This window comes from Staurois parvus, unplaced genomic scaffold (assembly GCF_062004578.1).
Source record: "Staurois parvus isolate SC_StPar_1 unplaced genomic scaffold, SC_StPar_1.0 ptg002753l, whole genome shotgun sequence".
NCBI lineage: Eukaryota > Metazoa > Chordata > Amphibia > Anura > Ranidae > Staurois > Staurois parvus.
In genome coordinates, this window is record NW_028320549.1 from 1,894,227 (window position 1) to 1,966,315 (window position 72,089).

The 72,089-nt window shown below is 49.1% G+C and overlaps 2 protein-coding genes across 2 annotated transcripts; both read left to right on the forward strand.

Moving 5' to 3' along the window:
* The first annotated feature begins 15,434 nt into the window (after positions 1-15,434).
* Positions 15,435-51,622, forward strand: LOC149429296 (coiled-coil and C2 domain-containing protein 1B-like). Its single transcript, XM_089666606.1, has 6 exons — positions 15,435-15,456; positions 42,672-42,811; positions 44,590-44,648; positions 48,048-48,164; positions 48,613-48,686; positions 51,479-51,622. Exons 1-6 carry the CDS (start codon positions 15,435-15,437, stop codon positions 51,598-51,600), a joined length of 534 nt encoding a protein of 177 aa, XP_089522732.1. The 3' UTR covers positions 51,601-51,622.
* Positions 51,623-51,670: 48 nt separating this feature from the next.
* LOC149429297 (coiled-coil and C2 domain-containing protein 1B-like) lies at positions 51,671-55,822 on the forward strand. Its single transcript, XM_089666567.1, has 4 exons — positions 51,671-51,836; positions 53,815-53,914; positions 55,229-55,322; positions 55,432-55,822. Exons 1-4 carry the CDS (start codon positions 51,710-51,712, stop codon positions 55,561-55,563), a joined length of 453 nt encoding a protein of 150 aa, XP_089522693.1. The 5' UTR covers positions 51,671-51,709; the 3' UTR covers positions 55,564-55,822.
* The last annotated feature ends 16,267 nt before the right edge of the window (positions 55,823-72,089 follow it).

Below are 72,089 nucleotides of genomic sequence, written 5' to 3' on the forward strand. Positions count from 1 at the left end.
GGCCCTGCTCTTTCGAGCTTACAATCTAGGAGAAATATGTAAATAACAATGATACATTTAAATATAACCCTTGAAAACAAAACAAAAGCTATTTCAATGTTTTAAAAAATTAATTTAAAAATAGTAGAATGATACTTAAGAATTAATGTCTATTTTTGTAAGTATGTTCATAATATTAAATGTATTTAAATGTGTACCTCAATGCTGTCTTACTGGCTGACATTGATGCTTTTCCCTGGCTGTTTGAGACCTGCTGAGATGGCTACAAACCTTCATGAAACTTTATCATCAGTAAATCATACAATCAAATTTGGGAAACGTGAAAACAAATGGAAAATGCGAGATTCAAGATACATTTACAGCGCAACAAGCAATAGATTAAACAAGGCATGATTACCTTATGGTAATAGCGGCTCCCTGGGCTGTTCTCTATTGCTGCATAAGAGAGCCGCAGATGATAGAACAGGTTGAAATTGTGTATAGCATGCCATGTTATTGGCGTTCTGCTATAGTAAGATAACACACAGTACCCTCGGTGCGGTACGTTCTCTGCACACTCTGATCTGTGAAATTCTCTAACCAATTGCAGCTTCTATAGTCATCACAGCGGAGACACTTCTATTCAAAGAATAATTCTGGCATTTCAATTAAAGTAATTTTATAAATTTAGAAACAAGCAGTGTGAGATCCCTATTCCACACAACTGTTAGCACCTAGAAGTGAGTTTTGAAGAGAGTTATAATGCAGAAAATATGGGCCTAAAGTGAACCTGTCATCATGGCCATTGTAACTGTGAAATAACATTTAATAATAATAATAATAATAATAATAATCATCATTCTTTGATAAATATATAGGGGTTGATTTTACTAAAGCTGGAAACCAATCAGCTTCCATTTTTTTTGTCAAAGCTTAATTGAACAAGCTGAAGTTAAGCCCCGTACACACAGGCCGAATATTGGCCAGTATCGGCCAGTTCAACAGAAACTGGTCGATATTCTGTCCAATGTGCATGCTAAAAAACCAGTTCGACCAAACAAGTGGTTTTCCGTAGAATGTGCATGCTGGAGAACCAGCATCCGATCCAATCAGTGCTGGCAGCCAATGACTGTGACTATTGTGTTCGGGGGGGGGGGGGGGGAAGTCCTCCTGTCAGAACACAATAGCTCAGTAGGGAGATTGCTGTACTAACACCAGATAGTTATGTAGCTCCTCTCGAGCTCTGCAGTTTTCTTTTCGTTCAGTCCACTGGGTTGAGTGAAAAAAAATTGACAGTTTGTACTTAGCATTATTATTTCAGGTACTTATATAGCGCCATCAATTTACGCAGCACTTTATATATATTTTGTACAGTCACATCAGTCCCTAACCCTCAAGGCGCATACTATCTAAGGTTCCTAACTTACCATATATACACATATTCGGGCTAATTTAGACAGGATCCAATTAACCTACCAGCATGTCTTTGGAGTGTAAGAGGAAACCAGAGTACCTGGAGGAAACCCACACAGGCACAGGGAGTACATGCAAACTCCAGGCAGGTGGTGCGGTGGTTGGGATTCAAACTAACGACTCTAGTACTGCCAGGCAGAAGTGCTAATCATTTAGCCACTGTGCATTAGAATCTGATTGACTGCCATTCACAGCTGCACCAGATTTTGCACTTTCCAGTTTTAATATTTCGATCCCACTGTATGCATTGCTTTTTTGACCTATACAAACTTTGTGGCAATAATAATAGTATATTGGTGTATAAAAAAACTATACAATTTTTTTGTTGTATATAGTGATTTTTTTATGAATGGTATTGGAAGTTCTCAGCAAATCAATCAGGGAGTATTTTCTGCACAGACGATGTGTATGTTGCCTTTACTTTAGCAACATAAGTGCTATAATGTGCCTTGATAACTTGTAAAACAATCATATGCCATGCAGTGGTGTATTTTGTTTTTTTTGCTGCCCTAGGCAGCACAAAAATCAGACCCCCCCCCAACAGAGAGAGCCGGACACCGAACAACACCAGTGACCAACAACATCCCTGCCCCCTCACCCAAGAGAGCCTTCCACCCAAGAGTGCCTGAAAGACACTCACCTTCACAGCATACACCATCAAGCAGCCCACAGCCCCTTTCAGATCCCACCTGGTCCCCATGCTGCATATGCCCCTTGTTCCTGGGGAGGTGCTGCCCCCCCTGAAAAATGCCACCCTAGGCAAATGCCTTGTTTGCCTTGTGGTAAATACACCCCTGATGCCATGGCATATTTCATAAAGAGCATGGGCAAAATCTGGCATGGAAGTCATACGCTGATCAGATATATTAATATAACCAACCGCCATAACATGAACACCTACCTAAAATTGAGTCTCCCTTTTGCCTCTGAAACAACCCTGAACCATTGAGGCATGGACTCTACTAGACCACTGAAGGTTTTCTGTGGTATCTGGTACCCAAGTGTCATTAGCAGATCTTCGCTGGCCTTCTTCCCATAGTGCATCATGGTTTCATCTGTTTCCTAGGTAAGCGACACACACACACTTGGCCATCCTCTGGAGGAACTCAAGGGTTCTACAGAACCCTGGCTGAGAATGGCTGCTCTAGGGAACACATCTTGATGTTGACTTTACACAATTATGTGAGCAGTGTAGCCACCTGCAGGTCTGCTACTCTTCTCCTGTTTTAAAGTGGGTGATATTTCTTACAAGATCTTCCCTTACTGTTGCAGATTGGCTACCATTTCAGGATGGCTATTATTATTATACAGTGTTTTTATAGCGCCAAAAAGTTTGCTCAGCACTGTACAATATAGTGGGGGACAGTACATGAGACAATACAGTAACAAAACAATATACGAGAGGTTCAGGGGCCCTGCTCTTTCGAGCTTACAATCTAGGAGGGAGGGGATAGTGGTACAGGGGGAAGTGGCTGTGGGGGATGGAGTGGTGGGAGGAGTGGAGGAGATTGGCTGTTAGGTGAGGGAGGGGTAGGCTTCCCTGAAGAGATGGGTTTTCAGGGTGCGCCTAAAAGGTGAGGAGGGTAGGTGACAGTCTAATGGATCGGGGTAGTGAGTTCCAGAGGATGGGGGAAGTCCTGGAGAAGTCCTGCAGTCGGCATGGGAGGAGGAGACCAGGGAGCAAGAAAGTAGGAGGTCTTGTGAGGAGCGAAGAGTACGGGTTGGGTGGTATTTGGGTATCAGGTCGGTAAGGTAGTTTGGGGCAATGTTATGAATGGCTTTGTACGTCAATGTTAGTAGTTTGAATGTAATGCGTTGGGCAATCGGAAGCCAATGGAGGGAATGACAGAGGGGGAAGCAGATGCAGAGTGGTTGGTAAGGTGGATGAGTCTGGCCGCTGAGTTCAGGATAGACTGAAGCGGGGATAGTCTGTGATGAGGTAGGCCGGTGAGGAGGGAGTTGCAGTAGTCGAGTTGTGAGATAATAAGGGAGTGAATGAGTTGTTAAGTAGCATCTGGGGTTAGGAACGAACACATTTTGGAGATGTTGCGGAGGTGGAGCCTGCATGAGTTTGCCAGCAATTGGAAATGGGGCTGGAAGGACAGATTGGAGTCTAGAGTAACACCTAGTACTTTGGGTTGCGGGGTGGGACTGATGGTGGCGTTGTTGGTCGTGATGGAGAGGGTGGGGGGGGGGGGGCGCGGGCTGGGGGGAAAATTAGGAGCTCGGTTTTGGAAAGGTTTAATTTGAGAAGTGGAGTGACATCCAGTCTGATATGGCTGTCACATATGTGTCATATATTTTTGAGGACATTATATCACTGGGCAAATTATTTTAATTTTAACAAGTCATACATAACATGTCATAGGTAGCCAAGCATGTACTGTAGGTAGTTCTGGTCTTTTTCTACTTTGCTATTCCAAATATGTTTTTTGTAATTGGGTCTCTGTGCTAATCTGTTTAGCTATTCATTCAGTAAATGTACTGTACAGATTTCTTGGTACTAAATTAGCATGAAAGATTAGTACTGCATGCACTCTATGCTTTATTTATGAACTCATATAGATGTTAATTAGTACTTTAGTCTCGTATATATTATGACTGTATCATCATCTAATATTGAATGTTTCCACCACAAAAAAATCCACCTTAATTATAATCTTTATTATTTATATATGCGTTATAGAAATATTTAGAGGCAATTTGACATGGTGTTATCTTATCTGTGCCTTATCCTGATTTTTATGAATCACTAAAGTAATTTATTTTGTTATTCTTTTTAACAATTTTATTTGTCAAAGTGGCTATAGAATGTACTTCTGTGTGTGTGCGTACATAATGTATATAACTATGTTTACAATGATGTATTGCATGATATTTTTTATATCTTTTTTTTCTCATTATCATTCCTGACAAGGAAGCTGCTGTCTATATCTGCCCAAGCATATATTGGTAACCTCTAATAGTACATGACGAAGCCACGTGTTAGTGGCGTAACGCATGGGGTGGCGTAACGCATGATGTCACTTCCGGCACAGAATGTCAGGGATGCGGGTGTGACCAGAAGTGTGTGGACTGACACAGGGAAACGTAGGCTTCAGATATAGTAAATAATATAATTTATTGAGACGAACAATACAAATATAAACGCAGTGCACCAAACCCCAAGCTAACACAAATACATAAAACAAGGTGAAACAAACCCAAACTGATATAGATACACAGGTACATACACATATAGAGCACAACGTAGTCAGGCAGGCCGGGTCGATAACTATCGGGCAGGTAGGTACAGGAGGAGCAGGCGGAGAGAATGGTCAGGGTCACAAGCCAGGGATCAAACAGGATAAGTCAGCCGAGGTCAGGATCAGGCAGGGTTGGCAACAAGTCAGGCAGAAACAGGAACAGGAATGCAGGTTACAAGATACAGGGGCCCATGGAAAAACCACACACCAAGGCCCTGACTGTGAGTCTGGCCATTCCTTAAATACAACCCCTGCAATCAGCTTCAGGTGTTTTGGCTGACTGCAGGGGTGAGTCTCTGATTGCTGAGAGCACCCGCTGGCCAGTCCTGGTACTGCAGCCCACAAGGCAGGTGAGTCCCACCGTTATTGGCAAGTCCATTCCTGACACAGAGCCACGGACCGGAAGTCTGGTTAGATGTTAAATGCTCTTTATATATCTTTTATTGTGAGTGTAAATTTGGCAGACAAAATAGTTTTAATTCAGTAAATGGTATTATACAATCGGAGGCTATTCTATTTTTCTTCCTTATGGGGATGCTGAGTGGAGGAGAAGGAGCAGAGGCACCACAAATTGGAGTAGAGTGACTACTAATGTGAAAGAGGTATACAGCAGGAGATACACTGCCATCTCGAGTCCATATTTTGAATGTAACAAGCACGTGAGACCTTTATACTTAGTTATACAGGTCCTGGTTCTCAGGTGAGCGGCCATCCATAAGTGTGGTGGTAGGGCATGCTGGTGAAGCATAGATATTCTAAGATCCCTGAAGCAATTCAATTGGTTTATGAAGTGAATTTGAGCATGGCCACAATCAATGTTTATCATATAGAAGTTTATGGATTTTGATATTCACTTGGGACTTATGCATTTATGAGGTATATATATTTATACACGATTATTTATTATATATGAATTAAGTTTAATTTATTATGTATTATATATTAATTAAGGTATATTTATTTATTGAGAAGCCCAACACTATATTACTCATTGTCTATTGCTTGGCTGTGGGATCACTTGAAGTGGATGCAGCAACTCTTTGTTATTTGATATTATTTTACATTTGGCAGTGCACTTAGTTATTCATTTGTTTTGGTCTATATTCTCCTATGTTGATATCAGCCTGGTTGATGGAGCAGAATAAAATGAAATCACAGAGGGCACATAATTTTGCTTTGCTTTTTTGACTAATAAAAGTGTAGCTTTTACTTTTACAAATTCTGGCACAGTTTAAGAAGAGTTCCAATTAAAGTGAGATTCTATATATAGCCCGACAGAATCGACAGTGCACGGTCCACGTGTTTATCTGCTACTTCTCTGCAAACAGGAAACAGGAATAAAGCAAAAAAAAAAATTTTCGAGCTATGGTCTATTCAATTCTAAAAGCAGCTGGCACAGTACTTAAGTAGCAAGTATAGTATATCAAGATAAAGAAAACAATCAGTGTACCGCTATAAGTGAAATTTTCCCCTAGAGATTAAATTATCAACAGTGTCTAAAGGCATAAATACTACAACATACAAATGGGCATAATACCAAAACAAATTTAATTGCATAAACATAATGTCCTCCAGCAACAATGAACCCCATAATACCTAATGTGTCAAAAGGTTATAATAAGCTTCTAACACCAAAAAAGTCCTTCAGAGATACAGCGGAGATTTGCAACGAAGGGAAACTCAGAAAATCTCCAAACCCAAGAGAGTAGTGACATATCACACCACAGGCCAAGGCTTACCAGAGGTATATGACCGCTAATGTATAGTGGCCAAAGCACACTTTAAATGGTAACGGCCTTTTGCCACCTTACGGCGTCCCTCCATTTCTACCAACAGCCTTGTGACCTCTAATCAATAGCCATATAATCTTCCACTTGTCAAAGAGACATCCACTCATAGGAACATCATAGGCATGCACCAGACATCATATATGAGGAGAAAAAAAGGAATACCCTCCACAGTGAAGATTCATATAAAACTAAAAGATTTATTAGACCAATGCGCTTACAGCTCATATGGAAGAAAAATATATTTTAAAAATATTCTTCCCAAATATATTGCCATATATTTGAAATACTACAATATTGACCATATTCAATGTATTTAAAAATATATATATTTATATGTTGAAATGTGTTTTTATTACAAAATATATGAAAAATATTTTTAAAAATACATTTCAAATATACTGTATGTCTTTAAAAATACAAATCTACATTTTTGGAATACATTTACGAATATATGTAAAAATATATGTTAAAATGACTTTTTTATATGTTAAAAAAAATCTGAAGAATATATTTTAAAAAAACATATATTTTTAAAATATATTTTTTAAAATATATTCTTCAGATTTTTTTTAACATATAAAAAAGTCATTTTAACATATATTTGTAAATGCATTCCAAAAATGTAGATTTGTATTTTTAAAGACATACAGTATATTTGAAATGTATTTTTTAAAATATTTTTTATATATTTTGTAATAAAAATGCATTTCAACATGCAGTATAAATGTATGTTTAAATATATTGAATATGGCCAAAATTGTAGTATTTCAAATATATGGCAATATATTTGGGAAGAATATTTTTAAAATATATTTCAAATATATTTTTCTTCCATGTGGGAGATTCCAGCATGTAGTGCCATGCGCATGCATGGTGCATCGTATGTCCCAGCTTCGCCCAACCGGTAACCTTAAACAGAAACTTTATTTATAGAAAAGACATAAAGTTCACCATAGATGCAGCTACAAACTTATAAACACTGCCATCTACTGGTTGAAGAATATATCTTTACTGAATACTGATGCAGTTGTTGCACAAAATACATGAACACTGTATTCCAACAACACTAATAAAATTATTTTAGTTCAGCCTGCAGGCTCAATGAAAGAACAGATTCCTCCATCCACGCTAACAGCGCAGATGAACACATCTTCCCTCCTGGGCTATTGTATTCTGACAGCTGTGAGTGTCAGCTGTCAGATCAGTGCCTGCAGCTGACTGGCTGCAGGCACAGTTAAGCCAACAATTTTTGGCCTGGCTCCTTCAACAAAAGCAGATTAAGTAATCAACTTTTAATGATCTGGCAGGCCACTCACTGTTCCTTGCAATCAGCCCACATTTCAACATGCATGGCCAGCTTTAAGGGGAAGCTGGATACATGTTGCTTTGTGAGATGACAGTGACTTATGGTGGCTGGCAGGAAAGTTTTTGTTTCAGAAGTTTGTTGTACATACCTTATCCAGCATTGTCAGCATACAGGAAGCACCCAGACACCGACATGCCAGGTTCTTCCTCAGGTGCCTGAAATTCCTATGTACTCTAATGTATAGTTACATAGGTACATAGTTAGTCTGGCTGAAAAAAGACAAAAGTCCATCCAGTTCAACCATAGAAAAAAAAAAGTTATAATCCTACGCCCACAGTTGATCCAGAGGAAGGCAAAAAAACCCAACAAAGCATGATCCAATTTGCTCCTGCAGGGAAGAAAACTCCTTTCTGATCCCCCGAGAGGCAATCGGATATTCCCTGGATCAACTTTACCTATAAATGTTAGTATCCAGTTATATTCTGTGTATCCAAGAAAGAATCCAGGCTTTTTTTAAAGCAATCCCCTGAGCTGGCCAGAACCAACTCTCGAGGGAGTCTTTCACATTTTCACAGCTCTTACTGTGAAGAAACCTTTTCCGTGTTTGGAGATTAAATTTCTTTTCTATACACTTACATATACTGTACACTTACTTCTTGTGTCATTTGGGTAAAGAGTCTGACCATGCGCATCATCTCCTAGGTCTTACTATTGGCCCACTACTATGTATTACTGACATCATTGGCAATTGGCCAGTAGCGTGTTGGAAGATGGAAAGGAAGACCAAGCACACAACCCAAGGAGTGAGTGTATTTCAGAGCAACTAGCCATTCTGGGCACAAAACGTGCTTCTAAGAAGCTTACAAAAGCTGGCGGTGTGCTAGCAATATTGGATTAGTGGAGGAGAACAATAAAATATAATAGAGGAATAATAATGCTAATAGAAAAAAATGGCTTTTTTTCCGTTAGTAAGTCTCTGGCAATTTATTTTGCTTAGGCTTGGCAAATAACCAAGCAGTCCACAAAAAAGTGAGTAATAATACTAATAATACCAAATAGGTTTTTTCTGTTTTTCACTGCTGGAGGATTATTTTCTACGGTAGGTTGAGAATTACAGAGGCACAATGCTCTCCTATTTCCTTTTTCTGATAGCTCTCTGTTAGAACCAGTTCACTGTGGAAGAAAAAACATCACAACAAAGGAAGGATCCTTGTATAAGGCATTGGTATGACGGTGCAAACAGCAGACTAATGCCCCGTACACACGTTAAGAAAATCGTACGAAAAATTTTGCGGAACCACTGATCGAGCGATTTTCTCTTCGTTAATGAGCAGGATGTTTTAGCTGATAACGATATTGTGAACATAAAAATCTGGTTAAACAGCAGTGAAAAACAGAAGATGACTCGGATGTTTATGTCCAAGGAATCTTCGTAAACACGAACAAAAAATCCAAATGTTAAAAGTAGATTGGCCGAATGAGATAGAGAAACCAGAATTGTGCAGATTATATTTTATGTATCACTATTTATGTATATAGGTCATGTAATAAACTATATTATACTCATTGCTGGTAATTGTGTATATCGCTCGTTCTGGGTGGAAGGGCGTGGCTACAATGTCACAAGCACACCGCATCACTTCCACTTGTACGGAAGATGTCAACACTACGTATTGCCCAACGAACTATTTTTTTAGATTGGTTAATGTGGGCCACGATTTCGACCAACAAACAAACGCCTCTCGGTCGTCGATTTTCTAATCGTGAATTCTCACCTTTACTCCACAAGAAATGCCCGTAGCGGAAAAGAAAAATAAAATTAGCGCAGGGCAGGCATGACTAGGCCTAGAGTGGGAAGGAGAATAGAAAGGGTTAAGTATGGTGCCAGGGGGTTTGAAAAGTATAGCTGGGGTGCTGGTTGGTAGAGGGAGAGCGTGGGTGGGCTCTGCTGCACTTTAGGGTGGGGTGTCCTGGTGGGGGGGGGCGTCAGTCAGAGCTGGACGTTGGTGAGAGAGCTTACCTCCCGCCCTCCCTATTTAGTGAGTATTGTGTTCCTCTCGGGGGGAAAGGGGGGTTATTTCGGTCATGGGCGTTTGCATAAAAGTCCACCCAAAATCCATACCGGATGCTTTGAGTCCAGTATGAAGTTTACTGGGGTACCTCATGCAGACAAACTAAGTGTGCTGCCCCCTCGGAAATCCATACAATAGAAATAAGATAGACATTTTCTCAAATCAGACGCTAAAAGGATGTGACTACATGTTAGCACTAAAATTTTTTAGAGCACCCTCTGAACACTGCTATACACCCTATCAAACTATGCATAAAAACAGGGATTTTTAGTTCACATACATTGCCATACATGTTTAAGATGACCAAATGCATCACAGTAATCCCTTTCTGCCCAGTCCTTAATCTGTTCTGCACAATTCAAAAATACTTACAGTGTACTTCACTGGATATAGTGTAGGAGAGCTACAGGTTTAGATCTGGTCACAGAGCTGCACCATACAATAGACACCAATATATGCCCTTTCTAGTAACTTCTGAATACAAACGGGGATTTTTAGTTCACATGCATTGCAATACATATTTAAGCTGGCCTACTGCATCAAAGTAATCCCTTTCTGGCCAGGTCCTACACTACTTTACATTACTCTACACTACAATACTCTGCTCTACTCTTTACTACTCTACTGCATATAACTCTACACTATACTGCAAATACTCTATTCTGTTCTACTCTTCTCTACTTTATTCCACACTTCTCTACTCTACACAACTGTACCACACTACTCTACTCCTCTACAGTATACTACACTACTCTACGTTTCACTACTATGCTCTGTTCTACACTACGTTACTCTGCACAGCCAGGCAGCCAGTAAATTGTTGATGTAATCACTAACATGTATAAAATTGTTGCTGGCTTGTCCCTAGAAGCAGTGCTGTGTTGACATAGGATTTTTAGGGACTATTCAGATGTTGCTTAGAGTTTTTGTGGGTGCTGGCATGTTCCCAGAGGTTGCCAAGATGTTATGGATACTGAGATTTTGCTGGTGACTGATGACTGCTGGAAGATGTTAAGGATGCTGAAATTTTGCTGGCGATGGTTGGAGACTGCTGGCAGATGTTAACAATGCAGAGATTTTGCTGGTGACTGATGGAGACTGCTGGAAGATGTTAAAGATGCTAAAATGTTGTTGCTGACTGCTGGCAGATGTTAAGGATACTGACATTTTTTCTGGTGACTGATGGAAACTGCTGACATTTTGGTATTGGTCCTCAAGGTGGTTTAGAGTTGGTGGAGAATCATAGAGGTATATGTTAACGGAAGATTAAAATGCTATTCTGGGTGGCAATTGCTGGAGATGACATTTACCACAATCTGCTGCAAATAAAAATGATTGGCTCGGTGATCTTACGTAGGCTACATACCGTATTTTTCGCTCCATAAGACGCACCTGACCATAAGACGCACCTAGGTTTTAGAGGCAGAAAACAGGAAAAAAAAAATTCTGAACTAATCGACTGCGGACACAGCGCAGGAGATGACCAGAGACTGCGGACACAGCGCAGGAGATGACCAGAGACTGCGGACACAGCGCAGGAGATGACCAGAGACTGCGGACACAGCGCAGGAGATGACCAGAGACTGCGGACACAGCGCAGGAGATGACCAGAGACTGCGGACACAGCGCAGGAGATGACCAGAGACTGCGGACACAGCGCAGGAGATGACCAGAGACTGCGGACACAGCGCAGGAGATGACCAGAGACTGCGGACACAGCGCAGGAGATGACCAGAGACTGCGGACACAGCGCAGGAGATGACCAGAGACTGCGGACACAGCGCAGGAGATGACCAGAGACTGCGGACACAGCGCAGGAGATGACCAGAGACTGCGGACACAGCGCAGTAGATGACCAGAGACTGCGGACACAGCGCAGGAGATGACCAGAGACTGCTGACAGCGCAGGAGATGACCAGAGACTGCTGACAGCACAGGGATGACTGCTGACAGCACAGGGATGACTGCTGACAGCACAGGGATGACTGCTGACAGCACAGGGATGACTGCTGACAGCACAGGGATGACTGCTGACAGCACAGGGATGACTGCTGACCTTTGGGGAGGGGGGGGGAGCGGGTACCTGAATTTGACAGATACCCGCTCCCACTTCCCCGGAGTTGTTCTTTCATCTTACCCGTTCCTCTATCCAGCCGCGTGCTGTCTTCCCGGCTTCTGTAATGGCGCTCGGCATGACAGCCGGGTGCCCAGTGCGCATGAGCGAGAAGCACTTGCGCTTTGTGATTGGTCCGGCGGCTTCTGGGATCTGTCATGTGTCCCAGGTGCCGCCTTACCATTCACAAAAAGCACCGCTTCCTGCGCATGCGCACTTGGCACCCGGCTGTCATGCCCACACTACAGAAGCCGGGAAGACCGCGCCGCTGGATAGAGGAACGGGTAAGATGAAAGAACAACTCCACGGAAGTGGGAGCGGGTATCTATCAAATTCAGGTACCCGCTCCCCCCCCTCCCCAAAGGTCAGCAGTCATCTCTATAAGGTCCCGCTGTAGAGCTGAGCGGCCGGCCGGTATTCTGACACGGCGGCAGTGGAAATACCGGATCGGCCGCTCCATATTCGCTCCATAAGACGCACTGACATTTTCCCCCCTTTTTTGGGGGGAAAAAAGTGCGTCTTATGGTGCGAAAAATACTGTACTTACCTGTCTTCATTCTTAAAGTCTTACCCAAGATGTTCTTCACAAACTCTTTTCCAAATCTTGTGGGATTGTCCTTCCATGACATTGAAAACCATAAACGTGTTCAGTATAATGCAGTCTGTAGAAATGATTGTAACATCAGTTGGCCACAGAAACATTCTGGATGATAAATTTCAAGTTACACACATGGAAATTTGAAAACACTACTGCCATTCACTTGGGACAAAACACAGCACCTTTATTTTACTACATTGACCCCTAACCTATATACTTATATCTGTCTTAGGGTGCTTCATAAATATCATTCTCCTTTTGCTTTACCAAAGGAATGGTTTTTGATGGTTATAGTGGAGCATATCTATTCATTAAATTGGAAATATCAAAAGAAACCTCATATATTTGATGAGGGTCTGTTAACTGCTTCCCCGCTGCCCTAAATCAAAACTACTGCTGCAGGGCTGCGCAAAATCACGTATATATACACGTGATTTTGAATTTCCGGGTAGGGGGCATGCACGTGCGCCACACCCTACCCGCGCCGTCATTGGCAGCTGCAGTTGTCGATCACCGGGTCCTGGACGGAGATTCCCCACCAGCACCTGGCGATCACCAAGAAACACTGACAGGTGAGAGGTCTGTATGTAAACAACACAGGTCTCACCCGTCAGTACAAACATGCTGCTTTGTATTGCTCTGCATAGCAGAGCAATACAAAACAGCATGCTTCCCTAGTAAAACACACAGCACGCATAGTAAAACAGCACATAGTTAACCCTTTGATTGACCCAGAAGTGCCCGGCAGGCAAGTGGTTAAACTGGATGACAGCGAAGGAACAAAGCAACTGCATCCTCAGTAAGTCAATGTTATTTCTATGCCTCAGAATCATAACCCAGAGACCTGCAGTCATTAACATGATGAAGTGTGAATGGATCCTAATGTGAATGAGAGGCTCAGGCAGATGTCTGCAATGGTATTCTAGACTGGCTATATGGGATGTTGGGCTCTTCTTCTCTGAGCCCCTGTACAGCATCCTTTCCGTCTCCATGTTAACAGCACAAGTCAAAACCAGAAAAGCGCAGCTACCCCGGAAGTGGTGTCCCTGAAGCTCACACATGTGTAGCGACTAGTGTACGTTTTCGTTAACCCAAGAGGGTCTGACTGCAGACTGGCGCTCCACTTTCAACAGGAAACACCTGACCTCCAGTCCACTTTTTTTTTTTTTTTTAAAGAACTTTAATGTAACAAACAACCAATGGCTGCAGACTGGAGCTCCACTCAACATGACCTCCATTCCAACATTTTTAAATAACGTAAAAAACAAGAAGCCACGTTTCCTGTGAAGTGAAGCTCCAGTCTGCAGCAGGGCCGGATGTAGCTGGTCTGATGTGGGGGTGCAGTAAAAAATGTTAGCAGGGCAGAAGATAGGGTCAGCAGTTTACTGTACAGGGGTCAGCAGGGAAGAGGACGGGGCAGAAGGGCAAAGGATGGAAATTCAGCAGAAGAGTGTATAGGAATCAGTGGGGCAAAGTACAGGGGCCCATAGGGCAGAGGACAGTGTTCAAAAGAGCAGTGTACAGGGTTCAGAGTCGCAAACGGGGGTCACTGGTGACAGGGCAGAGCCAGAGTATATGCCACAGATCTCCTCCTCCCTACAAAGCAGATAGCTGAAATTGGATTCCCTTACACAGCCACTTTCTGCACAGTGTACAGCTGGCTACTGCGCTAGTGATCCGACCTAGGAGTTTCACAGGTCAGAACTGCAACATACTGTGATATAGGAGACATTCAGAGGCTGCGGACATGGTACAAGAGATGGTCAGGGACTATGGACATGTTACAGTATAGGAGACATTCAGAGGCTGCGGACACGATGCGGGAGACCGCCAGGGGATGCGGACGCGGGAGACCGCCAGGGGCTGCGGACGCGCTACAGACTGCAAGCATGCTGCAAGTGTTTCCTAGCAGTGACCGGTGTTCTCCCAGTGTTGGAAAAACACCAGTCAGCGCATATGTGGACAGTTTTACAAAATATAAGAAAGTGGCCGAAATCCGCAGCAGTTGAAATTTCTATCTTCCGGTCAATTGCTCAAGCACAGTTAGGAGGGCAGTAAATGGTTAACACCTATGTGAAGCTGCCAGCCTGACCAGTCTAAATCAGCAAAGGCAACATAAAGGAAAGCATGAAATAAATCATGGAGGGCTCACACAGGACTCTGATCATAAACAGCTGAAAGTCATCAGTAGAGATGTGTGACCCCCTCACATGGAATGCCAGCTGCAGCGTCTTCCACAAGTCTCCTGATCGGTAGTCCCCCTCCGGTGTGCAGTGCTGGTGTACACACAGAAACAAGGAACCCAGCGGGACAAGAGCCAGGGGAGATGTTCCCTAATCAGTGATCATTACCTGAGCTGCAGGCTGGAAGGGGGACACACTGATCAGCGACCTTCTTGAAGATGCTGCAGGTAACATGTCAGTGTGTTGATGATGATTGTCAGCTGTCTGTACAGAGCTCCTTGTGTACACTGCTGTGATCCCTTTACTGCTTCTAGGGATCCTGCACTTCCTGTTTACTCTCCCTCTGAAAAGGAGGAGGAACAAGTCATTAGCAGACCCTCCCTCCTACTCAGATCAGCGGCACTATTGGTGACACACTGATCATCTACAATTACAATGATTTCACAGATAGTCAGCACAAACGGGCAAGCAAGGGTAAAGGGCGTGGCCTAATACACTCGGCAGGGGCGTGGCATTACATGTGAAAATGGGCGTGGCATGGGTTGCTAATGACGTCACGTCTCTAGCAACCAATCAGTGTCTTTCAGCGCTCTGCGTCGCTTTAGCTCAGAGGAGTGCTGACACTGCTGGGATCAACACGTATGTGGCGCAGTGGAGTGTCATACAGACGGACCAATGGACTACGAAGCCTGCACAGGTAGGAGGAGCCACGAACATATGAGCGGGGGTTGATCTGGTCTCTGGGTGGATGGGAGCGGATTGCGGAACGGAGGCGGAAAAAGACAGTAGAATTACTGGGAGCGCCCTGTATGTTTCTCCCTGCAGAAGATGAGAGCTGGCGCTTCGGAGGGGGTTGTTCTGTACCCAGAACTGCAAAATCGCGTTTATTCATGTGATTTTGCGCAGAGCAGCCGCCCTGTAGCAATATATCTGCCATAGTGCAGTGATTGGTTAATAAATCACCTATTCACCAAAGCTGTCAAATCGCCGATGTCCACAGACAAGCCGACTGTGGGGCCTAGTACAATGTAATCAGTAGTAGATATCCCAGCACCACACAGGGCATATGGCTTTGACTTCATTCTAACTTACTGCTTTGCCACACCTACCACAACACTAAGCCCCGCCTCCACCACTGGGGTCTAATAATTAATTTCTTAAATGTGGCAGTTCTGTGCTATGGATGGTGATCGGCGATCGTCTACTGCTGCCGAAAACCATGACATTCGCAGATGTATCAGAGACACACTCATCGTGGGGGAACTCATCTTGCCGCTACAACGGCATTGGGACCCACATGATCTCTAACGCTGCAGGCATCGCAGAGGACCCTCTCGGGGCCTGTGGGTTCAGGCATCGCACAGACCCCACACGGGGCCTGTGGGTGCAGGCATCGCACAGACCCCTCTCGGGGCCTGTGGGTGCAGGCATCTCACAGACCCCTCTTGGGGCCTGTGGGTGCAGGCATCTCACAGACCCCTCTTGGGGCCTGTGGGTGCAGGCATCGCACAGACCCCACACGGGGCCTGTGGGTGCAGGCATCGCACAGACCCCTCTCGGGGCCTGTGGGTGCAGGCATCGCACAGACCCCACACGGGGCCTGTGGGTGCAGGCATCGCACAGACCCCACACGGGGCCTGTGGGTGCAGGCATCGCACAGACCCCACACGGGGCCTGTGGGTGCAGGCATCGCACAGACCCCACACGGGGCCTGTGGGTGCAGGCATCGCACAGACCCCACCCGGGGCCTGTGGGTGCAGGCATCGCACAGACCCCACCCGGGGCCTGTGGGTGCAGGCATCGCACAGACCCCACCCGGGGCCTGTGGGTGCAGGCATCGCACAGACCCCACCCGGGGCCTGTGGGTGCAGGCATCGCACAGACCCCACCCGGGGCCTGTGGGTGCAGGCATCGCACAGACCCCACCCGGGGCCTGAGGGTGCAGGCATCGCACAGACCCCACCCGGGGCCTGTGGGTGCAGGCATCGCACAGACCCCACCCGGGGCCTGTGGGTGCAGGCATCGCACAGACCCCACCCGGGGCCTGTGGGTGCAGGCATCGCACAGACCCCACCCGGGGCCTGTGGGTGCAGGCATCGCACAGACCCCACCCGGGGCCTGTGGGTGCAGGCATCGCACAGACCCCACCCGGGGCCTGTGGGTGCAGGCATCGCACAGACCCCACCCGGGGCCTGTGGGTGCAGGCATCGCACAGACCCCTCTCGGGGCCTGTGGGTGCAGGCATCGCACAGACCCCTCTCGGGGCCTGTGGGTGCAGGCATCGCACAGACCCCTCTCGGGGCCTGTGGGTGCAGGCATCGCACAGACCCCTCTCGGGGCCTGTGGGTGCAGGCATCGCACAGACCCCTCTCGGGGCCTGTGGGTGCAGGCATCGCACAGACCCCACACGGGGCCTGTGGGTGCAGGCATCGCACAGACCCCACACGGGGCCTGAGGGTGCAGGCATCGCACAGACCCCACACGGGGCCTGAGGGTGCAGGCATCGCACAGACCCCACACGGGGCCTGAGGGTGCAGGCATCGCACAGACCCCACACGGGGCCTGAGGGTGCAGGCATCGCACAGACCCCTCTCGGGGCCTGTGGCTGCAGGCATCGCACAGACCCCTCTCGGGGCCTGTGGGTGCAGGCATCGCACAGACCCCTCTCGGGGCCTGTGGGTGCAGGCATCGCACAGACCCCACACGGGGCCTGAGGGTGCAGGCATCGCACAGACCCCACACGGGGCCTGAGGGTGCAGGCATCGCACAGACCCCACACGGGGCCTGAGGGTGCAGGCATCGCACAGACCCCACACGGGGCCTGAGGGTGCAGGCATCGCACAGACCCCACACGGGGCCTGAGGGTGCAGGCATCGCACAGACCCCACACGGGGCCTGAGGGTGCAGGCATCGCACAGACCCCACTCCCGGGGCCTGAGGGTGCAGGCATCGCACAGACCCCACTCCCGGGGCCTGAGGGTGCAGGCATCGCACAGACCCCACTCCCGGGGCCTGAGGGTGCAGGCATCGCACAGACCCCACTCCCGGGGCCTGAGGGTGCAGGCATCGCACAGACCCCACTCCCGGGGCCTGAGGGTGCAGGCATCGCACAGACCCCACTCCCGGGGCCTGAGGGTGCAGGCATCGCACAGACCCCACTCCCGGGGCCTGAGGGTGCAGGCATCGCACAGACCCCACTCCCGGGGCCTGAGGGTGCAGGCATCGCACAGACCCCACTCCCGGGGCCTGAGGGTGCAGGCATCGCACAGACCCCACTCCCGGGGCCTGAGGGTGCAGGCATCGCACAGACCCCACTCCCGGGGCCTGAGGGTGCAGGCATCGCACAGACCCCACTCCCGGGGCCTGAGGGTGCAGGCATCGCACAGACCCCACTCCCGGGGCCTGAGGGTGCAGGCATCGCACAGACCCCACTCCCGGGGCCTGAGGGTGCAGGCATCGCACAGACCCCACTCCCGGGGCCTGAGGGTGCAGGCATCGCACAGACCCCACTCCCGGGGCCTGAGGGTGCAGGCATCGCACAGACCCCACTCCCGGGGCCTGAGGGTGCAGGCATCGCACAGACCCCACTCCCGGGGCCTGAGGGTGCAGGCATCGCACAGACCCCACTCCCGGGGCCTGAGGGTGCAGGCATCGGGACCCACTCCCGGGGCCTGAGGGTGCAGGCATCGGGACCCACTCCCGGGGCCTGAGGGTGCAGGCATCGCACAGACCCCACTCCCGGGGCCTGAGGGTGCAGGCATCGGGACCCACTCCCGGGGCCTGAGGGTGCAGGCATCGCACAGACCCCACTCCCGGGGCCTGAGGGTGCAGGCATCGGGACCCACTCCCGGGGCCTGAGGGTGCAGGCATCGCACAGACCCCACTCCCGGGGCCTGAGGGTGCAGGCATCGCACAGACCCCACTCCCGGGGCCTGAGGGTGCAGGCATCGCACAGACCCCACTCCCGGGGCCTGAGGGTGCAGGCATCGCACAGACCCCACTCCCGGGGCCTGAGGGTGCAGGCATCGCACAGACCCCACTCCCGGGGCCTGAGGGTGCAGGCATCGCACAGACCCCACTCCCGGGGCCTGAGGGTGCAGGCATCGCACAGACCCCACTCCCGGGGCCTGAGGGTGCAGGCATCGCACAGACCCCACTCCCGGGGCCTGAGGGTGCAGGCATCGCACAGACCCCACTCCCGGGGCCTGAGGGTGCAGGCATCGCACAGACCCCACTCCCGGGGCCTGAGGGTGCAGGCATCGCACAGACCCCACTCCCGGGGCCTGAGGGTGCAGGCATCGGGACCCACTCCCGGGGCCTGAGGGTGCAGGCATCGGGACCCACTCCCGGGGCCTGAGGGTGCAGGCATCGCACAGACCCCACTCCCGGGGCCTGAGGGTGCAGGCATCGGGACCCACTCCCGGGGCCTGAGGGTGCAGGCATCGCACAGACCCCACTCCCGGGGCCTGAGGGTGCAGGCATCGGGACCCACTCCCGGGGCCTGAGGGTGCAGGCATCGGGACCCACTCCCGGGGCCTGAGGGTGCAGGCATCGGGACCCACTCCCGGGGCCTGAGGGTGCAGGCATCGGGACCCACTCCCGGGTCTGAGGGTGCAGGCATCGGGACCCACTCCCGGGTCTGAGGGTGCAGGCATCGGGACCCACTCCCGGGTCTGAGGGTGCAGGCATCGGGACCCACTCCCGGGTCTGAGGGTGCAGGCATCGGGACCCACTCCCGGGTCTGAGGGTGCAGGCATCGGGACCCACTCCCGGGTCTGAGGGTGCAGGCATCGGGACCCACTCCCGGGTCTGAGGGTGCAGGCATCGGGACCCACTCCCGGGTCTGAGGGTGCAGGCATCGGGACCCACTCCCGGGTCTGAGGGTGCAGGCATCGGGACCCACTCCCGGGTCTGAGGGTGCAGGCATCGGGACCCACTCCCGGGTCTGAGGGTGCAGGCATCGGGACCCACTCCCGGGTCTGAGGGTGCAGGCATCGGGACCCACTCCCGGGTCTGAGGGTGCAGGCATCGGGACCCACTCCCGGGTCTGAGGGTGCAGGCATCGGGACCCACCTTGGGTCTGAGGGTGCAGGCATCGGGACCCTTTCCCGGGTCTGAGGGTGCAGGCATCGGGACCCACCTTGGGTCTGAGGGTGCCGGCATCGGGACCCACCTTGGGTCTGAGGGTGCAGGCATCGGGACCCACCTTGGGTCTGAGGGTGCCGGCATCGGGACCCACCTTGGGTCTGAGGGTGCAGGCATCGGGACCCACCTTGGGTCTGAGGGTGCAGGCATCGGGACCCACTCCCGGGTCTGAGGGTGCAGGCATCGGGACCCTTTCCCGGGTCTGAGGGTGCAGGCATCGGGACCCTTTCCCGGGTCTGAGGGTGCAGGCATCGGGACCCTTTCCCGGGTCTGAGGGTGCAGGCATCGGGACCCTTTCCCGGGTCTGAGGGTGCAGGCATCGGGACCCTTTCCCGGGTCTGAGGGTGCAGGCATCGGGACCCACTCCCGGGTCTGAGGGTGCAGGCATCGGGACCCACTCCCGGGTCTGAGGGTGCAGGCATCGGGACCCTTTCCCGGGTCTGAGGGTGCAGGCATCGGGACCCTTTCCCGGGTCTGAGGGTGCAGGCATCGGGACCCACCTTGGGTCTGAGGGTGCCGGCATCGGGACCCACCTTGGGTCTGAGGGTGCAGGCATCGGGACCCACCTTGGGTCTGAGGGTGCAGGCATCGGGACCCTTTCCCGGGTCTGAGGGTGCAGGCATCGGGACCCACTCCCGGGTCTGAGGGTGCAGGCATCGGGACCCACTCCCGGGTCTGAGGGTGCAGGCATCGGGACCCACTCCCGGGTCTGAGGGTGCAGGCATCGGGACCCACTCCCGGGTCTGAGGGTGCAGGCATCGGGACCCACTCCCGGGTCTGAGGGTGCAGGCATCGGGACCCACTCCCGGGTCTGAGGGTGCAGGCATCGGGACCCACTCCCGGGTCTGAGGGTGCAGGCATCGGGACCCACTCCCGGGGTCTGAGGGTGCAGGCATCGGGACCCACTCCCGGGGTCTGAGGGTGCAGGCATCGGGACCCACTCCCGGGGTCTGAGGGTGCAGGCATCGGGACCCACTCCCGGGGTCTGAGGGTGCAGGCATCGGGACCCACTCCCGGGGTCTGAGGGTGCAGGCATCGGGACCCACTCCCGGGGTCTGAGGGTGCAGGCATCGGGACCCACTCCCGGGGTCTGAGGGTGCAGGCATCGGGACCCACTCCCGGGGTCTGAGGGTGCAGGCATCGGGACCCACTCCCGGGGTCTGAGGGTGCAGGCATCGGGACCCACTCCCGGGGTCTGAGGGTGCAGGCATCGGGACCCACTCCCGGGGTCTGAGGGTGCAGGCATCGGGACCCACTCCCGGGGTCTGAGGGTGCAGGCATCGGGACCCACTCCCGGGGTCTGAGGGTGCAGGCATCGGGACCCACTCCCGGGGTCTGAGGGTGCAGGCATCGGGACCCACTCCCGGGGTCTGAGGGTGCAGGCATCGGGACCCACTCCCGGGGTCTGAGGGTGCAGGCATCGGGACCCACTCCCGGGGTCTGAGGGTGCAGGCATCGGGACCCACTCCCGGGGTCTGAGGGTGCAGGCATCGGGACCCACTCCCGGGGTCTGAGGGTGCAGGCATCGGGACCCACTCCCGGGGTCTGAGGGTGCAGGCATCGGGACCCACTCCCGGGGTCTGAGGGTGCAGGCATCGGGACCCACTCCCGGGGTCTGAGGGTGCAGGCATCGGGACCCACTCCCGGGGTCTGAGGGTGCAGGCATCGGGACCCACTCCCGGGGTCTGAGGGTGCAGGCATCGGGACCCACTCCCGGGGACTGAGGGTGCAGGCATCGGGACCCACTCCCGGGGTCTGAGGGTGCAGGCATCGGGACCCACTCCCGGGGTCTGAGGGTGCAGGCATCGGGACCCACTCCCGGGGTCTGAGGGTGCAGGCATCGGGACCCACTCCCGGGGTCTGAGGGTGCAGGCATCGGGACCCACTCCCGGGGTCTGAGGGTGCAGGCATCGGGACCCACTCCCGGGGTCTGAGGGTGCAGGCATCGGGACCCACTCCCGGGGTCTGAGGGTGCAGGCATCGGGACCCACTCCCGGGGTCTGAGGGTGCAGGCATCGGGACCCACTCCCGGGGTCTGAGGGTGCAGGCATCGGGACCCACTCCCGGGGTCTGAGGGTGCAGGCATCGGGACCCACTCCCGGGGTCTGAGGGTGCAGGCATCGGGACCCACTCCCGGGGTCTGAGGGTGCAGGCATCGGGACCCACTCCCGGGGTCTGAGGGTGCAGGCATCGGGACCCACTCCCGGGGTCTGAGGGTGCAGGCATCGGGACCCACTCCCGGGGTCTGAGGGTGCAGGCATCGGGACCCACTCCCGGGGTCTGAGGGTGCAGGCATCGGGACCCACTCCCGGGGTCTGAGGGTGCAGGCATCGGGACCCACTCCCGGGGTCTGAGGGTGCAGGCATCGGGACCCACTCCCGGGGTCTGAGGGTGCAGGCATCGGGACCCACTCCCGGGGTCTGAGGGTGCAGGCATCGGGACCCACTCCCGGGGTCTGAGGGTGCAGGCATCGGGACCCACTCCCGGGGTCTGAGGGTGCAGGCATCGGGACCCACTCCCGGGGTCTGAGGGTGCAGGCATCGGGACCCACTCCCGGGGTCTGAGGGTGCAGGCATCGGGACCCACTCCCGGGGTCTGAGGGTGCAGGCATCGGGACCCACTCCCGGGGTCTGAGGGTGCAGGCATCGGGACCCACTCCCGGGGTCTGAGGGTGCAGGCATCGGGACCCACTCCCGGGGTCTGAGGGTGCAGGCATCGGGACCCACTCCCGGGGTCTGAGGGTGCAGGCATCGGGACCCACTCCCGGGGTCTGAGGGTGCAGGCATCGGGACCCACTCCCGGGGTCTGAGGGTGCAGGCATCGGGACCCACTCCCGGGGTCTGAGGGTGCAGGCATCGGGACCCACTCCCGGGGTCTGAGGGTGCAGGCATCGGGACCCACTCCCGGGGTCTGAGGGTGCAGGCATCGGGACCCACTCCCGGGGTCTGAGGGTGCAGGCATCGGGACCCACTCCCGGGGTCTGAGGGTGCAGGCATCGGGACCCACTCCCGGGGTCTGAGGGTGCAGGCATCGGGACCCACTCCCGGGGTCTGAGGGTGCAGGCATCGGGACCCACTCCCGGGGTCTGAGGGTGCAGGCATCGGGACCCACTCCCGGGGTCTGAGGGTGCAGGCATCGGGACCCACTCCCGGGGTCTGAGGGTGCAGGCATCGGGACCCACTCCCGGGGTCTGAGGGTGCAGGCATCGGGACCCACTCCCGGGGTCTGAGGGTGCAGGCATCGGGACCCACTCCCGGGGTCTGAGGGTGCAGGCATCGGGACCCACTCCCGGGGTCTGAGGGTGCAGGCATCGGGACCCACTCCCGGGGTCTGAGGGTGCAGGCATCGGGACCCACTCCCGGGGTCTGAGGGTGCAGGCATCGGGACCCACTCCCGGGGTCTGAGGGTGCAGGCATCGGGACCCACTCCCGGGGTCTGAGGGTGCAGGCATCGGGACCCACTCCCGGGGTCTGAGGGTGCAGGCATCGGGACCCACTCCCGGGGTCTGAGGGTGCAGGCATCGGGACCCACTCCCGGGGTCTGAGGGTGCAGGCATCGGGACCCACTCCCGGGGTCTGAGGGTGCAGGCATCGGGACCCACTCCCGGGGTCTGAGGGTGCAGGCATCGGGACCCACTCCCGGGGTCTGAGGGTGCAGGCATCGGGACCCACTCCCGGGGTCTGAGGGTGCAGGCATCGGGACCCACTCCCGGGGTCTGAGGGTGCAGGCATCGGGACCCACTCCCGGGGTCTGAGGGTGCAGGCATCGGGACCCACTCCCGGGGTCTGAGGGTGCAGGCATCGGGACCCACTCCCGGGGTCTGAGGGTGCAGGCATCGGGACCCACTCCCGGGGTCTGAGGGTGCAGGCATCGGGACCCACTCCCGGGGTCTGAGGGTGCAGGCATCGGGACCCACTCCCGGGGTCTGAGGGTGCAGGCATCGGGACCCACTCCCGGGGTCTGAGGGTGCAGGCATCGGGACCCACTCCCGGGGTCTGAGGGTGCAGGCATCGGGACCCACTCCCGGGGTCTGAGGGTGCAGGCATCGGGACCCACTCCCGGGGTCTGAGGGTGCAGGCATCGGGACCCACTCCCGGGGTCTGAGGGTGCAGGCATCGGGACCCACTCCCGGGGTCTGAGGGTGCAGGCATCGGGACCCACTCCCGGGGTCTGAGGGTGCAGGCATCGGGACCCACTCCCGGGGTCTGAGGGTGCAGGCATCGGGACCCACTCCCGGGGTCTGAGGGTGCAGGCATCGGGACCCACTCCCGGGGTCTGAGGGTGCAGGCATCGGGACCCACTCCCGGGGTCTGAGGGTGCAGGCATCGGGACCCACTCCCGGGGTCTGAGGGTGCAGGCATCGGGACCCACTCCCGGGGTCTGAGGGTGCAGGCATCGGGACCCACTCCCGGGGTCTGAGGGTGCAGGCATCGGGACCCACTCCCGGGGTCTGAGGGTGCAGGCATCGGGACCCACTCCCGGGGTCTGAGGGTGCAGGCATCGGGACCCACTCCCGGGGTCTGAGGGTGCAGGCATCGGGACCCACTCCCGGGGTCTGAGGGTGCAGGCATCGGGACCCACTCCCGGGGTCTGAGGGTGCAGGCATCGGGACCCACTCCCGGGGTCTGAGGGTGCAGGCATCGGGACCCTTTCCCGGGTCTGAGGGTGCAGGCATCGGGACCCACTCCCGGGTCTGAGGGTGCAGGCATCGGGACCCACCTTGGGTCTGAGGGTGCAGGCATCGGGACCCTTTCCCGGGTCTGAGGGTGCAGGCATCGGGACCCACCTTGGGTCTGAGGGTGCCGGCATCGGGACCCACCTTGGGTCTGAGGGTGCAGGCATCGGGTCCCACCTTGGGTCTGAGGGTGCAGGCATCGGGACCCACTCCCGGGTCTGAGGGTGCAGGCATCGGGACCCTTTCCCGGGTCTGAGGGTGCAGGCATCGGGACCCACTCCCGGGTCTGAGGGTGCAGGCATCGGGACCCACTCCCGGGTCTGAGGGTGCAGGCATCGGGACCCACTCCCGGGTCTGAGGGTGCAGGCATCGGGACCCACTCCCGGGTCTGAGGGTGCAGGCATCGGGACCCACCTTGGGTCTGAGGGTGCAGGCATCGGGACCCTTTCCCGGGTCTGAGGGTGCAGGCATCGGGACCCACCTTGGGTCTGAGGGTGCCGGCATCGGGACCCTTCTTGGGTCTGAGGGTGCAGGCATCGGGTCCCACCTTGGGTCTGAGGGTGCAGGCATCGGGACCCACTCCCGGGTCTGAGGGTGCAGGCATCGGGACCCACTCCCGGGTCTGAGGGTGCAGGCATCGGGACCCTTTCCCGGGTCTGAGGGTGCAGGCATCGGGACCCACTCCCGGGTCTGAGGGTGCAGGCATCGGGACCCTTTCCCGGGTCTGAGGGTGCAGGCATCGGGACCCTTTCCCGGGTCTGAGGGTGCAGGCATCGGGACCCACTCCCGGGTCTGAGGGTGCAGGCATCGGGACCCTTTCCCGGGTCTGAGGGTGCAGGCATCGGGACCCACTCCCGGGTCTGAGGGTGCAGGCATCGGGACCCACTCCCGGGTCTGAGGGTGCAGGCATCGGGACCCACCTTGGGTCTGAGGGTGCAGGCATCGGGACCCTTTCCCGGGTCTGAGGGTGCCGGCATCGGGACCCACCTTGGGTCTGAGGGTGCAGGCATCGGGACCCACCTTGGGTCTGAGGGTGCAGGCATCGGGACCCACTCCCGGGTCTGAGGGTGCAGGCATCGGGACCCACTCCCGGGTCTGAGGGTGCAGGCATCGGGACCCACCTTGGGTCTGAGGGTGCAGGCATCGGGACCCTTTCCCGGGTCTGAGGGTGCCGGCATCGGGACCCACCTTGGGTCTGAGGGTGCAGGCATCGGGACCCACCTTGGGTCTGAGGGTGCAGGCATCGGGACCCACTCCCGGGTCTGAGGGTGCAGGCATCGGGACCCACTCCCGGGTCTGAGGGTGCAGGCATCGGGACCCACTCCCGGGTCTGAGGGTGCAGGCATCGGGACCCTTTCCCGGGTCTGAGGGTGCAGGCATCGGGACCCACTCCCGGGGTCTGAGGGTGCAGGCATCGGGACCCACTCCCGGGGTCTGAGGGTGCAGGCATCGGGACCCACTCCCGGGGTCTGAGGGTGCAGGCATCGGGACCCTTTCCCGGGTCTGAGGGTGCAGGCATCGGGACCCACTCCCGGGTCTGAGGGTGCAGGCATCGGGACCCACTCCCGGGTCTGAGGGTGCAGGCATCGGGACCCACCTTGGGTCTGAGGGTGCAGGCATCGGGACCCTTTCCCGGGTCTGAGGGTGCAGGCATCGGGACCCACCTTGGGTCTGAGGGTGCCGGCATCGGGACCCACCTTGGGTCTGAGGGTGCAGGCATCGGGTCCCACCTTGGGTCTGAGGGTGCAGGCATCGGGACCCACTCCCGGGTCTGAGGGTGCAGGCATCGGGACCCACTCCCGGGTCTGAGGGTGCAGGCATCGGGACCCTTTCCCGGGTCTGAGGGTGCAGGCATCGGGACCCACTCCCGGGTCTGAGGGTGCAGGCATCGGGACCCACTCCCGGGTCTGAGGGTGCAGGCATCGGGACCCTTTCCCGGGTCTGAGGGTGCAGGCATCGGGACCCACTCCCGGGTCTGAGGGTGCAGGCATCGGGACCCTTTCCCGGGTCTGAGGGTGCAGGCATCGGGACCCACTCCCGGGTCTGAGGGTGCAGGCATCGGGACCCACTCCCGGGTCTGAGGGTGCAGGCATCGGGACCCACCTTGGGTCTGAGGGTGCAGGCATCGGGACCCTTTCCCGGGTCTGAGGGTGCCGGCATCGGGACCCACCTTGGGTCTGAGGGTGCAGGCATCGGGACCCACCTTGGGTCTGAGGGTGCAGGCATCGGGACCCACTCCCGGGTCTGAGGGTGCAGGCATCGGGACCCACTCCCGGGTCTGAGGGTGCAGGCATCGGGACCCTTTCCCGGGTCTGAGGGTGCAGGCATCGGGACCCACTCCCGGGTCTGAGGGTGCAGGCATCGGGACCCACTCCCGGGTCTGAGGGTGCAGGCATCGGGACCCACTCCCGGGTCTGAGGGTGCAGGCATCGGGACCCACTCCCGGGTCTGAGGGTGCAGGCATCGGGACCCACTCCCGGGTCTGAGGGTGCAGGCATCGGGACCCTTTCCCGGGTCTGAGGGTGCAGGCATCGGGACCCACTCCCGGGTCTGAGGGTGCAGGCATCGGGACCCTTTCCCGGGTCTGAGGGTGCAGGCATCGGGACCCACTCCCGGGTCTGAGGGTGCAGGCATCGGGACCCACTCCCGGGTCTGAGGGTGCAGGCATCGGGACCCACTCCCGGGTCTGAGGGTGCAGGCATCGGGACCCTTTCCCGGGTCTGAGGGTGCAGGCATCGGGATTCTTTCCCGGGTCTGAGGGTGCAGGCATCGGGACCCACTCCCGGGTCTGAGGGTGCAGGCATCGGGACCCACTCCCGGGTCTGAGGGTGCAGGCATCGGGACCCACTCCCGGGTCTGAGGGTGCAGGCATCGGGACCCACTCCCGGGTCTGAGGGTGCAGGCATCGGGACCCACCTTGGGTCTGAGGGTGCCGGCATCGGGACCCACCTTGGGTCTGAGGGTGCCGGCATCGGGACCCACCTTGGGTCTGAGGGTGCAGGCATCGGGACCCACCTTGGGTCTGAGGGTGCAGGCATCGGGACCCACTCCCGGGTCTGAGGGTGCACTCATCGGGACCCACTCCCGGGTCTGAGGGTGCAGGCATCGGGACCCACTCCCGGGTCTGAGGGTGCAGGCATCGGGACCCACTCCCGGGTCTGAGGGTGCAGGCATCGGGACCCACTCCCGGGTCTGAGGGTGCAGGCATCGGGACCCACTCCCGGGTCTGAGGGTGCAGGCATCGGGACCCACTCCCGGGTCTGAGGGTGCAGGCATCGGGACCCACTCCCGGGTCTGAGGGTGCAGGCATCGGGACCAACTCCCGGGTCTGAGGGTGCAGGCATCGGGACCCACTCCCGGGTCTGAGGGTGCAGGCATCGGGACCCACTCCCGGGTCTGAGGGTGCAGGCATCGGGACCCACTCCCGGGTCTGAGGGTGCAGGCATCGGGACCCACTCCCGGGTCTGAGGGGGCAGGCATCGGGACCCACTCCCGGGTCTGAGGGTGCAGGCATCGGGACCCACTCCCGGGTCTGAGGGGGCAGGCATCGGGACCCACTCCCGGGTCTGAGGGTGCCGGCATCGGGACCCACTCCCGGGTCTGAGGGTGCCGGCATCGGGACCCACTCCCGGGTCTGAGGGTGCCGGCATCGGGACCCACTCCCGGGTCTGAGGGTGCCGGCATCGGGACCCACTCCCGGGTCTGAGGGTGCCGGCATCGGGACCCACTCCCGGGTCTGAGGGTGCCGGCATCGGGACCCACTCCCGGGTCTGAGGGTGCCGGCATCGGGACCCACTCCCGGGTCTGAGGGTGCCGGCATCGGGACCCACTCCCGGGTCTGAGGGTGCCGGCATCGGGACCCACTCCCGGGTCTGAGGGTGCCGGCATCGGGACCCACTCCCGGGTCTGAGGGTGCCGGCATCGGGACCCACTCCCGGGTCTGAGGGTGCCGGCATCGGGACCCACTCCCGGGTCTGAGGGTGCCGGCATCGGGACCCACTCCCGGGTCTGAGGGTGCCGGCATCGGGACCCACTCCCGGGTCTGAGGGTGCCGGCATCGGGACCCACTCCCGGGTCTGAGGGTGCCGGCATCGGGACCCACTCCCGGGTCTGAGGGTGCCGGCATCGGGACCCACTCCCGGGTCTGAGGGTGCCGGCATCGGGACCCACTCCCGGGTCTGAGGGTGCCGGCATCGGGACCCACTCCCGGGTCTGAGGGTGCCGGCATCGGGACCCACTCCCGGGTCTGAGGGTGCCGGCATCGGGACCCACTCCCGGGTCTGAGGGTGCCGGCATCGGGACCCACTCCCGGGTCTGAGGGTGCCGGCATCGGGACCCACTCCCGGGTCTGAGGGTGCCGGCATCGGGACCCACTCCCGGGTCTGAGGGTGCCGGCATCGGGACCCACTCCCGGGTCTGAGGGTGCCGGCATCGGGACCCACTCCCGGGTCTGAGGGTGCCGGCATCGGGACCCACTCCCGGGTCTGAGGGTGCCGGCATCGGGACCCACTCCCGGGTCTGAGGGTGCCGGCATCGGGACCCACTCCCGGGTCTGAGGGTGCCGGCATCGGGACCCACTCCCGGGTCTGAGGGTGCCGGCATCGGGACCCACTCCCGGGTCTGAGGGTGCCGGCATCGGGACCCACTCCCGGGTCTGAGGGTGCCGGCATCGGGACCCACTCCCGGGTCTGAGGGTGCCGGCATCGGGACCCACTCCCGGGTCTGAGGGTGCCGGCATCGGGACCCACTCCCGGGTCTGAGGGTGCCGGCATCGGGACCCACTCCCGGGTCTGAGGGTGCCGGCATCGGGACCCACTCCCGGGTCTGAGGGTGCCGGCATCGGGACCCACTCCCGGGTCTGAGGGTGCCGGCATCGGGACCCACTCCCGGGTCTGAGGGTGCCGGCATCGGGACCCACTCCCGGGTCTGAGGGTGCCGGCATCGGGACCCACTCCCGGGTCTGAGGGTGCCGGCATCGGGACCCACTCCCGGGTCTGAGGGTGCCGGCATCGGGACCCACTCCCGGGTCTGAGGGTGCCGGCATCGGGACCCACTCCCGGGTCTGAGGGTGCCGGCATCGGGACCCACTCCCGGGTCTGAGGGTGCCGGCATCGGGACCCACTCCCGGGTCTGAGGGTGCCGGCATCGGGACCCACTCCCGGGTCTGAGGGTGCCGGCATCGGGACCCACTCCCGGGTCTGAGGGTGCCGGCATCGGGACCCACTCCCGGGTCTGAGGGTGCCGGCATCGGGACCCACTCCCGGGTCTGAGGGTGCCGGCATCGGGACCCACTCCCGGGTCTGAGGGTGCCGGCATCGGGACCCACTCCCGGGTCTGAGGGTGCCGGCATCGGGACCCACTCCCGGGTCTGAGGGTGCCGGCATCGGGACCCTTTCCCGGGGTCTGAGGGTGCAGGCATCGGGACCCTTTCCCGGGGTCTGAGGGTGCAGGCATCGGGTTCCACTCCCGGGGTCTGAGGGTGCAGGCATCGGGACCCACTCCCGGGTCTGAGGGTGCAGGCATCGGGACCCACTCCCGGGTCTGAGGGTGCAGGCATCGGGACCCACTCCCGGGTCTGAGGGTGCAGGCATCGGGACCCACTCCCGGGTCTGAGGGTGCAGGCATCGGGACCCTTTCCCGGGTCTGAGGGTGCAGGCATCGGGACCCTTTCCCGGGTCTGAGGGTGCAGGCATCGGGACCCACTCCCGGGTCTGAGGGTGCAGGCATCGGGACCCACTCCCGGGTCTGAGGGTGCAGGCATCGGGACCCACTCCCGGGTCTGAGGGTGCAGGCATCGGGACCCACTCCCGGGTCTGAGGGTGCAGGCATCGGGACCCACTCCCGGGTCTGAGGGTGCAGGCATCGGGACCCACTCCCGGGTCTGAGGGTGCAGGCATCGGGACCAACTCCCGGGTCTGAGGGTGCAGGCATCGGGACCCACTCCCGGGTCTGAGGGTGCAGGCATCGGGACCCACTCCCGGGTCTGAGGGTGCAGGCATCGGGACCCACTCCCGGGTCTGAGGGTGCAGGCATCGGGACCCACTCCCGGGTCTGAGGGTGCAGGCATCGGGACCCACTCCCGGGTCTGAGGGTGCAGGCATCGGGACCCACTCCCGGGTCTGAGGGTGCAGGCATCGGGACCCACTCCCGGGTCTGAGGGGGCAGGCATCGGGACCCACTCCCGGGTCTGAGGGGGCAGGCATCGGGACCCACTCCCGGGTCTGAGGGGGCAGGCATCGGGACCCACTCCCGGGTCTGAGGGGGCCGGCATCGGGACCCACTCCCGGGTCTGAGGGTGCCGGCATCGGGACCCACTCCCGGGTCTGAGGGTGCCGGCATCGGGACCCACTCCCGGGTCTGAGGGTGCCGGCATCGGGACCCACTCCCGGGTCTGAGGGTGCCGGCATCGGGACCCACTCCCGGGTCTGAGGGTGCCGGCATCGGGACCCACTCCCGGGTCTGAGGGTGCCGGCATCGGGACCCACTCCCGGGTCTGAGGGTGCCGGCATCGGGACCCACTCCCGGGTCTGAGGGTGCCGGCATCGGGACCCACTCCCGGGTCTGAGGGTGCCGGCATCGGGACCCACTCCCGGGTCTGAGGGTGCCGGCATCGGGACCCACTCCCGGGTCTGAGGGTGCCGGCATCGGGACCCACTCCCGGGTCTGAGGGTGCCGGCATCGGGACCCACTCCCGGGTCTGAGGGTGCCGGCATCGGGACCCACTCCCGGGTCTGAGGGTGCCGGCATCGGGACCCACTCCCGGGTCTGAGGGTGCCGGCATCGGGACCCACTCCCGGGTCTGAGGGTGCCGGCATCGGGACCCACTCCCGGGTCTGAGGGTGCCGGCATCGGGACCCACTCCCGGGTCTGAGGGTGCCGGCATCGGGACCCACTCCCGGGTCTGAGGGTGCCGGCATCGGGACCCACTCCCGGGTCTGAGGGTGCCGGCATCGGGACCCACTCCCGGGTCTGAGGGTGCCGGCATCGGGACCCACTCCCGGGTCTGAGGGTGCCGGCATCGGGACCCACTCCCGGGTCTGAGGGTGCCGGCATCGGGACCCACTCCCGGGTCTGAGGGTGCCGGCATCGGGACCCACTCCCGGGTCTGAGGGTGCCGGCATCGGGACCCACTCCCGGGTCTGAGGGTGCCGGCATCGGGACCCACTCCCGGGTCTGAGGGTGCCGGCATCGGGACCCACTCCCGGGTCTGAGGGTGCCGGCATCGGGACCCACTCCCGGGTCTGAGGGTGCCGGCATCGGGACCCACTCCCGGGTCTGAGGGTGCCGGCATCGGGACCCACTCCCGGGTCTGAGGGTGCCGGCATCGGGACCCACTCCCGGGTCTGAGGGTGCCGGCATCGGGACCCACTCCCGGGTCTGAGGGTGCCGGCATCGGGACCCACTCCCGGGTCTGAGGGTGCCGGCATCGGGACCCACTCCCGGGTCTGAGGGTGCCGGCATCGGGACCCACTCCCGGGTCTGAGGGTGCCGGCATCGGGACCCACTCCCGGGTCTGAGGGTGCCGGCATCGGGACCCACTCCCGGGTCTGAGGGTGCCGGCATCGGGACCCACTCCCGGGTCTGAGGGTGCCGGCATCGGGACCCACTCCCGGGTCTGAGGGTGCCGGCATCGGGACCCACTCCCGGGTCTGAGGGTGCCGGCATCGGGACCCACTCCCGGGTCTGAGGGTGCCGGCATCGGGACCCACTCCCGGGTCTGAGGGTGCCGGCATCGGGACCCACTCCCGGGTCTGAGGGTGCCGGCATCGGGACCCACTCCCGGGTCTGAGGGTGCCGGCATCGGGACCCACTCCCGGGTCTGAGGGTGCCGGCATCGGGACCCACTCCCGGGTCTGAGGGTGCCGGCATCGGGACCCACTCCCGGGTCTGAGGGTGCCGGCATCGGGACCCACTCCCGGGTCTGAGGGTGCCGGCATCGGGACCCACTCCCGGGTCTGAGGGTGCCGGCATCGGGACCCACTCCCGGGTCTGAGGGTGCCGGCATCGGGACCCACTCCCGGGTCTGAGGGTGCCGGCATCGGGACCCTTTCCCGGGGTCTGAGGGTGCCGGCATCGGGACCCTTTCCCGGGGTCTGAGGGTGCAGGCATCGGGACCCTTTCCCGGGGTCTGAGGGTGCAGGCATCGGGTTCCACTCCCGGGGTCTGAGGGTGCAGGCATCGGGACCCACTCCCGGGTCTGAGGGTGCAGGCATCGGGACCCTTTCCCGGGGCCTGAGGGTGCAGGCATCGGGACCCACTCCCGGGTCTGAGGGTGCCGGCATCGGGACCCACTCCCGGGTCTGAGGGTGCCGGCATCGGGACCCACTCCCGGGTCTGAGGGTGCCGGCATCGGGACCCACTCCCGGGTCTGAGGGTGCCGGCATCGGGACCCACTCCCGGGTCTGAGGGTGCCGGCATCGGGACCCACTCCCGGGTCTGAGGGTGCCGGCATCGGGACCCACTCCCGGGTCTGAGGGTGCCGGCATCGGGACCCACTCCCGGGTCTGAGGGTGCAGGCATCGGGACCCACTCCCTGGTCTGAGGGTGCCGGCATCGGGACCCACTCCCGGGTCTGAGGGTGCCGGCATCGGGACCCACTCCCGGGTCTGAGGGTGCCGGCATCGGGACCCTTTCCCGGGGTCTGAGGGTGCAGGCATCGGGACCCTTTCCCGGGGTCTGAGGGTGCAGGCATCGGGTTCCACTCCCGGGGTCTGAGGGTGCAGGCATCGGGACCCACTCCCGGGTCTGAGGGTGCAGGCATCGGGACCCTTTCCCGGGGCCTGAGGGTGCAGGCATCGGGACCCTTTCCCTGGGTCTGAGGGTGCAGGCATCGGGACCCTTTCCTGGGTCTGAGGGTGCAGGCATCGGGACCCTTTCCTGGGTCTGAGGGTGCAGGCATCGGGACCCTTTCCTGGGTCTGAGGGTGCAGGCATCGGGACCCTTTCCTGGGTCTGAGGGTGCAGGCATCGGGACCCTTCCCTGGGTCTGAGGGTGCAGGCCTCGGGACCCTTCCCGGGGTCTGAGGGTGCAGGCATTGGGACCCACCTTGAGTCTGAGGGTGCAGGCATCGGGACCCTTCCCGGGGTCTGAGGGTTCAGGCATCGGGATTTACCTTGGGTCTGAAGGTGCAGGCATCGGTACCCTTTCCTGGGTCTGATGGTGCCGGCATCGGGACCCTTTCCTGCGCTCCCCTACCTGGAACTGCAAAATCATGTCTATATATGTGATTTCACGCACCTGTGCCGCCCTTTAGCCGCATTTCTGCTATAGGGCAACACGGAAGCGGTTAAGGGCCAGTTCACATCAGAATGCAGTGCGGGAAACCGGGGTTCTATGAGCATTTCCTGCACTGCATTTAAAACACACTGCACTTGAGTTCTGCAACAGGTGTCCATGTTAACAACATCCCAAAAGCAGCTCACAAACGCAATGCATTTGCCTGCACTGGATCACATGGTACAGTAGTACCATTCGATCCGGATGCTGTGCGTTTTATAAAGTAGCGCATGCACTACTTTTGGTGTGGTTCAAATGAATGGGACGAAATTGCACTGTACCCGTATCGCATGTGAATCGCACAGAAACATGCTGCTGTGAACCGTCCCGAAGGGAAACATTAGCTGATAGAAAAATGTAAACTGCCAGTTCTAGCCTCTGCCTCTGAAATTGCCAGCTGCCATGTTATGTCATGTTAACCCTGTAACACTGGTACAGCTCCAATTCCAAACAAAGTTAGTAAAATCTACAATGTATTACTGAGGTAATCCAACACTCTCTCCCTGAGGTAATCCGACACTCTCTCACTGAGGTAATCCAACACTCTCTCCCGGAGGTAATCCAACACTCTCTCCCTGAGGTAATCCGACACTCTCTCCCTGAGGTAATCCAACACTCTCTCACGGAGGTAATCCAACACTCTCTCCCTTAGGTAATCCAACACTCTCTCCCTGAGGTAATCCAACACTCTCTCCCTGAGGTAATCCAACACTCTCTCCCTGAGGTAATCCAACACTCTCTCCCTGAGGTAATCCAACACTCTCTCCCTGAGGTAATCCAACACTCTCTCCCTGAGGTAATCCAACACTCTCTCCCTGAGGTAATCCAACATTCTCTCGCTGAGGTAATCCAACCCCTTCTATTACTGAGGTAACCCGATCCCCTCTCGTTACTGAGGTAACCCGACCCCCCTCTCGTTACTGAGGTAACCCGACCCCCCTCTCGTTACTGAGGTAACCCGACCCCCCTCTCGTTACTGAGGTAACCCGACCCCCCTCTCGTTACTGAGGTAACCCGACCCCCCCTCTCGTTACTGAGGTAACCCGACCCCCCCTCTCGTTACTGAGGTAACCCGACCCCCCCTCTCGTTACTGAGGTAACCCGACCCCCCCTCTCGTTACTGAGGTAACCCAACCCCTCTCATTACTGACGTAATCCAACCCCCTCTCATTACTGACGTAATCCAACCCCCCTCTCATTACTGACGTAATCCAACCCCCTCTCATTACTGACGTAATCCAACCCCCTCTCATTACTGACGTTATCCAACCCCCTCTCATTACTGACGTAATTCAACCCCCTCATTACTGACGTTATCCAACCCCCTCATTACTGATGTAATTCAACCCAGCCTTTTTCAACCAGGATGCCTTCTGGGGTGCCTTGACAAAATGACTAAAATTGCTCCAAATTGCCTAGAAATTGTGCACAGGCAGCTTGCTCTGGTGGCACAAATAGAAGAGAAGAAGCCAGCCGCTTTAAGGACTAAAACTCAACTCCAAGAAGAAATCTATTTATTTTTGGAAAGCCGGATAAATATTGATGTTCTTGTACCATTCTTCCTATGCCTCTGGCAGCTTTTCAAGAAATGAGTGGAGCTGTTGTCACTGAGACATGAAGACAGAGACAATAAATTTAATCCGTTAGATATTCTTGGGAAAAAGTGTTTTCTTGCAGTCTGTCTCTACAGGAAGTGGTGGAAATCTCCCTAACAGGTACATTGACAGTATAAACCCAACAAAAGTTGTACCCCTTACCCATCCTGTGCTAATCTAACAAAAAAAAAAGTTTTTTATCTGGAGTTTGTCTTCAATCTACAAAAGGTTTAGTCATTTTATATAAAAACTGCTGTACAGGCTGATTTGTCCAGTGAGCAAAGCCACACTGATAAAGATAATGTTCTGTTGACAAAAAATAATAATTATTAATATTATACCTTTATGAGTTTATATGCAGTGCACAAACAATAGTGGTTGTGTTTTATTAATCCTTTTCTTTTCCATAAAGGGAAAACTAAACAAAGTATCGGAAGCTAGGCAGAGCACACAAGGATCTGTTCCCTTGTAAATGTAACCAAATTAATTTCTTTATTGCAGCAATATTAGGATGCCATACGGGCTTCCAAAGCTGGCAGATCAGTGAATCTGGCAGAGCTCCCAGTACCTCCAGGTAACATATTACTTGTTTTGTTCTACATGTAAATTCCATCAAAAAGCTTATTGACGCAGGCTAACATTTCTTCTGATTGCAGGCCTAGTTTTTATTTTTAATCCTTTAACTTGTTGCCGACCGCAGATAGCCGAATGACGGCTGCACTGCGGCCGGCCATTTCTGAGTGGACGTCATATGACGTCCCCCCAGAACGCGCTCGGCGATCTCCGTGATCGCTGTGTCCTACGGACACAGCTGATCACGTGATGTGGTAAAAGGCCAATCACAGCGGCCTTTTACCACCTGATCAGCGGTGTCCAATGACACGCTGATCAGAGGGAAATGCAAGTGCCGGTTCTCGGCTGCACTTTCCTCTGATCCTCTTTTCCACTTTACGCTGTCAGATCGTGAGGAAAGTACTGCCGAGAACCGGCAGTTGTCGGAGCGGGGATCGGCACCGATCAGCAGGGCACTGATGATCAGTGCCCTGATGATCGGTGCCCAGCAGTGCCACCCGCAAGTTCCGCCCACCTGTGCCCAGCAGTGCGCCCACTAGCTCCGCCCACCTGTGCCCAGCAGATCACCCACCTGTGCCCAGCAGTGCACCCACCTGTGCCACTCTGCAGTGCCACCTACCTGTGCCCAGCAGTGCCACCTACCTGTGCCCAGCAGTGCCACCCACCTGTGCCCACCAGTGCCACCCACCTATGCCCACCCACCAGTGCAGCCCAGCAGTGCTGCCAGTCAGTGCCACCAGTCAGTGCCCAGTGGTTGTGCCAGTCAGTGCCGCCAGTCAGTGCCCAGCAGTGATGCCAGTCAGTGCCGTCTATCAGTACCCATCATCAGTGTCACCTATCAGTGCTGCATATTAGTGCCGCCTATCCGTGACACCTCATTAGTGCTGTCTATCAGTGCCGCCTATCTGTGCCACCTCATTAGTACTGCCTATCAGTGCCCTTTTGTGCTGCCTATCAGTGCCGCCTATCGGTGTCCATCAGTGCTGCCTCATCAACGCACATCAGTGAAGGAGAAAAATTACCTGTTTGAAAAATTTTATAATAGAAACAAAGAAACTTTTTTTTTTTTTCAAATTTTTGCAATTTTTTATTTATAGCGCAAAAAGTAAAGCGCCCAGTGGCGATTAAATACCACCAAAAGAAAGCTCTATTTGTGAGAAAAAAATGATCAAAATTTCATATGGGTACAATGTTGCATGACCGCGCAATTGTCAATCAAAGTGCGGCAGCGCTGAAAGCTGAAAATTGGCCTGGTAAACAAGGGGGTATAAGTGCCTGGTAGGCAAGTGGTTAAAGCAGTCCTAGTTGCTAAAGTAATACTGGCCGTAGACGGTTCATTTTTTTTTTTGATCAGTTAGCTAGTTGACCGAAAAAAAAAAAGTGAATGGATTCCCTCATCCACACAAGCTAGGTGGATGGAGGAATCCTCCCTGCTGTGCCATTGTATTCTGACAGTGGGTCTTTTCCACTGTTAGAATACTTTGATCAGTAGCTGCAGCCAATTTGCTGCAAGCTGTTAACTGACAAAAGTTTTCCAACAGTCGATGAGGAATGGCCATAGATGAATTGAAATTTGTATGGTCCTTGCCGAACCGGCTTAATTCAGTCCATCTATGGGTAGATTAAGACTTCTCTTCCCAGGAGTGCCGATTTCCTGGTTCTCTGCTGTGCTTTGTGGTTTCTTCAGCTGCTGTGCCACTACAGGATACAGTGGTGACATCAGGGCTGTTTGGTTGAATCACGGTTGACATGTCAGACTTTACATGCCCGTCAGGCACCATTTTTTCTTCACTACTGCAGCGATCAGTAATACAGGCAGCAGGAGAGATGAGTACTCCAAGTCTTTGCAAAGGACAAATGTACTTAAAGTTTTTATTTCAGCCGCATATGTTTACTGTTTTGCCTGGTATATTGGCGGGGTAATCCTAATGACTAGTAGGGTCATAACAAGATATAAAATAGCTGGCCAAAATGGCACAGTTGTGGCAGGTAAACAGGAAAATGTATATATTTAAATTTTCTAATAGCATTGGAATGTTGTCTTTAATTTGACAGCCTTCCTCTTATATTGTTGCCATCTCCGCAGTAACACAGCTGATCCGGTAAATCACAGATCAATAAGAAGATAGGCTTTTTTGTATCATGGGTTGTCAAGGGGCAACTTAGATCCGTGAGAGTATAAAAAATACAGTGAGCGCTCCAATGGTCAGCAGCTGAACATTCAAGGAAAACACTTAAAAGTCCCAAAAATATATATATATAAAGAAAATGCAGCGCTGTGTGATGTTACTATATTGCGGGCAAATATAAATAATAAATGAAACCAAAGCAAATGAATAAAAAAATAAATAAATAAATCACAGTCCAGTAATGGTGCTTGCTGATTCCCAGTGCAAAAGTTAGAAATGCGCACTAACCAGAAACGTATTAATACATATGTGTATATGATATCATGGAGATTCCCCTCTCTTTTCTGGTCTGGTAATGGGCAGGAGCTGGAGATAGTAGAAATGAAGTACCCTCGTGTGGTGAAATGGAGGTACAGCAGGTCACAGAAATCCTTACAGAAGTGTGTGAAGTGGAAAATTCCTCCTCTCAAAGGCTGGTGCAGGGATCAATCTGGGTCTGCAGAAGCTGAAAAGGCTCATCGCAGAAGACACAGGAAAGAACCCATAGTGTAGTAGGTTGATGAAAATGATTTTATTCAAGAAAAACAGGAGTGTTCAGAAAAAACTCACAATGGTGCCAGGTTTAATCAAATGACTGACCATTTAAAATTAAAGATGGCCGCCGGGCCTCCACGTGGCACCGGCGGCGTAGTGTCAATGGCGTCCTGGGCTCCACCTAAAATAATTGTGTGGTTTCTGTACATTATCCCATGTAGCATATGGTAGTACATGAAAAATTACGTTGGCATTTCTTAAAATTTTAGTGGCACTCCAACTCACCTAGGCAGTGCGCTGTATTGCCTATATGTTAACTATTAGTGCGTTGTAGTATGCTGTGTTGGGAAAAAAATAGTGCTTGTCCAGGTTTCGTGTGTTGTGGTGGTTTGGCAGCACCAAAATGAGAGGGCTTCCTAACCCAACGCTTTTCAACTCATAAATGTTGCATGTTAAAGATACATGTTGGAAAAAAAACATGATGTTTTATGCATTCTGGGGGTTTGGTAGCCACTTCACTGCAGCGCACATCAACACATGAATACTGCACATTAAATGCACATGTATTACCAAGTCACAGTCCTGTGAATAGGCCCTAAGGGCAAATTTCCACTTCAGCATTCCCTTGCAGAGTTTTTTCTTGTTTTCCAGTAAAGCAACCCATTCATTATATATTGGCTGCTCCTGAACTGTGACAGACAAAAAAATAAATTCACATTTCCCTTTTATTGCATCCAGTACATTGTGTGTTGGCTGCTATTGTACAGTGTTTTAGGGTGGCTTTTGCACATCACTCTGCACATAGTTACCATTGTGGCAACTGTGAATGGACTCTTAAGAGATACTATAATAGAAAGTACAAGACATGAGCCTTCAGCCAATCTTTATTCTATTTCAAGTGGACTTCTCACCTTTTTTGGAGGGGGAGAACCATTTTATGATCTCAACCAGCTTTTTGGGTTTCAGTCTCCTTACCGTGTAGAAATACCTCCTTGGTTAAAGAATGCAATTTCCTTGTAGGGTTTCCTCCATCCCCTGGCATGGAGAGCGCGGGAGATGTGAGGTGTGGAGAAAGCTTTGGAAGCTGCTCAGAAGTTGGCACATGCTGGTGAGGATGATGAAGCTGAAGATGAAGAGGAGGAGGTAGGCAATTGTTGATTACTGAATCTCTAAACTATAAACTCTAGTTACCCCTTGAATACTCCCCTCTGATTTGACCCACAGAGGATTTCTTGTTTTTATTTTATTTAAACAGTCTCATCCGGTAATTAAAAATAAAGTTGCTTAAAAGAGCGACTAAAATTGCATTTTGCACACACGTTTTTTCGCATCAAGCATTTAAACGTTTGTGGATTTCGTTGGCCAGGATAATAATTTATTCAGACCATTACAATATCTCCCTGGTTCGTTGCAGGAGTAGAAAGGCTTCAGCTGGGTCCCTGGACATCCAGCAGGCCTTCGATTGCTGCCTTAAAAAAATATTTTCTGGAGAAAAGAATTCTTGTGGTCAATAAAATTTGAAAGTGTACTTACATCTGTGTTGTTGCTTGAAACCAAAGAATGTTCAGCAACCTGTTGTCACACTTATCGCAAACCTTTGGATTGGCCACTTTCTAGGCTGTAGGGCAGCCCACAAACTTTATCGGAAATTACTGATGTGTTGTCCTACTGTGTGTGTAGTGATTTGTATCATTAAAGTGTTCTTCTTTTTTTTTTATTGCCATTCATATCAAACATGTTATACTTACCTGCTCTGTGCAGTGGTTTTGCACAGAGCAGCCCCAATCCTCCTCATCTCGGGTCCCCTGCTTCTGGCCCTTCTTTCCTGCTGAGTACCCCCAGAGCAAGCGACTTGCTATGGGGGCACCCAAGCAGGTTCGCTCCCAAGGTGTTGCTCTGTGTGTCCATTCACACATAGAGCTGTGGCTCAGACCTGCCCCCTCTCTCTCCTCATGGGCTCACTGACTGTGACAGCAGCGGGAGCCAATGGCTGTACACAGAATGCATGATGGTAGGAAAACCTTGAGCCTTTACAACCACTTTAATTCTCTTTCTTGAAGGTGTTCAAAGCTGTTCTGAATAAAACCTTACTTTGTGATACAATACCAGTGCCTCAGAGCACATCTTCATTCCACAACCTGTAATCAGGAGTGCCTCAACCATGCTCTCCTTGGCGAAAACAGAAATTCTTGCACATCCAAAAGCATTTGCATAGATTGTCTTATGAGTGATCTGGCTCTGGTAAATGTTTATGTATTTAAACTGCCTTTAGCTTTTTTGTCAGGAGTTTCTCTTTAAAAGTTGCACTTATTGTGCCTGTTTACCAGAGAAACAGGCTTGTACAACATGACCATTTATGAGTAAGGCCAGTTATGCTTGTCTCAGTTAATCTACTCATTGATTTCTTGAATCCAGTGTGGCAAGGACAACTGTTTATATGGTGCATTTAACAGTATGTCCTTCCTGAATTATTTAAATTTTTTTTTTTTTTTTTTTAAAGTAAATCACACAGATTTTACCCATGTTGCACAATTCAGCCTTGATCATGTGACGGTAAAGCGCTTTTGCACAGATTTCAGGGACTTCCTTTTACACATATTGTTGGTCACAAGAACAGTTGTGCCATATGACTGAAATTTGAGGTTGAGTCTGTCTGAATATCGTGGCTGTGAGAAAAAAACAAACTATTGCTCCCTTAGTTCGGGAAACGAGATCCACTGTAAGTTTCTGCTTTTATCAAATATATGTTGCGCTCCTAAATACTTCTCAATAAATAATTAAATTATTACCATTAAATTAATTCAAATTATGATACAAATAACTAATAAAAGTGTATAAATACCAAAAAATATTTAAATAGATGATTTCAACTAATCAATCTCCTCCAAATAAATATCAAAATAATTCCACATAAAATACTCCTCTGAAAAAATATTTTACCAAGTGCTCATAAATCATTAGTGACATGATGTACTTACTAATACCCTTAATTTCATTTATATTCATAATACCCTCATTTAATATAACAAAAATAATAAACCAACTAATAACACTCAAGTAAAACGCATTTAAATGATCCCCATAAACAAAAATAACCAAATGCTCATAAATAACTAGTAGTGATTAGTATGAATCCAAACATCATCAAAATAATAGTCCCATTGAATAAACAATTGTTTGTATATAGTGACTTGGTGCTTGTTGTTCCTCAATTTGTGACTTTTGTGAATCCTTCAAATAGTGAAGATGTGCGCTCACCTCCTTTGATGCCTGCAATTAGGCTATACACGCTTTCGGTTCACTTTCCCTGGAACCTGCTGGACATATATACTTTTGCTGGTAAAATTGGGAGATCCTTCCTTTAGGAGTAATGGATGTATCCTCTGGTGGCTGATTATCCCCTCAGGGATTACACACTCCTTTTGTTATCTCAGACCTCTTAATTATCCTCTCCTTCTGTTACTCCGCATGCAGGAAGAAATAGAGGACATAGTGCTTTACCTTTTAAAACTATTTTATTCCCACCGTCTCAGGTGATGGCAGGTGTATGACTCAGAGGCCAGCAGAGGATTTCCAATGGGATATTGCGTTATTTAAACCTGTTTAATGTGAGTTTAATACTTTGATGGTGGGAATAAAATAGTGTTCTGAGCAGCTTTTAAAGGTAGCAGGAGGCTTGCCCCTCCAGTGCCTCTCCGGTCTCTCCCGTGTGATCGGGAAGCCCGGCACTGAAGTCAGCAGTTCCACCGGCTGATCAGAGACCGAAAATACAGATTTTTACTTGTAAACAAAAAATGTCTGAAAAGTGTCTTCAAGTGGTTAATCATAATCCTAATGATGGATCTCTTTTGTTTGACCTATAGGCTGAATGATAAAAATCTAAGAGATTCCCACATCCACTGCATATCCTTTATTGCAATTAATGAGCCATCTTTCATTGTAGGCGTATTGCAACAGATTGACATATCCTCAAATCATTAAGCAGTCTTTGCTTTTATTCCCCAGATCCCACCACCTCCAGATGAGGACAGTGACTTTGTTGTAGTAGAACATGAAGATACCAGGTCACCACAGAACTCAGATGAAGTTTACTCTCAGTTGTTGAAGCTTCTTGAACAGCATGAGGTATCTTGCACTGATCCTCCAAATATTCCATCATATTCTCTAATTTTATACATAAAAATCAACTCCAGCTTACCTTTTTTTTTTTTTCAAATTGATAGAATGGAATTTGTGTGTCCCCGCTCCAGAGATTCTTCTCACTTTCTGTCCTGGTCACATGGTTATGCCCTAGTGCACCGTCTCACAGTGCAAATCTATGAATCAGCGAAGCCATTAAAAAGAATCTACTCCCCAGTGATATAGCTTATCCCTAGAGCTTCATCTATGAGCGAATCTACAAATATTGCTGTGTTTATGACAATACAAAAGAAACATTGGGCAGCAAGTTAGTAAAAATGTGAAAGACTCTAAGGAATTACTGCAGAGTATATCCTGCTATTATCTCACATTATGTACGCGCGAAAAAAATTACTTTCCTTTTCCTTTAAAGTTGAACTGTGATTGGTAACTGGAAATAGTGGGATCATGATATTATTTACATTGAAGCATCATACTTCTTAAGGTTTTGTGATGGAACTACTTTGATTGAGTGGTGATAATGTATGACATATGAACTGTGAACCTTTTGAATAAGGATGTTGTAGGCTTTATATTAAATGTTATTTATGGAATACATATTAAATTATTTGTGTATATGGATCTCTCAAATGAGCAAGACCGAAACTGAAACATCTTGGGTAGTGTCTAATCATCTATACTACAATATATGATTTTATTATCACTAGAAGCCAAATTAACAAAACTAAAACACCAGGATAAAGATCTTTATTTTTAAAAGGAAAGTTGTTTTAGGCTGAGTCCAGTGAGATTCAAAATTTAGTGTCACATGGATAAAATAAAAATCCTTATCCTTGCATAAATCTTTATGAATTGAACCTTATTGGATTTCATCTGTCTTCAAGGCCTGCCAAAGGTTTTTTCGGCATATACTGTATAGTGTCTTTTGTTTCTAAATGCATTGTATGGTCAAATGTTTGTGGACACCTGACCATCACACCTACATTAGCTTGCTTGAAAACCCATTCCAAAACCATGGGCATTCAAATTGAGATGCCCCCCCCCCCCCCCACCCCCTTCTTGGTTGCTTTAAGTAGCCACCACTGTTCTGAAAAAGCTCTGGAGAGTGTCTGCAGAATTTCATGCCCATTAAGCCACAATAGCATTTTCAAGGTTGAATATCGATGTTGGAGAAAGCGGCCTGGCTCAGTCAGCATTCAAGTTAGCTCTGTGCAGGCAATGCGGGTTCTGACACACCAAACTTGCCAATGCATGTTTTATTGATCTGGCGTTGTGCACAGGAGCACAAATATATGCCGGAACAAAAGAGGGTCTTCTCCAAGTTGAAACCACCAAAGCTAGAAGTCTACAATTGTCTAAAATGTCTGTGTTTGTAGCTTTAACAGTACCCCTCACCAGGAAGGGTGTCCACATACATCTGACCATATAGATAGATTTGATGATCAGGTATCTACAACTTATGGCCAAATTGTGTACATAATGTAGTATTAAGGTGATAAACATTCACAGATAGTTGATATGTCTCCATTTTTCAGACCCAGAAGGTCCACCCATGGGGTTTACATCTATACAGTCCCTTTAGTATCTTTTCTATGTAAACTGGTACAAATGATAGCACAACATGGCTACTTTTATTATTTCATAAAAAATAAACACTTTTTAAGCTGTTAAGTATGTAGAAAGTATATATTTACAGCTATGAACTAGATTCATCTTCAGAGGCTTTATGGACTGGCATCATCCAGTCTTTTGTTTCCTCCTAGAAATGTTTGCGGTACTCCAAGCAATTTACTCAGATGGGAAATGTTGCAGAAACCACAAGGTGAGTAAAGAGTCTCTACATCAGTAACCAGATAGAATGTAAAGATTGCCATAGACATTAGGGAATGAAGGCACACGTGTCCTCAAGTCATGTTATTCAAAGAGAATGGTACACAGACACATTTTCTTTCTTGTCCTTTGAGAAATGTAGAGAGTCTTAAACCTTTTATTTATGCTACCACCTATACTAGCATTGGCAAAGAAAAAAATGTAGCCCGGCCCAGGGTATAATTCTCCTACTTACCAGCAAGCCTCAATTATTGCTTTATTATTATAAAGGTATATTTTATATATAAATACCTTGCTACAATCATTAATTAAGGTTTAGCTCTCAGTTACTGCACGGTCACAGTGACTTCAGTGGGGACATGCCAAGTTAAGGTGATCGTTAAGCAAAGCATCGTAGCCACGAAGTTCCCCTTCAGTTGCCATGGTAAGTTTTTTAGGTGGGCAGTCAGGGATGGTAAAATCATGGCTTTTACCATCCTGTTGCCACCCGTACAATCAAGGCCTTATTCCTGTACAGAGATTGAAAATGCCCTGATAGGCTGTTTGCTAATTCTAAGCACTTGCCTTTTCTGTTTTGTTCCAAAGCTGTTCATTTCTACTATGGATCTGTTGACTGCTGGTCCCTTGCTTTAACAGCATGACTGTTAAAACCCAGGTTTTAACATACAGGGCATCTCTTAAGTTTGATTCCTATGTTACTGAAGGCTAGGAAATACACTTCCCACAAGGTTTACCACCAGACATGGAAGGTGCACTTTGCTTGCTGTGGGTCTAACGGCTTCCACCCCTGGAGTTTCTCCATATGACAGATCTGTTCTTTTTTGCAGTTGATCTGAACCAACACCTGGCTGGTAGTACCATGGGTTGGATTTCTGCCCTTTCCATTTAGTTTCAGAGACTGTTGGCTTTCCATTTTCTAATTAAACCCTTTGTGTAGGGGTTTTGCATGGGGCTCCCAGTCCATTCCCCTTTGAACCTTCCACTCTCCGGTCAGACTCACAAGGTTGCATTTCTTGTGGCAAACACCTCGGCTAGGCAAGTGTCTGAGCTGACAGCTACAGTGGGGCAAAAAAGTATTTAGTCAGTCCCCAATTGTGCAAGTTCTCCCACTTAAAAAGATCAGAGAGGCCTGTAATTGGCATCATAGGTAGACATCAACTATGAGAGACAAAATGAGAAAAAAAATCCAGACAATCACATTGGCTGATTTGGAAAGAATTTATTTGCAAATTATGGTGGAAAATAAGTATTTGGTCAATATCAAAAGTTCATCTCAATACTTTGTTATATATCCTTTGTTGGCAATGACAGAGGTCAAACGTTTCCTGTAAGTCTTCACAAGGTTGGCACACACTGTTGCTGGTAGGTTGGCCCATTCCTCCATGCAGATCTTCTCTAGAGCAGTGATGTTTTGGGGCTGTCACTGGGCAACATGGACTTTCAACTGCCTCCACAGGTTTTCTATGGGGTTGAGATCTGGAGACTGGCTGGGCCACTCCAGGACCTTGAAATGCTTCTTACGAAGCCACTCCTTCGTTGCCCGGGCGGTATGTTTGGGATCATTGTCATGTTGGAAGACCCAGCCACGTTTCATCTTCAATGCCCTTGCTGATGGAAGGAGTTTTGCACTCAAAATCTCACGATACATGGCCCCATTCATTCTGTCCTGTACATGGATCAGTCGTCCTGGTCCCTTTGCGGAGAAACAGCCACAAAGCATGATGTTGCCACCCCCATGCTTCACAGTAGGTATGGTGTTCTTTGGATGCAACTCAGCATTCTCTCTCCTCCAAACACGACGAGTTGTGTTTCTACCAAACAGTTCTATTTTGGTTTCATCTGACCATATGACATTCTCCCAATCCTCTTCTGGATCATCCAAATGCTCTCTAGTAAACTTCAGACGGGCCCAGACATGTACTGGCTTAAGCAGGGGGACACGTCTGGCACTGCAGGATCTGAGTCCCTGGCGGCGTAGTGTGTTACTGATGGTAGCCTTTGTTACGTTGGTCCCAGCTCTCTGCAGGTCATTCACTAGGTCCCCATGTGTGGTCCTGGGATTTTTGCTCACCGTTCTTGTGATCATTTTGACCCCACGGGGTGAGATCTTGCGTGGAGCCCCAGATCAAGGGAGATTATCAGTGGTCTTGTATGTCTTCCATTTTCTAGTTATTGCTCCCACAGTTGATTTATTCACACCAAGCTGCTTGCCTATTGCAGATTCAGTTTTCCCAGCCTGGTGCAGGTCTACAATTTTGTTTCTGGTGTCCTTCGACAGCTCTGTGGTCTTCACCATAGTGGAGTTTGGAGTGTGACTGTTTGAGGTTGTGGACAGGTGTCTTTTATATTGATAACAAGTTCAAACAGGTGCCTTTGATACAGGTATGAGTGCAGGACAGAAGAGCCTCTTAAAGAAGAAGGTGCAGGTCTGTGAGAGCCAGAAATCTTGCTTGTTTGTAGGTGACCAAATTCTTTCCTAATCAGCCAATGTGATTGTCTGGATTTTTTTTTCTCATTTTGTCTCTCATAGTTGAGGTCTACCTATGATGCCAATTACAGGCCTCTCTCATCTTTTTAAGTGGGAGAACTTGCACAATTGGTGGCTGACTAAATACTTTTTTGCCCCACTGTATATCCTGCAAGAAACCCTTTATGTTCTTGCACAAGGACAATGTTGTATTGAGGTCCTGGGCTTCCTTTCTTCCCAAAGTAGTCTCTGTTTTGCACCCTAACCAGATCATTGTAATTCCATCCCTTTTGTCCAGCTGCAGTTCAGAAAATTGAAATTTTCTCTATTGGTTGGATGTGGTTCAGGCTGTGTGAATGTTTCAGCTGCTGCTTCTTTCATGAAGATGGATTCCCTTGTTGACATCTCAGACGGGGGCACAGCATGGGCTCCCAGGTTTCCAGTTTCACCATCTCTAGGTGGCTTGGACAAACCAAGGTTCAGGCTTTGGTCTTCAAGATTGGGCTGGCTTTCTTCACTAAGCACCTCTTCAGCTATACGACATCAAGCCTTTGTGACATTTATGTATGTGTATATGTATTTGTGTGTATATAAATTTTATTTTTCTATTTTTAAACCATATAAAATTCTTTTGAGGCATGCTGATAGTAGGAGGGTTATACCTTGGGCTGTTCTACAGTTTTTTTTGTTTGCCAGTATCCAGTCCTCCCTACAGGCAGCAGTATAACCTACAGGATTATAAAATTCTGTATCCCTCATTGGGCTCCAAGAAAAAAAGTTAATGGTAAGTACACAAATCAATATTTTTGTTGTATTATATTGTTATTCCCGTCTTTGATAAACTGAGAATATGTAGATGTCTTGACAGTTCTCCTTCGGCTAAATCTTCAGCAATGTCTGATGTTGTTTGTGTTCTTGTGGCAGGTTCGAAAAAATGGCAGATGAATGCAAGAAGAATTGTGATATCCTTCACCTATCTCAAGCTCAGGGCCGTGATCCACCTCCCTATCATTTTGAAGACAAGACATTGAGAATAGTCCGGTAACCATTTTGATCAATACTGACTGTGAGGAATGTTGAGAAGCAGTTCAGGGCAGGCATAGGTCAGATCAAGCACCAGTAACTGTTGATCAGGCATAGATCAAACCTAAGACCACTAAATGTTCAGGTCAGCCATAAATTAGACCAAACTCCAGCAACTATTTAGCTCAGGCATATGTCAGATCTAACACCAGTAACTGTTTGGGTCAGTCACAGAGCAGATCATAGAACCGATCCAACACCAGTAATATGTCAAATCTACAACCATTAGCTGTTCCGGTCAGGCATAGGTCAGACTCCAACACCAGTAACTGTTCAGATACAGTGTCTATGTATTTTTCTTTTTGGAAATGGTAGAATATTGAAATGAAAAGGGGGAGGTTATGTGAGTTGTTTGGACTAATTGTTGGTCTGTATATAACTGATCATGATCCTTCTTTCCCAACAGAGTATTCTCGGAGCTAAGTAGTACAGAGATGCTGCTGATTATAGTACGAGGCATTAATCTTCCAGCCCCTGCAGGTGACATTCTCCTTGTCTCTGTCCCTTTCAACACCTTCCAAAGAGTGCTCTCTTCCTCTTTAGTTGTTTTGTAATGTATTCTGGAGGAAAACATGTTTGTCTAGCAAACTGCAGATATTTCTCAGCCATATTCTTACCTGCTCTTTTGAGAGGAGAGGTGTCTGCATATTGCAGGTTGTTTTTATCAGTGTATTTTTTTTATTGTATTTATTTTTTATTAAAGCCCCACTCCAAGGACAGGAAAAAATGACTGTTTCAGTGCCAGCACTGCAAGGGTTTGCTTATTTTTGTCTAGGGGATGAGGAATAAGATGTGAATACTTACCTTATTCTTCACTCCTGCAGGGTCCCTCCAGTGTTGTCCCTGGTCCCCCCCAACCTCTTCTCCAAGGCCCTCCTGGCTACAGTCTCACTCTTGCCATCTCTACCTGCAAATGCCCTACATGGCACATTATGGATGCCAAGGGACCACCTACAGACTGGAGCGCCGGAGCTGGCCAGAGTGGGGGTAAGGCAAGTAATGCAGCCTTCTTATCTGCCTCTAGACAAATTTAAACATACCCTTGCACTGCTAAGGAGAATAGGGACCCCCGCTGCAAGAGTTTTTTTTCTTCCAACCTGAACTTGGGTTTAAGGTAATGTGTAGTGTTTTTTTATATATTTTGAATATTATGGTTAGAGTTAAAAAAAAAAAAATTAACAAAAATAGATTTTCTTTTTTGTCTGGCAAATATTAAATATTGAATATTCCTACTTTGTATGCTCATTTATATTCAGTGGGTGCTTTTTAAGCACCTCTTCATCTGTGTCCTGCTCCCATTTCTCAACTCTTTTATAGTATGAAACTCTCAGTTTTTCTGGTTTCTGATAATAACATTAGTATATTGGTTCACTAACCAGTCATCAAAGAGAGCATCCAGTTGCATCTGGATACTTATTTTAGACCAACCCCAGAATAGGTGTGCTTTTTTCCTGCACCTACTGAATTGCCTGGCTGAGTCTAGCATATCAGTTGTCTCATTTTGCTGCCATTCTTAGGGTTGTTGTCAATGGAAGTTGAGCTTGTGTTGATGACATGAGTTTGAGACACTTCTGCTTCAAATTGGTTTTGCATTCCCATAGACTTGTATGAAGATGCAAAACTGCTTGAAGTGAATAAAAGCCTGTCACCATAGTCCCTTACTACACTAGAATGGTGTCAGCTGTTATCTGACATGTCTACCATCTCTGTATACAAATTGGCCAAATGAGTTCAGCTGAGCTTTTTTCCACATTTATTTCAGGGCTGTCCAAAGCAGTGTTTAGGGTTTCTGTAACACAAAATATAGAAGGGAGGTGTGATTTACTAAGATTTATGTATCTGCCTCCATGCTCTGATCTGCAATTGGAACTCAGTTTGGAGTTGAGTCGGCCCTGTTTGTCTCACCCCATGGCTGGTGTCTCTGCTAGAGCATCCATTCACTAGTGTTGCAGTAACATCCTGGGCTCATTGAGTACTATATGACTCCAGAGAGACTCTGAACTGCTAAAGTCAGTGCTGATTGGCACTTCTCTGAACACACCCCGGAACTTCATGTCACTGAACTCAGGGGCGGACTGACCATTTGGAAACTCGGGCACTGCCCAAGGTCAGTAGGGGGCCCCATGAGATGCCCCTGGTACCTTTTTCATAGGCTTTTTTGAGTTTGGGCAAGGACACAGGCGCCCCATGATCCCCTATTTCCCGGGGGCCTCATGAGTTGTTAGTCCGCCCCTGCCTGAACTACAGTTAGATTTTAGAGAAATGTTAATGAGTTTTTCACTTGTATTCTTAAATGAAATCTATTTTTTTCTTGTTCAGTTGCATTTTGATCTTGTAACCTGAAAGATTCAAGTGAACCTGTGCTTTGCACATGAATTGTAAAGCAACTTGTTGACTTTAATGCCACCTTCTCCTATGCTCGCCTATTTGTTGATCTCCCATGCCTTCTTTCAACAGTCGAGGAAGGAAATCCCTGTGTTCTTGTTAAGCTTACAAAGGCGCTGAAGATTCTCTCTCCCAACCCCATGTGGCAACACTGACTCAATCACAAGCACCAATGTGATCATGTGAGAGGAAAGAGAGTTGGACAGTCCATAGATGATTTGAAAGAAAGGAGAGTAAACCGCTTCATTCCCCCATCAACAATGCCTCACGCTGAGCCATGTTCAGCTATGTTCTGCCAGCAGGCGGGAGCATGGGGAGCCTTCCTAGCAGGCAGAACACTGATTACTCTTAGAGGCTATAGCCGCTGGCAGTAATTACATGTAGAAAATCCCTACAGGCTGGTTGTACCCAAGTCAATTGATGGATCGATTTGGGGAACAGTCAGCTTGCCCATACATGGATGGAATCTTGGATGGTCCCTGCTGAACTGGACGAATTTTGATCCATGTATGGCCTGCTTTAGTAACATCCTCCCTGACTCACAAAAGTACCATATTTATTTTTTATCTGCAAGTGACTGACTGTAGCACTGGGGGAAATGATGAGAAGAAGCATGTTATGCAGGAGAGGGGGGCATTCAAGTCACCTTGTTGTTTTGCCCTGGATGGACAAAGCAAGATTTGCTTTAATGGCACAAACGCTCAAATGGCCCTTCAGGAGCTGCTGAATATACTGCAGAATGTGGACTCTATCCATGGCTGTGTTGCCCCATGTGTCACCATACAACTTCATGTTTTATATGTAGTTTCTTTTCTCGGTTATTTTTTAGTTGTAGTGTCACTTGGTATCCAATGAAAATTGCTCACTTCTATTAATCTGTTTCACAGGAATGGCACCCAACGACCTGCATGCATTTGTGAAGTTTGATTTTCCATATCCAAGCACAGTAAGAAGTGAAGAGAAAACTGGTTGTACCTTTGAAATCTCAGTCTCTGAAATTCTTCGTTGACGGTTTCAAAGGCCAGAGACAGCTGACAAGTGTAATGTTGCTGCAGTCCTGTCTTTATATTTTAAGACAGGTGAAGCACACCATCTCATGCTCCTATTATTGTGCTGGAATGGAATTATGTTTTGAAATGCAACATTTAATTCTGTTTGAGCTTTTAAACACCGTCAATGTTTGTCTCTTGCAGGAACAGCCACAGAGAAATAAAACCTATGTAGTTAAGAACACCAACTCTCCAGGTGACATTGCTCAAGTATTTTTGTGTCTAGTGGTGCTGTTGGCCAAAATATGTGCGATGTGAGAGCTAAAGCCATCGCCAGTCAGAATATTGCTGCAGGAAGGTGATGCTATATGTCCACAAGAATAAACCCAGCTTGGAATGCCACCGTGGGGAATATTTTCTAAAACTAGTGCAGTTGTGCATGGTAACCAATCAGCTTCCAGGTTTCATTGTCAAAGCTGAATTTCAGAAGCTGATTGGTTACTATGCACAACTACCCCAGATTCTGTGTGCACCAGTTTTAGTAAATCTCCCCGTGTTTCTGTTTATGGATAATAGACTACAGGGTTGATTTACGAAAGACAAATAGACAGTTGCACTCTGCAAGGGAATTTGCTCCAGAGTTTGGTAAATGAGGGGAAGCTCTACTGACTTCCATCATTCAATCATGTGGTAGCAAAAATGTCATTGCGTTTACTTGAATCTTGAATCTTTACCTCATTTACTAATCTCTGTAACTAATTTCCTTGTGGTGTGCAACTACATGTACGAAGTGAAGAGTCTGCCTTTAGTAAATCAACCCCTATGTTTAATCCATTTAATATAATTAGTGGTTCTTGGAGGAATATGTTGTATTTTTTAAGTACTGAACAGGCCTCGGTCTCTAATTTTCATTCTCTGTTGTGTTTATTTGGACTTACAGCATCCTCTCAGTACATCTTTTGTGGGTGGAACCTGAAAAATTGCTAAAATCAAACTGATTCTCTCTGAAAGTTAAATTTTCTTTCATGTGTCAGTGGGTTACATTATGAAAGTAAAGAGGTGTACCAATTTGGATTTTTTTTTTTAGCCAATTGCTTTTACTTTCTATAGCAGTGCTCCTCTAAATGTGCATGCAAGGGTAATCTGTTCATGTCTGTTTATAGTAAGATCATGCCATACATCTAATTACCATTTGTAGCAGATCTCTCCTCAAGAATTACTGCTACAGATCTGCTTATATCTTATATATTAATTATATATAATTTTTCCTGATTCAGGTGATATTTAAAAGCGGTGCACCTGCTGTAATGTGATTCTTTAATATTTAGGGAGAAAAAGGAATCTATAGCAACTCAGTAGTAGAGACTTTACTGTAATAAGGCTGGCCTTCCAAACTTAGATTTTTTTCCATTTAGTCTGGTGGCTGAATGAAACAAATCTAATAGATTCCTCCATCCACACTATACACCTCCCACTGAGGCTGGCAGAAATCAGAATACCCAAATTGCAGCCGCATCTGATTGGATGCAGCTGCTGTTTGGCCAACAATTTTCCACTCCAGACTCCTTTCAGTTGAAAGGTCAAATGGGAGGGGGCGACCGGAACTGGCCAAAATTTGAACAGTGTATAGCCAGCTTAACAAATGCTTTCAAGTCTTGTGTGTGCTTTACCGCAGCCTTTTTCAATCAGGGTGCCTTGGCAAATTGCCTAAAAATTGCTCCAAATTGCCCAAAAACTGTGTTCATGGCATCGGGCTTTTTTGTTACACAAAGCCACAAGTTTCCTAACAACTGCTGACATCAATGGTTGATGTGGAGGATATCGGGAGCCTAAACAACATCCTTGTTGGACCCGCCTCCATGAGGACTGGGGTCACATTGGCTGCGTAGTGGAGAGAAAATGAGGAAAAAAAATGCTGAAATATTAGTCAGTACCAGTATGCAAAAATGTATTTGCTATGAAATAATAAATCTCCTCTAGTGTTGTGTGTCTTAACGTGTGTGGATGCTGCTGCAATATGTAGAACTATTAGTTTAGTATTTTACATTTTAGAAGGGGGTGCCTCGAGATTGATGCCTGCTCATAATTTTAAAGGTTGCCTTGACTGGAAAAAGGTTGAGAAATACTGCTTTACTTATCACTCTGCACTGTCCTGTCAGTTACACACAGTGATTGAATAATTTGTCTGTTGTACCGAGATGATGTATTTTCTGTTTGTGTGATCTTTTATACAGAGTACGAACAGTCGTTTAAACTAAATATCAACCGCAACCACAGAGGCTTCAAACGGGTGGTTCAGGCCAAAGGCATCAAGTTTGAGATCTTCCACAAAGGGTGAGTGACTAGTACTGTTGGAGAGAACAGAGAGCCATGGCCTTCCCCAAAGCTGTAGCCAGTGTTAGCTTTGACAGTTTTTAACCACTTGCCCTCCTGAAGATTTACCCCCCTTCATGACCAGGCCATTTTTTGTGTTATGGCGCTGCGTTACTTTAACTGACAATTGCGCGATCATGCAACGCTGCACCCAAATGAAATTTATGTCCTTTTTTCCCACAAATTGAACGTTCGGTGTTATTTGATCGCCTGTGTGTTTTTTGTTTTGTTTTGTGCTATAAGCAAAGACAATTTTGAGAAACAATATTTTAGATTTTTTGCTATTAAAAATGTCCAGTAAAAAAAATTTAAAAATCAAATTTCATCATAAATTTAGGCCAAAATGTATTCTGCTACATGTCTGCTAAAAAAAAAAATCCCAATATTTGTAAATTAATTGGTTTACCTGAAAGTTATAGCTTTTACAAATGGCGTTATAGATTTTTTTTTTCCTATTAGTAATGGCGGCAATCAGCCATTTTTAGTGGGACTGCGGCGGACATTCTGACACTGGTGGGAACTAACTTGGTGTCACTGACACCAATACAGTGATCAGTGCAAAAAAAAAAAGAATTGACACTGTACTAATGGCACTGTGCAAGAAGGGGTTAATGTGAGGAGTGATCAAAGGGTTAACTATGTGCTGGGAGTGTTTTACTAGGGGGCGTGTTCTTCACTGTAAGCGCACTGATCGGGATGGCTGTACTGTGCACAGCCATCCCGAGCAGTGTGCTCGAGCTGACAGGGAGGAAGATTGTTTGTAAACAAAACAATCTTCCTCCCGGTCGGAGATGCTCGGTAATCACCGGGCGGGACCCAGTGATTGACATCTGCGAATGGCGGCGCGGCTCGCGTCCCCTACCCGGAAATGCAAAATCACGTATATACAAATGCCGCCCTGTAGCAGTATATCTGCTATAGGGTGGTCTTTAAGCTTTTAATCCTCATCCTTTTTGCCCCACATAACAATATAAACGTCAAATGTTCATTCCAACTGTACCCCCCTCCTAGTAAGAGCTGGCTCCTTACTCCTGACTTAGGATAAAGTACTAAAGGTTTGTAAGTGTTCTGGGCTGCCTAGAGTTGTCTGTAAATATAGTAAGCGATATGATTGGTGGGTATTTTTTCATTGCATCCAAAATGAAGCATACCCGCTCTGTTTGATCGACAACAGAGATATATACAGAAGATGTCCATATCATGGTTGTGTGCAGCCCATAGACTGGTTTACTTAATCAGATGTTGTTAAAAATACTTTTCTCTCCTCTTCTGCAGAGTATTCTTGTTCAGAAGTGATAAGCAAATGGGGACCGCAAGTGTTAAACTGGACAAGTTGGAGACGCAGTGTGAGATTCGAGAGATTGTAGAGGTAATAGTAATATTTTAATGCATACATCTAGTACAAATAAAATAAGAATACTATACTTTACCTTTGCAGTGATATACTTAAGCATATCTTAATGAACTTCCTATTTCAGGTGTTTGATGGAAGAAAACCAACTGGAGGGAAACTAGAGGTAAAAGTTAGATTAAGGGAGCCTCTTAATGGTCAAGACCTTCAAACAGTGACAGAGAAGTGGCTGGTGTGGACCCTGTTACAAGGAAGGTAATGGCATCTGGCTGATCAGAGGCTTCTTGCTCAGTTGGGTATAGAATTTGTTGGCTTTAATGCTTTATTTGTTGGTCTTTGGAGGCGGTTCTTATCTTGGAGGTACAGATAATGGTGTGGGAACCATCGGTGGTATGGTGTGCCCGGGGACATTCCAGTTAACCAAGGTTTAACTGGAAGGTGGTGGTGCTGCACTGCGGACAGTATGGTTGTCTCCGAGCTGGTTGGTTGCGGCTGGAGGCCTTGTGTAATATGGTTGTCCGCAGGTGCATTTCAGATCATTTTTGGTTGGTGCCTTCGAAGACCAACAACAACTCTGTATGTTGCTGTTATAAGGAATGGTTGGTGTGTTAAAATGTTTGTTAATAAAAGGCCATGTTGGCCATTTTACTCCAAAATTGGTGTCATGTTTTCCTTTAAGTATAGCTAAAAGGGGGGGATCTGGATTGACCTATCTCTGGTGCTCTAGTCATGCACACTGGATGGTGATAATGCTGGTACTGTTAGCTGTGTAAAAACATGCGTTTTTCAGCTTTTTTAGAATTTTTGTATTAGCATTTAATGAAGTTTGCGTTTTTTTAGCAGTTTGAAAAAAACGTCAAAAGCCAAAAACAGCCGCTGTAAAAACGTCCCATGTGCATGAGGACTTAGAATGTATTTCTTGTGGACTAAACATTTTTTCTTGTAGCCAAACTCCTGCCTCCCCAACCCCCCACAAAGCAAGAACGCCAACCAAACATGTAAAAGACATGTATGTGTATGATCACTTTGTTGTAAAATCGTATCTTTTAGAAATAGATTAGACTGCATGAGTGGTTAAATCAATATTTTTTTTTTATTGAAAAGAAAGTGTTGGTCCTGGTAAGAAAAACATTCAATAGAAATTGACAAAGTTAATGGTGTTCTTTCTTAATTTGCACTTCTATAGTGCTTTTCTCTGGGGACTCAAAGCAATTAGGTGAGGCAGCTATCTTGGGTGCACTCAACTGAGCCAATTAACCCAGCGGCATGTGTTTGGAGTGTAGAAGGAAACCAGAATACCTAGAGGAAACCCAGGCAAGCACAAGGAAAACATGCAAACTCCATGCAGACAGCAACCTGGTCAGGGTTCAAACCTAGTGCTGCAAGGAAATCATACTAACCACCCGTCTATGGCCTGCATTAGACCCATTTCTTTCGGACAGGTTGCTGTACACACAGACCGAATGTCAGCCAGTTTCTGCTGAACCGGCCAATACTGCCCGATATTCGATCCGTGCATACCAGCCTTCAAATCATGGTCCAGAACAATGTCTGCAACTTTGTCTAGTAGCACCGTGCAGGCAGTTACCGCTCTGATACAGATGGGTCAACTCTTGATTACTGGGCTCAGCTGGCATGAAATAATCTCAATGATTTGTTTTTTTCTACCATGTTCTTGTGTAAGAACTCAAATTGCATGTCCTTGGGTTTCATTACAGAAAAGAGTAAAGGATTTCCTGCAGTCTGGTAGAGTCAATGCAGGTACAGTGGTAACAGCTTGTGCCAGTGTCGAAATCTGTCTGTTATTTTCGTTTTTATTATTAAACTTGAAATTCTGACATACTGTGGCAGCACACAAAGGACCCATCAGTTAGTAAGTCTTCCAGAACAGAGCTCATATCAGTTTGGAACCAAATGGATTTTCACTTACATTAAAGGATAAGTTCAACTTTAAAAAAAAAAAATGCACATTTTTTTGCAGATAAAAAAAATGTGCATTTACTATTTGTTTTGTTTTTTTTTGTAAGAGCCTGTAGAACATTGCACCCACAGTCAGCAGATCGTGGGTGAAATGCAGAGCTCCTGTAGACTGTCAGGAAAAAAAACATGTTTTTACTACCCCTAACTGCAAATGTAAAGGAGCCCTTACCCAATTTTTAAACAGCAGAGAAGCGAATCTGCACATCAGAGTTTGAAACTGGCAATTCCTGTAGCCTCCTCCCCATATAGATGGCTGTATTCAGGGCTTTTTTTTTCTCAGGGAGTAGGTGCAGGAACCCCCTCCCCCCCAACCACCCTTGTCTCCACCCCCTACCCACCTCCGAACACCATCTATGGTTCCACCTCCCAGTGCTGCCCCTTTTAGAGAATACAGAACCAAGTATCATTTTGTGGTGCTAAGTAATTTGGAATTTGTTAATGATAACAAAAAAAAAAAGCTGTAAAATAGATCCCCTGCAACCAGCAACAATATAACCTTCTGGCAACAATAGATCCCCCCAGCAACAAAAGACCTCTGGCAGCAACAACAGATCTCTAAATCCGTCAGCAGCCAGACATAACAGATCCCTCCCTCAACAGTAGATCCTTCCCAGCAACAGATGACCCCCCAGAAACATAAGACCCCCTTAACAACAATAGACCCCCCAGCAACAAAAGACATCCGGCAGCAACAACAGATCTTTGAACCCTTCAGCAGCCAGAAATAATAGATCCCTCCCTCAACAGTAGTTCCCTCCCAGCAACAAATGACCCCCCAGAAACATAAGACCCCCTTAACAATAGATCCCCTAGCAACAAAAGACGTCTGGCAGCAACAACAGATCTTTAAACCCTTCAGCAGCCAGAAATAAAAGATCTCTCCCTCAACAGTAGATCCCTTCTAGCAACAAATGACCTGCCCAGAAACAGACCCCCTTAACAACAATAGATTCCCCAGCAACAAAAGACCTCCGGCAGCAACAACAGATCTCTAAATCCTTCAGCAGCCAGACATAATAGATCCCTCCCTCAACAGTAGATCCCCCCAGCAACAAATGGCCCCCAGAAACATAAGACCCCCTTAACAACAATAGATCCCCCGGCAACAAAAGATGTCCGACAGCAACAACAGATCTTTAAACCCTTCAGCAGCCAGAAATAACAGATCTCTCCCTCAACAGTAGATCCCTCCCAGCAACAAATGACCCACCCAGAAACAGACCCCATTAACAACAATAGATCCCCTCAGCAACAAAAGACCTCCGGCAGCAACAACAGATCTCTAAACCCTTCAGCAGCCATAAATAATAGATTCCTCCCTCAACAGTAGATCCCTCCCAGCAACAAATGACCCCCCCAGAAACATAAGACCCCCTTAACAACAAAAGACCTCCGGCAGCAACAAAAGACCTCCGGCAGCAACAACAGATCTCTAAACCCTTCAGCAGCCAGAAATAGAGCCCTCCCTCAACAGTAGATCCCTCCCAGCAACAAATGACCCGCCCAGAAACAGACCCCTTTAACAACAATAGATCCCCCCAGCAACAAAAGACCTCCGGCAGCAACAACAAGTCTCTGAACCCTTCAGCAGCCATAAATAATAGATCCCTCCATCAACAGTAGATCCCTCCCAGCAACAAATGACCCCCCCAGAAACATAAGACCCCCTTAACAACAATAGACCCCCCAGCAACAAAAGACCTTCGGCAGCAACAACAGATCTCTAAACCCTTCAGCAGCCAGAAATAGAGCCCTCCCTCAACAGTAGATCCCTCCCAGCAACAAATGACCCCCCAGAAACATAAGACCCCCTTAACAACAATAGATCCCCCAGCAACAAAAGACATCCGGTAGCAACAACAGATCTTTAAACCCTTCAGCAGCCAGAAATAATAGATTCCTCCATCAACAGTAGATCCCTCCCAGCAACAAATGACCCCCCCAGAAACATAAGACCCCCTTAACAACAATAGACCCCCCAGCAACTAAAGACCTTCGGCAGCAACAACAGATCTCTAAACCCTTCAGCAGCCAGAAATAATAGATTCCTCCCTCAACAGTAGATCCCTCCCAGCAACAAATGACCTCCCCAGAAACATAAGACCCCCCTTAACAATAGATCCCCCAGCAACAAAAGACCTCCGGCAGCAACAACAGATCTCCAAACCCTTCAGCAGCTAGAAATAATAGATCCCTCCCAGCAACAAATGACCCCCCAGAAACATAAGACCCCCTTAACAACAATAGATCCCCCAGCAACAAAAGACATCCGGCAGCAACAACAGATCTTTAAACCCTTCAGCAGCCAGAAATAATAGATCCCTCTCTCAACAGTAGATCCCTCCCAGCAACAAATGACCCCCCAGAAACCTAAGACCCCCTTGAAAGGATCTAGATAACTTCCATTTTGTATTATGTACGCCATTTTAAGTATTAAGTATTAAGTTAGCTTTTTGCAGAAATATTAGAAGTTTAATGAAACTGTTTTCAGTTGTTCAAGGATGTATCAACAGAAGCTAACACGACCCTGACAATGTCTCTGTCTGGCTGTTTTCCCAGAAAGTTGGCCAAAATAATTTGTACCAAGAAATGTATATGTTATGTTTCATGTAGTTAGCTCATGATGGAAAGTTACAAGTTACAGTTTTGAAACTCGCTCCCCCCCTCCCTTATGATTATCTGTAGTCTATATAATCTTATTAATGTCTAATAAACTTTGAACATCTCTGAACATAAGCTGTCGTGATTTCCATGTTCAAGGGGTGTTCCCAGAATTCTGCTGATAAACCAGGAATCTCTCCACAGACCGGGGGTCTCTGAGGGGGAAAGAAAATCATTCCTTTCAGCTGGGGGCTCGTCCGGGATGACCACCCACCTCACTTGGTAAGTAAACCTTTTGTCTTTTTATGACTAAAAGCTCTTTCTTGCCCTGTGTTGAGGGAAGGTCTTGAATCATTCTGTATTGTCTATATAGACTCGTGATAACCTGTAGCTGCTTTTGGTAAAGCAGACTTAACTCTTTGGTAGAGTTACAAAATAGTGCACTATAATATAATATAAAAAAAGGTGTTTTGGTAAACACAGTTCTCTGTTTTTGGTAAAACAGTGAAGAGATAACTTTTGGGAAGTTATCAAGAGGTTAATAAGTCTGTGGAGCAGATTCTGGTTTATCTGTCTTTTGCTTTTTCTTTCTGTTGCGTAGAAGTATAAGATAATTTGTTGTGTGGAACAAAATAAGATTTTAAGCTAAAATTGTTTTATACACTGTCTAAATATGGGTCAAGGAGGTAGTTACCCACCAGGTCCCCCAGAAAAGGGAGAAAATTGTAAGGATTATGTTGCTAGAGTTTGTGGAACGGACTATTATTTAATAAATCCCTGGGTGGATTGTATGGCAGGCTGGACAGAAGCTATGGGGAGTACAGACCCATTCCCAAGAAAGGGGGAGAAAACTGGTTAAAATGGTCACCGTATTGGGTTGATAATAGCAAGGGAAAGTTCAATTTGATTTTCTCTTTAAAACAAAAGAGGAAGTTGAAATTGGATACATTAAAAATATGCCAGGAAAAGCATCAATCTGAAAAGACATGCAGACCCAAGATTGGACTGAAAACAGTTCAGACACCAACCCCACCCCCTCCGTATAATATATATCCTTCATTAAGTGGTTTTAAAAATGCTGCTGATTATGATTTTTTGATTAGTTTGGGGATGATTACTCCCCAGCCTAATGCCCCTCCAGCCCCTGCTCCTGTCTCTGCAGCTCCAGCCCCTGCCCCTGCCCCTGTCCCTGCGCCATTTCCCGTCCCGGATCTACAACCAATACAGCCAGGCCCCTCCACTAGACCCAAACAGATTATTAGTATAAAATCACCAGAGGAGGGTAGCCAAGTTCAAGGCATCCTTACAGAGAATAATGACAACGAAGGAGAGTTGGAATACGAAGAACAGGGACAGGTAAATATAATAAAATTACAGAAAAAGGATGGTCAATGGAGAAGAAGTGACACCAGTCATAGAAAGGGCAGAGAGATGTGGAGGAATTTAGAATGCAGCTTAGATCCATGGATAAGAAACAAGAGGGAAAAAGAGAAGATGAGGGGGCCGTAGGAGGAAAGGAGTTGGCTATATTGACACTACCTTTTCTCACAGCAGGAGAACTAATTCTAAAAAAACCCATAGAATTAGAAGATATTAATAAGATTGTTAAACATTGTCCCAAGCCTACAGTATCTCCTGGAGGTACACTTGCTTATTTAAAAAAGGCATGTTTAGGAAGAAATTACACACAGGAAGATATGAGATTGATCATTGATTGTATTCTGGGAAATAATCCAGCTTGGGATTGGATAAATGTAAAAATCATTAGTCACATAGAACCAAGTAATACACAGGCTACTGCCTATAAACTGAACACCACAGAAGGTAGAAGAAACTGTTTCTCCTTACAACACACCTATCAATCCTGTCAAGAAGCCGGATGGCTCTTACAGGTTTGTACAAGATTTGAGGGCCATAAATAATTTGGTAGTTCCATTAGCCCCAATAGTGCCTGATATGCCATCACTCCTCACCTCCATTCCGTCTGATGCAGAATATTTTACAGTGATTGATTTAACAAATGCATTTTTTTCGGTTCCTGTGGACCACCAGACAAGGGCGCTATTTGTATTTATATTCTGAAAATTGCCAGATGAGCTGGTGTAGAATGCCTAGGGCTATGTAGATTTGTTTGCAGTCTACTCACTTGCCCTCCAGACCACACCGAGGTCCTGGACCCCTCCCAATGGTTCGGTCCTCATTATATATGTGGATGACCTATTGATTTGTAGTTCAAGTCAGGAGGCCAGTCAGGAGGATAGTTGGTCTCTGTTAGAATGGTTGTCAGGGAATGGTCACAAAGCATCTAAAAAGAAATTGCAATGGTGCCAAAAACAGGTTGAATACCTTGGTTTTATTCTGGGTCATGGTGAGAGGAATGTCAGTCACAAAAGAGCTGCGGCTCTCGTGGGTCTGCCCCGCCCACAAACGAAAAAGGACATGCTAACTTTTCTTGGTATGATTGGTTACTGCCGCCAATGGATACCTGATTGTTCATTCTATGATCACACTCTGAGGTCTGCCACACTTTCAGAATTATCTGACATTCTCACATGGTGAAATGAAATGGTTGATGCCGTTGTGTACCTGAAGAATGCTATGGTAACGGCCCCTGGTCTTGGACTACCTGATTATAAGAAAATGTTTCATCTGTATGCTAGGGAAAATTGTACAACCATGGCGGGGGTCCTGGCTCAGGAACATGGAGGCAAGCTCCGCCCTGTAGCTTTTTTTTCCAAAGTAGTGCCAACTCAGGTTCAGGGCATGCCTGCTTGTCTGAGAGCTGTTGCATCGTGTGCAATTCTGGTGGAGATGGCTATTTCTTTCACATTGGGACATGAAACTACCCTACACACCACACACCAAGTGTCCTTACTACTGAAAAACATACACACTCAACACATGTCAGCACAGAGGTTGAGCGGATATGAAGTGATTCTTCTATCTGATTCCAACTTGATTATTAAATATTCTTCAGCAAATTCAGGTCCTGCTCCAATTTTGAATGCCCTACTGGGGCTAAAGGGGGAACAGGATGAAGTGGCACCAGAACACAATTGTATAACCCACATACAGCAAGACACTTCCCCTAGGTCCGACATGTCAGCTGTGGCTCTTGATGGGGCCCCAGATGTGTTTGTTGATGGTTCATGTTCTAGGCCAAATGATAATATTTACCATGCAGGAGATGCCATTGTGCAACTTCCTGACAAAATACTCGAGGCAAAGCCAATTCCATATCAGTCAGCCCAAGCAGCTGAACTGATTGCCCTTACAAGAGCATGTCAATTATTTGCAGGACAGGATGTCAACATTTACACAGACTCCAAGTACGCCCATGGTGCTGTACATGATTTTGGGGTCATTTGGGAGAGAAGAGGATTCATTGCTGCTGATGGCAAAACCATATCTCACTCTTCTTTGATATCTGATCTACTCAAAGCCATACAGTTACCAAAAACATTAGCCATTCTACATTGCAGGGCACATACAAATCACAGAGATCATATTGCCAAAGGAAATGCATTAGCAGATAAGGTAGCAAAGGAAGCCGCATTACAACAGGTGGCCAGTGAGCAGATGCCTTTGCTCACTTCAGGCATCACAACCACCCCACATGACCAGATGTATGCAGATTTACAAAAATTTGCTACAAAAATCGATTTAGCAGACTGGGATGGTTCTGGAGCACAACTAGATCCAGCTTCTGGTCTAGTGTGCTTAGAGGGGAAACCATGCATTCCCATGTCAAGTGCCCCATTGTTCATTTGCACAGTACCACGGTCTAGGACATAGAGGATGGAAAACAACATGTGAAACATTATTGCAGGATTTTTACATTACAGGTTTATCTAGGTTGGTGAAAGAATATGTTTCTAGGTGCATTACATGTATAAGGAACAATCCACAGAACGCAAAGAAATCACAACACCAGCATCTAGTGTACCCAACTACACCTTTCACCCATTTACAAATAGATTTTACCCACATGCCAAAAACAGGACAATCAAGGACAAGTTGAGGAAGGCCACTGGAGGAACCTATACCCACTGGAAGAAGATGTTACCTGCAATTCTAGCAGAGGTAAGAATGACACCTAATAAGACTACAGGGTTATCTCCTTTTGAAATATTAATGGGAAGACCGCTCCCCACTCCTTGGGCTAGACAGCCACTTATGTTAGAAAGAGGGGACCTTGACCTGGTACAACAAGAACATGTGAGAAAATTGATTCAAACTTTAGATAAGGTTGAAAGAAATGTTGCTCGCACTTTTTCTTTATCTTTTCAGGAACCAACCCACCTTTTCCAAGTGGGAGATGTCGTAGTGGTCCGCCAACTCGCTAAAGACAAGAAGCAAGGCTACCCCTTTGGACCACCTACTACGGTGATAGCGGTTACCAGAACGGCTGTTCTGGTGGAGAATTCCCAGTCCTGGATCCATGCTAGTCGAGTGAAGAAGGTGAACCAAACACCTGAGAAACATGAGATGGAAAAAGGAGGTGAAGTATGAGAGAAAAATCCTCGAAGAGTGGGTGAAGTAAGTGAAAAAGGCCCTGAAGATGAAATTTTTTACTGCCCCTCATGGTGCTTTGAAACTCTGGGTCCTATTGGGCACACTGACTGTGCTCTTTTTCCTGCCAGTATGGATCCTAACTAACTGTATTTATCACCCTGAGGACTTGGGCCTAATAAAAGGTATCTGTGGTCAAGGACTAGTTTTAAATGAGACCCAGATAACCAAAAGTGAAAGAAAGTCAAAAAGAAAGTTTTGAAGAGAACAATCCTTTTTCAGGAAAAATGTTGATGATGCAGTTTAAATATGCTTATGCTCAAAAGTCAGGTTATGATAAATGTTGGATATGTAGTAAGTTACATCCGAGCACATATGAAATTCCTCTTCTGGCCGCTCCAGTCAAAATATTTTTGTTAATAAAAGGGAATGTAAGTATTGGTTTGACCAATATTACTTTTAATGCCACCATATCTTTTCCAACTCTGGGAGTCACTCAACTCCCCGATTGGTGTTTTAGACTGGGGAATACTTCTCACAAGGGAAAGGGAATGTGCTCTCAGTCCATATTAAACATATCTGATCCTGGAAGGAGGGATGGAACTTTTTCTGTGAAACTCTGGCAAGTAAATGGTAAAACCCTGAATGAAAGTTTAGAAGGGATACAATAATAATGTGGGGAAAACTATGTTTGGAAAACTTCTTTTTTATTTTACACTTGTTGTCACCCCTGAATTTCATTCTGCAATACAAAAATTGCCGATCTCCTTGGGAAACAATACGTATATCTGTTGTGGTAAGATCTGTTACCCTTGGATACCGAGTAATGTCCAGGGCTGGTGCTATGTAGCCCAATTAGTGCCAATTATGGCAGCTAGAGACCAAAAGGAACACCAGGTAAAAGCCAGTACATACCCAAAACACCAACTAACTATAAATAATTACACAAACATTATTGATGATATACTGGAGAGGAACTCTAAGGACATGGGGTTGCTAAATACTGAGACCAGAGCTATTAGAAAACAGCTGGAGATGCAAGAATTAGCTATTGAAAGTATGAGTGCTGCTCTGACAGGTTTGTGTGAGATGACAGAGGATTATGAATGTTGTACTTGGATATATAATACCACAATGACTGTTCCAGATTATTATGAAATAATAAAGCAACACAGGGAACAGGTAGATGGTTTGATGGAAGAAGCTAGAGCTATAGGAAAGATGGATGGACTCCTTTTGATTGGTTAGGATCAGGATTTGGTTCCATCTTTTCATGGATGAAAGGTATCGCTGTAAGCATAGTCATGATATTGTTTTTTGTTTTATCTTTATATCTATGTTTTAAATGCTCATTTTATTGCATTGCTAGAGCTACCAAGCCGCAAAATACAAATGAAGGTTATCTAGCTATGTACAAAAAGATGAATGAAGTAAAGAATTGAGATCATGTTCATGATCTTAGAGGGGATTGAAAGGATCTAGATAACTTCCATTTTGTATTATGTACGCCATTTTAAGTATTAAGTTAGCTTTTTGCAGAAATATTAGAAGTTTAATGAAACTGTTTTCAGTTGTTCAAGGATGTATCAACAGAAGCTAACACGACCCTGACAATGTCTTTGTCTGGCTGTTTTCCCAGAAAGTTAGCCAAAATAATTTGTACCAAGAAATGTATATGTTATGTTTCATGTAGTTAGCTCATGATGGAAAGTTACAAGTTACAGTTTTGAAACTCGCTCCCCCCCTCCCTTATGATTATCTGTAGTCTATATAATCTTATTAATGTCTAATAAACTTTGAACATCTCTGAACATAAGCTGTCGTGATTTCCATGTTCAAGGGGTGTTCCCAGAATTCTGCTGATAAACCAGGAATCTCTCCACAGACCGGGGGTCTCTGAGGGGGAAAGAAAATCATTCCTTTCACCCCTTAACAACAATAGACCTCCACCAGTAACAAAAGACCTCCGGCAGCAACAACAGATCTCTAAACCCTTCAGCAGCCAGAAATAATAGATCCCTCCCTCAACAGTAGATCCCTCCCAGCAACAAATGACCCCCTTAACAACAATAGACCCCCCAGCAACAAAAGACCTTTGGCAGCAACAACAGATCTCTAAACCCTTCAGCAGCCAGAAATAAAGCCCTCCCTCAACAGTAGATCCCTCCCAGCAACAAATGACCTCCCCAAAAACATAAGACCCCCCTTAACAACAATAGATCTCCCAGCAACAAAAGACCTCCGCCAGCAACAACAGATCTCCAAACCCTTCAGCAGCTAGAAAAATAGATCCCTCCCTCAACCGTAGATCCCTCCCAGCAACAAATGACCTCCCCCCAGAAACATAAGACCCCCTTAACAACAATAGACCCGCCACCAGTAACAATAGACCTCCACTCAAAAATAGAACCCCTCCAGGAACAATAGATCCCCCGGCAGTCAGCATCAATACCTTCCATCACACCCCAGCACCCCTTACCATCACATAGAGGGGAAACTCGAAAAATTAGAATATCGTGCAAAAGTTCATTTATTTCAGTAATGCGACTTAAAAAGTGAAACTAATATATGAGATAGACTCATTACATGCAAAGCAAGATAGTTCAAGCCGTGATTTGTTATAATTGTGATGATTATGGCTTACACCTCATGAAAACCCCAAATCCACAATCTCAGAAAATTAGAATATTACATGCCATCAATAAAACAAGGATTGTACATAGAACAATATCGGACCTCTGAAAAGTATAAGCATGCATATGTACTCAGTACTTGGTTTGGGCCCCTTTTGCAGCAATTACTGCCTCAATGCGGCGTGGCATGGAAGCTATCAGGCGGCAGCACTGCTGAGGTGTTATAGAAGACCAGGATGCTTCAATAGCGGCCTTCAGCTCTTCTGCATTGTTCGGTCTCATGTCTCTCATTTTTCTCTTGGCAATGCCCCATAGATTTTCTATAGGGTTCAGGTCAGGTGAGTTTGCTGGCCAATCAAGCACAGTAATCCCACGGTCATTGAACCAGGTTTTGGTGCTTTTGGCAGTGTGGGCAGGTGCCAAGTCCTGATTGTGATTCCTACTGAACCAGACTGAGAGACCATTTAAAGGCTCAGAAACCCTTTGCAGGTGTTATGGCTTAATTAGCGGATTAGAGTGGGACACTTTGAGCCGAGAATATTGCACCTTTTCACAATATTCTCATTTTCGGAGATTGTGGATTTGGGGTTTTCGTGAGCTGTAAGCCATAATCATCACAATGATGACAAATCACGGCTTGAACTATCTTGCTTTGCATGTAATGAGTCTATCTCATATATTAGTTTCACCTTTTAAGTTGCATTACTGAAATAAATGAACTTTTGCACGATATTTTAATTTTTCGAGTTTCACCTGTACATCCAATGCTGGAGGTGCCTGAACTGTGTTCCCGCTGGTGTATTCCTGGCCCACAGCTGGTAAATTGTGACTTGCAGAGGAGGGGAAGTGGCCATGTACAGGTCTGTAATTAAATATATCCATATTTTGTGTTTTCATGTACAGGTCTGACGTTCTTTGCATGAGATATGAGGATCTCATAAACAGTCATGTTTTCTGATCCTGAGATAAGATTACATTATGTGTTTAGGTCTCATAGTGGATATCAGAGTTCTTCCTTAAGTCTCCTTATTTCTACAGAATTCAAACTTCATGTAAATTAACAGAATTAATGAGAAAAACATTTCCTATATTTGCTTGTCAGTATTTAGTATTCATATGACAGATGGAATGGCAATTTCTGCTTCCTACAGTCAGCAAAGGGAATTTTATACTGATGAAGTTTCTTAATCTGTTTCACCTAGAAAGGATTTTACAAGTTTACAGCTCATCATTTTCTGGCTGGGAGAAGTCTGTTTAGACAGTATGGAATTTGCATTTATTTTACAGAGCTTTGCATTGATTACTCCGTCTCAGTTATGATGTTATTACACCTCTGATCTCTCCCATGATAGGTGCTACTAATATACTTGTGATTGCTCGGCCTTGGTGCAGCTAACTGCTATAACATTGTTTTTTATTCTGCAAATTGTTTTCTTTTTTGCAGGAGCGGGTTCATGTACACTGCAGCTGATAAACTGACATTCAGGAGCTTTTCTGCATTTTTTTCATCAGCCCCTGAACTCTCCCTAATGTTTTCCTATGTGTCCATGTACACAGAGTCATTTACAGGCAGTCGAGTTTACAGTTATTTTTTTAAACGCACCAAACGTGCGTTCAGAAGTAGATATTTTTCAAACATTTGTGAACGCGGCTAACCGCATTTATAAGCGTTTACATTTAAAAGCGTTTTTTAACTGTTCCATGTCCAGATGCTGTCCAGAGCTTTTTTCATCATCAGAAATGCATGCAAAGCGTTTTCCATGTATTCAAAGAGACCCGGTACACCAGCGCAGTCAGTTCCAGGTTTTGCGTGAAGGAACAATTGGTAGAACGTGCCGCATTATGCTCATGATGGGATCCATAGTGAATACAACCAGAAAAGACAGGTCATCTCAACACATACTTCTCTCTCTGCTTCTGCTCTCTATTCCTCTCAAAATGTCTGAAATAGTTAATTTTTTGCTATTTTTCAGTGCATTCTGGGCATTTTGGAAGGTCTCCTGAGGTTATCTTTTAAAAACGTTTCTAAACGCAAACGCACATAAACGCAGTATGCAAACGCGTCAAAACAGACATTTTTAACCTACGTTTTCCAGCAGCCAGTTTCCATTGTTCAGAAGTGTTTTCCAAACGTCTCGTGTACATGGAGCCTAAGAACTAAAGATGAAAAGAATGATTTTGGCAAAACTGATTTTGCTGTACAAATGACTGATTTGAATTGGTGACATTTTATAATTTGAGCTGCTTATGCAAAATGTAAAAATAATCTACTCTTAATTTGTTCTTTTTATTTAGAGAGTGTTTTTTAATTGTTCTTTTTGTTCTTTGTAAGGCCTCATGCACACTGGATGTTATAAAAACGAGTTAGCTATAGAATGCTGCAGTAAAAACGTGAGGGTTTTTTTGTATTTTTTTTAGCTTTTTTGCATTAGCTTTTTTCAGCGTTTTTGTTAGTGTTTTTCAGTATTTGCATTTTTTTAATAGTTATACTCTCACAAAATCTTCAGGCTTAAAAATGCTCATAAACGACAGCCGTTTTTTTTTTTTTTTTTAGCGTTTTTCAGCTTTTATCAGCATTAGAGCATTTTTACAGCTAAAAAACTCCTCTTGAAACCCACTAGTTCTGGGGGTTTCTCACAGCCAGAAAATGCTCCTGCCAAAAACTGTTGATTAAAGCCTATGTGTGCATGAACACATAGGATAACATGTTGGGGAGTTTACTGGCTGTAGAAAAAAACTCCAGAAGCCAAAAACAGCCGCTGTAAAAACGTCCAGTGTGCATGACGACTTACAGCTAAAAAACTCCTTTTAAGTCGTCATGCACACTGGACATTTTTACAGCGGCTGTTTTTGGCTTTTGACGTTTGGAAAACACTTCTGAACGATGGAAACTGACTGTAAAAAAAAAAAAAAAACTACTAAAAGACTAGTGGGTTTCTAGAGGAGTTTTTAGCTGTAAAAATGCTCTAATGCTGAAAAACGCGGTAACGGTTTTGGACTTTTTTTGACCAAAAAAATAATTTTTTTTGGTAAAAAAAAAGCTAAAAAATGGAAACAAGGAAAAAGCTGATAAACATGGCAAAACACGACTAAATGCTAATGCAAAAACGCTAAAAAAAGATGAAAAACTCACATTTTTAACGTGAGTTTACACAGCTAACGTTACCAGCACTATCAAAATGTCCAGTGTGCATGAGGGCTGAAACTCACTAGTTATGGTTTTTTGTTTCCAGCCAAAAAATGCTGATTACAGCCTATGTGTGCATGGACATGCTGGGGAGTTTACTGGCTGTAGAAAAAAATGTCAAAAGCCAAAAACAGCCGCTGTAAAAACATCCAGTGTGCATGAGGACTTATTGTAATGTTTCTTCCCCTTCTTTTTCTTGCACTCTATTGCTATTTTTATATTGCTGTTTTAATTATTTATTTTACATTTTACCTTCTGTGAAAAAATAGGGAAAATAATGAGGGGAAGATGTTACTTTTAGGCTGGCCATGGATTCCTCTTTTTTTGATCAGCCAGTTGTGTGTTGTGTGTTGGCGAGATACAGTGCCAGTCTGAATAGCACACCAATGAACCTTGCTAATGGGCATGTATTTCACTGCCAAAAATTGTACATTTGTAACTTGAATGAGCTGCCGTAAAGTGATTCTAAACCCTTTTTTTTTCTTTAGAATAACAAATATGTCATACTTGCCTTGCTTTGTGCAATGGTTTTCAAAGAGCAGCCCAATCCTCCTCTTCCTGGGTCCCCTGCTGGCACTCCTGCCCCCCCCCCAGGCTGAGTGCCCAGAAGCAAGCCGCTTGCTATGGGAGCACTCATGCGTGTTTGCTCCATTGAGGAGAGTGTGGCTCGGGCCCATCCACTGCAACCTCCTCGCTGTCTGTGATTGACAGTAGCAGGAGCCAATGGCTTCCACTGCCTCTGTGTCCAGTGAGGAGAGCGAGCCAAGAGAGCTTGGCTCAGGTAAGGTAAGTATTTAGATGGGCTGGAAGGAGCTGCACGCAGAAGGATTTTTTTACCTTAATGCATAGAATGCGTTAAGGTAAAAAAAACATTCTGCCTTTAAAACCACTTTAATGCAATGAACAATAATGCACTACAATGTGTAAGTGGACCTTACTCAACTGCAAATATGTGAATGCTCTATTAAAGTGGATTTTGTTAAACAGGTGTCTCTTGAAGGACTTGGTTTAAAGCATTTGTACAGCCAAATTTTATTTTTCATCATTTGTTTAAAATAGGGAAGGGTTAAACCCACATCAGTTTATATTTCGTGTTGCAATTTCCCTTCGCTTCCTGTTCTGGAGGTGCAACAGTTAGTAGGAAAAATATCCAGAAGAGGGCAATTTCTCTCTTAGGCTGGCCATACATTATACAATTTTCTTGAGAATTTTACTTTAGATTTACCAAAAATCATATAATATAAGGTCAAGCCTAAACAACACTTTCAATTGTATCCAATTAGGCAGGCCCTTGCACTACATAATTGAAGGTAAATCTAAAGGAAATTGGACAGAAAATTGTAAGAAAATTGTATAGTGTATGGCCAGCCTTAGGGCTCATTTACACCAGAACATGGTCCAGGAAACCTGCGTTCCATGTGTGTTTACCGCACTGCTTTCAAAATGCACAGGGTGTACAATCTGCAGCAGATGTTAATATAATCCTAACAACACCCCAAATGTAAATTGCAAATGCAGTGTGTTTGCCTGCACTGGACCGCATTGTGCCGTAGTTCCATGTGATCTGGTGCAGATATTTTTTGAAAAGAAGTGCATGCACTACTTTCAGTGCGATCCAGTGTGATTTCAGCCCATTCAAATAAATGAACTGAAAATCGTACTGCACCAAGTCTTATAGGAATTGCACATGAACGCGATTTTTGGCCCTTGGGCTTGGTTCACACCTACAGGTGCGACCAGCACAGTCCCATTTCTAAGCATATTTTGCGTGTCCTTGAGCTTAAGTGCATTTCAATGGACTGCTCTGTGCATGAAAAATGCGGAAAAGAAGTCCCAGATTCTTTTCCAAAAAATGCGCAGATTGTCGCTCGC

Coding starts and splice junctions, on each gene's coding strand:
- LOC149429296 (XM_089666606.1), top strand. CDS start 15,435: ATGGACTACGAAGCCTGCACAG. Junction 42,812..44,589: donor AGCTTCTTGAACAGCATGAG/GTATCTTGCACT, acceptor GTTTCCTCCTAG/AAATGTTTGCGGTACTCCAA. Junction 48,687..51,478: donor TAATCTTCCAGCCCCTGCAG/GTGACATTCTCC, acceptor TCTGTTTCACAG/GAATGGCACCCAACGACCTG.
- LOC149429297 (XM_089666567.1), top strand. CDS start 51,710: ATGGAATTATGTTTTGAAATGCAACATTTAATTCTGTTTGAGCTTTTA. Junction 53,915..55,228: donor TTTGAGATCTTCCACAAAGG/GTGAGTGACTAG, acceptor CCTCTTCTGCAG/AGTATTCTTGTTCAGAAGTG. Junction 55,323..55,431: donor AGATTCGAGAGATTGTAGAG/GTAATAGTAATA, acceptor TTCCTATTTCAG/GTGTTTGATGGAAGAAAACC.